Source organism: Hibiscus syriacus, unplaced genomic scaffold (assembly GCF_006381635.1).
Source record: "Hibiscus syriacus cultivar Baekdansim isolate YM2019G1 unplaced genomic scaffold, ASM638163v2 tig00111330_pilon, whole genome shotgun sequence".
Classification (NCBI taxonomy): Eukaryota; Viridiplantae; Streptophyta; class Magnoliopsida; order Malvales; family Malvaceae; genus Hibiscus; species Hibiscus syriacus.
The window spans coordinates 12,555,282-12,617,382 of NW_024063059.1; the positions used below are offsets into that span (position 1 = coordinate 12,555,282).

The 62,101-nt window shown below is 32.3% G+C and overlaps 3 protein-coding genes, 1 long non-coding RNA gene and 1 pseudogene across 6 annotated transcripts; 3 read left to right on the forward strand and 2 right to left on the reverse strand.

The window, feature by feature from the left end:
* The first annotated feature begins 1,493 nt into the window (after nt 1-1,493).
* Nucleotides 1,494-4,185, forward strand: LOC120158557. Of its 3 annotated transcripts, XM_039169379.1 has the most exons (5): nt 1,494-1,682; nt 2,507-2,827; nt 2,906-2,961; nt 3,035-3,260; nt 3,505-4,185. In XM_039169379.1, exons 2-5 carry the CDS (start codon nt 2,521-2,523, stop codon nt 4,011-4,013), a joined length of 1,098 nt encoding a protein of 365 aa, XP_039025310.1. In that variant the 5' UTR covers nt 1,494-1,682; nt 2,507-2,520; the 3' UTR covers nt 4,014-4,185. The 3 variants fall into 3 exon arrangements, with proteins under 3 accessions (XP_039025310.1, XP_039025309.1, XP_039025308.1); XM_039169378.1 differs by having other exon boundaries at nt 2,502-2,961; XM_039169377.1 differs by having other exon boundaries at nt 2,507-2,961.
* A 1,248-nt stretch (nt 4,186-5,433) lies between these two features.
* Nucleotides 5,434-6,225, forward strand: LOC120158592 (60S ribosomal protein L19-1-like). Its single transcript, XM_039169418.1, has 2 exons — nt 5,434-5,579; nt 5,723-6,225. The coding sequence occupies exons 1-2, from the start codon at nt 5,468-5,470 to the stop codon at nt 6,187-6,189; spliced, it is 579 nt and encodes a 192-aa protein (XP_039025349.1). The 5' UTR covers nt 5,434-5,467; the 3' UTR covers nt 6,190-6,225.
* A 48-nt stretch (nt 6,226-6,273) lies between these two features.
* Nucleotides 6,274-28,092, reverse strand: LOC120158820 (annotated as a pseudogene).
* Nucleotides 28,093-43,508: 15,416 nt separating this feature from the next.
* Nucleotides 43,509-46,291, reverse strand: LOC120158709 (probable inactive receptor kinase At1g48480). The gene is made up of 2 exons (XM_039169497.1): nt 44,762-46,291; nt 43,509-44,451 (listed from the first exon to the last, which is right to left on the reverse strand). The coding sequence occupies exons 1-2, from the start codon at nt 46,140-46,142 to the stop codon at nt 43,856-43,858; spliced, it is 1,977 nt and encodes a 658-aa protein (XP_039025428.1). The 5' UTR covers nt 46,143-46,291; the 3' UTR covers nt 43,509-43,855.
* Nucleotides 46,292-58,141: 11,850 nt separating this feature from the next.
* Nucleotides 58,142-58,717, forward strand: LOC120158632. Its single transcript, XR_005519257.1, has 3 exons — nt 58,142-58,161; nt 58,245-58,340; nt 58,476-58,717. It is a non-coding gene; the product is annotated as an uncharacterized LOC120158632 (long non-coding RNA).
* The last annotated feature ends 3,384 nt before the right edge of the window (nt 58,718-62,101 follow it).

Below are 62,101 nucleotides of genomic sequence, written 5' to 3' on the forward strand. Positions count from 1 at the left end.
TCGGGTCACGGGTATTCGGTTCATATATTTCTTTATTTTATTTTATTTTTAAAAAAATCACATAAAAAACACACCAAAATTTAAAAGTTCATGATATAAAATCCACACACAAAAAATTAGTGATTTGAAGTTAGTTTCAAGGATAAATAATATTATGATATATATATTAAATTTTATTTCCAAAAGAACATTAACAATATCAATATCGATCGTGATTTTTTTTGAATATCATATTGACATAATAAAACCTTCTTTGAAAGATTTAAAAATTAAAAGCACATAATATAAATCAAAGAAAAATTTAGAGATATAGATTTAATTTTATGATAAAAATATTAAAAAATTTAAAATATAATTTAAACTATATATATACACACACTAAAATTACTCGGTCGGGTACTCAGTTATAAATTTTTTTTGACCCAGACCCAACCCAACTACCCGAAGAAAATTACGGGTCGTGTATCCGGTTCGATCGGATAATTTTGTTTAAAAGAAGTACCTGAAATTTTAGGTTCTGATTGAGTCGGATAATTTTTAACGTCCTAATTACAAGGTAATATTTGTTCGTAAAACTTTCTACTCCTTTAACAATGAATACTCAAATAGTTAAATACTCCTTATATACAATGTACTCAAATTCGAGATTTATAAGAATAATATTCATTTCTTTTAACTGCCGAAATAATTTAATTTGTGTGAACCGATTTTTTTTTTTGTCGCCACATCTAGTTTGGGAGGAGTCCATTGGTGCCTTGTGTAATTACTTTGATGTTCAATGTAAATTGAGTACTTTTCGCCATTATTATATAAACAAATTAAATTTTATATCTAACATACTTTGATCTAGCTGAATTACTTTTGAAAGGTGATGTGCTTTCAACGTCTCCATTATTCTTGAACTTACAGATATTTTGGAAGTGGACTCCAACCAAAAATGATAAAATGTAAGGTATATTAAAAAATTAATGAATATTCAGCTACCTTCTGAGAATTATTAAGATGAATAATAAATATTCATGCATATCTATTTATAGTGAGAGATAAAAAAATTTAAAATTAATAACAAGTAAAAATTGCATTGAAATATAAGAATCCTTGTACAAGAATACGACTAAAACTTCTAAAGCTCCTATGTCGTATGACTATAGTCCGTGTGCATGGCACCACATATGGATTGAGGGACGGGTAGGGTAGTTCTCTCCAAAAATTTTAAATTATTATATATTTTAATTTTTTATGTATTCAAACTCACCTCTTTAAAATTTTAAAAGTTTATGTTCGTCCCCCTTAGATTGGAATACTGCACCAGTCCTTGCATTACACACAGTTTAAACTGATAGTTTGGAGGGTAAATTGAAAATAAAAAAAGTTAGGAGACTAACATAGAGGAAATGTATACTTTGAGTGGAAATGTGAATTAAGCCAAAAGTTAAATAGATGAGATAAATCAAGGTGGGTTGGGTTGATTAGAGGAAAGGAAAGTAGGCCGAACTTTATAGCCGAATGAGAATGGCAGCAAAACGTTGAACAAAAAACCCTGCTTCTCAAGTGTGATCAAAATCCTCTCCGTGGCGGAGGAGACGGTGGAAACACTCTGCACTCCGCAAATTCGCCGCCGCCGCCGCCGCCGCTTCTATCGCTCTCCTATTTGCAATTACTTCCTTACTTGCTTTTCCCAGGTATTGCTTTCATTCTTCTTTTTTCAACACAATACAACACTCCTCCAAACATTTACTCTCATTTTTAGATTACAATTAATAGAAAAAAAGCTTTACTCGAGTGTAATTTATCTATACTTTCACGACGCGGTATTGTTTGATGTATCTGAAACAATTGGTGGGTTATCTTCTGTTTTTGTTGTTATTATGATTTATTTTCCTCTGGAAGGCAGCTATATTTGTTCAATTATCTTTTTGAAATTTTTGGAGGGAGTTGCCCCTCCAATGTGCCTGATTAGATATCAAAAGGATACATTGAACTGCATTTCTTGGATTATTAGGGTTTGAATATGTAGGTTTAGCTTGGTGACGATTCATTTTTTGTTTTCATGACAAAAGTCTTCTCTGTTTATCTATGATCCCTTTCATCAGTGTCTGTTGTGCTTTTTTTTTATGTATTTTCTCCGACATTTTTTGAGAAAATCTTTGGGAAGAAATTTGTGCAATGATTTCAGCAGGTGAATGAATAGGCAGGTGAATGAATAGCTGTGACTAAAGAAGAATTTACAGGAATGGATTTAAAGATCTGAAAAAATGAGTAAATAGTGACCTTATAGCAAAGGTGGTGGCATTGGATTTCAGAATATCCATTGCTTTATCTTCGCAACTGAAGCTACAGAATGTCAAATTTCAAGTTATTTTGACTTATGTCATGAGTTCACTACCCCATTAGAATTGCTTGTTTTGATATTTGTTTTAATGGAGATTTTATAGGTATATCACTAGATACATTATTAAACCAAATAATGTATGCTGATGATTGATTTATGTCTTCTTAAGTGCAGTGGCTAGTTTTCTCATGGAGAGATCTGATGATGAAAAGGATGGAATCTATGGAAATTTTATGCCCAAAGAACTGGGCCATAATCTTGCATTGAATGGTATGAAGTTTGTAGATGAAGTCCTTAATGGACAGAGTGAGCGGTGTTTGGAAAATTTTCGCATGGATAAGCCAGTGTTTTACAAATTATGTGATATTCTACAAGGCAAAGGCTTACTTCGGCATACAAATCGTATCAAGATTGAGGAGCAATTGGCCATTTTTTTGTTCATAATTGGCCATAATCTACGGACTCGGGCTGTGCAGGAGTTATTCAGATACTCTGGTGAAACCATCAGTCGCCATTTTAATAATGTTCTGAATGCAATTATGGCAATTTCATTAGAATTCTTTCAGCCCCCAGGATCTGATGTTCCACCAGAAATCTCGCAGGATCCTCGATTTTATCCATATTTTAAGGTGCTCCTAATCAGTAATTTTACTAATATCTATTTTGGGTTACTTTTATCTCATTTTCAACAACATTTTCTAGGATTGTGTGGGAGCCGTTGATGGCATATATGTTCCAGTGATGGTTGGTGTAGATGAGCAAGGACCTTTCCGAAATAAGAATGGATTACTTTCTCAGAATGTTCTGGCAGCTTGTTCATTTGATCTTAAATTCCATTATGTTCTAGCTGGCTGGGAGGGTTCAGCATCAGATTTGAGAGTTCTAAATTCAGCACTTACCAGACGTAACAAGCTGCAAGTCCCTGAAGGTATTTACATATTCATAAGATACTAACTAGTTTTTCTCTCTTGGATGCTGAATAAATTGACATTGTCAGTTGGTGTTTGGATAATTAACCCAAGCATTATTTTAAGGAATGGGATCTTAATCCATATTTGGACGCCAGATGTAGCCTTAAATCTCTAGGAACATCTAGAATAATACATTTAAGCTGTCTATTACTTCCTAAAGTTCCAGTTTTAGCAGTTGGATGAAAATTTTCCATTATGCAGGAAGATACTACCTTGTGGATAATAAGTATTCAAATATGTCAGGCTTCATTGCCCCGTATCTTGGTGTCCCCTATAATTCGGATGAATTTCCCAGTGGTTATCATCTTCAAGATGCCAAGGAGCTATTTAATCAACGACACTTCTTGCTGCGAAATACTACTGATCGTACTTTTGGGGCCTTAAAGGAAAGGTTCCCTATTCTGATGTCAGCCCCTCCTTACCCATTGCAAACACAGGTGAAATTGGTAGTAGCAGCATGTGCATTGCATAACTACATCCGTAGGGAGAAACCTGATGATATGCTTTTTAAAATGTACGAACCGAAGACTGCCTTACAGATAAAGGAATCATTGGCTCCACTAGAGGTGGAACAAGCAATGATACAAGTCGATACCTATGATCTGGAAGTTGCATTTGGAGCAGAACATCCAGAACATAGTTTACAGTTAAGGGATTCAATTGCAACCGAAATGTGGGAAGACTATATTCGTGATTTAGCAGCCATGTAGATCGATATGTTCATTGTGGCCTTAGAGTTAGGTTAGACCTGATACATTTTCGTCAACAATGACTATATAGAATGACTTTCTCCCTTTTGGATGTACATTGGCTCTTGGTTTATACAAAAGAAAGAATTCATAATATCTTCTTCCATGATGTCTCCGGTCGTTAATGCCTACATTGGTATTACTCGAAACTGTGGATGTACCATGACTGCAACTCAGTTCATGAGGGCTGAAGTCTACTAATGATAACCAGATCACCCAATTTGCATAGGTATGGAATGGTACCCTGTCTATCTTTGATTAATTGTTAACGAAAGGTGCAGTTGCGTGGTAAACCCGACAAAACCGTACTTTGCCCTTCTTGCATTGCCTTTTGTTCAGAATGAAAACGGCTATCGCCTTGTCGAAATATTGGAAACTTCTACCTAACCACTACCAATTCACATTATGATGATACGTCATGGTTATGGTACTTATTTTGGTTTCAAATATATATGTGCATTATGTTAATAGGACAAGTTCAATTTCTAAGCTTTCGAGTCGATGGCTTAAGTCGTCGATTGCTATAGTTTGCATAATTAATTATTTGTAGGCAATAATGACCTTTTTTTTGTTATTTTGATTCTTAATTTTTTGATTTGATCATTGAATTTTAATTTTTTTTATCAAATTGGTCAAAATCAATGAAATGTATTTGACCATCAAACTCTCAATTTATTAAGAAAAAGTGACGAAATAGTTATGTAATATCATTTATTTTCTTGTCAATGTTTATGTAAATTATTATGTTATCATGTACAAAAGTACTTTAAAATTATTAAAGTCATAAAAACAACAGTAACTTTTTAAAATTAGAAAACTGAAAATATATGGCAAATTATATAAATTATAAAAAGATCAGGATAATAACGTAAAAGGTTTTAAAATATCATATAACTATAATAATTGTAAAAGGTTCATAAAATATTATAAAGAGTTGTGAAAGTTATAAAATTATAACCGAAAAATTGTAAAAATTAAAATGTGTAAAGAATTGTAAAAAAAATATAAATTTCTAAAAATATAACAAATTATAAAAATATTATAATTATTCAAAAATTTGTAAAGATAATTTTATATAGTTTCTGGAATTTTATACAATTATTATAGTTTTTACATTTAAAAAAAAATTATAATTGTAGATTGTAGTATTAATATTGTGATCAATTTATGCTTCATAGTCAACAAACTTTGTCCCCAAGAAAAGGAACGTAGTGAAATGTTGAAAAGGTGATTGTAGTCAAACAATAAACATGGAATACACTTGCAGCCCAAGAAAGTAAATCACAAGCAGATTCATTGGACAAAGTATATTTATAATAGTGGCAATAGCAATGGTATCATTTAAGGTGCCTTAGTCACATATATACAGAGAGGAGAGAAATAGAAGTTACAAGTGTGTGTGCATAGCAGTAGCAATGGTATCATTGAAGGTGCAGAAGCGGCTGGCTGCAAGCCTCCTCAACTGTGGAAAGGCAAAATTATGGCTCGACCCCTCCGAGGCCCTTCTTATCTCCGTGGCCAATTCCCGTACGTCTCCTTATTCATCATTTTATTTTTTACTTATCAATGATATTCGTTGAATGAATGAAAATAGACTGTTAAGATTATAAATATAAACTAAGAAGCATGTTTCATTAATGTGCATGGACCTAATAGTAATATTGATGCAGGTATGGACATAAGAAGGCTTGTGAAGGATAGTGTTATTATCAAAAAGCCTAACGTAAGTCGCTCAGGATGGAGACACAGGAAAGGCAATCCCAGGAGAGAAGGATACGGCAAGAGAAAGGGAACAAGGGAAGCAAGGCTACCATCCAAGCTTTTGTGGATGAGAAGATGTCGTGTCCTCAGGCGACTCCTTCGGAAGTATAGGGAAATGAAGAAGATCGATAAGCACATGCACCATGAAATGTATCTGAAAGCCAAGGGAAGCGTTTTCAAGCACAAACGTGCACTTCTTGAGACCCTTCATAAGGCTAAGGGTGATAACGATCCCAAGTTTCATTTTGATCAGATTATAGCTGTTAAAACCATGGGTAAGTCAGGTACCAAGGAGAATAGGATTCCATGGAGGAACCAAAATTTGAATCCATCAATGGAAGTTATGAATGCGTTTAATAATGTTAATTTAGTTTGAAAGTTTGTGTACAAATAAAGTCGATGTAATTATGCTCATTACATTCATCAATAAACGCCTAACCCCAAGATATCTGGTCAATTCTTGCTAATTCAACCTATTTTTTTTATTGTTTAAGCCTTATGGCCTATCCCATTCTTAACAACAGTTTGTGTCCATTTATTTGTTTCCAAAAGGAAATGAATAATATGACGTTTTTAATGCACAAAAGGATCATAATATGTTATAAATTGGAAAGCACAAGCAACCCTTTTCCTGCTTTTGCAGGATCAGTGATCACACATCTGGTTCACCCCCAAACCATCAGGCTTTTCCAGCAGAACCAAATAGATGCATCTTCTCAGCAACCACAGCTTTCATGGCTTCTACAGCAGAAGCCATTACATGCACTAGATCTCCCTTGGGACTGTTCAGGGATTCCATGTAAGCTTTTTGTACCTCCGTGTTCACGTTGAACTTCCTCACACCGTGATCTATGCAACCCTGTCCGAGGTAACTTAATCAACAAGGTCAATCGGCCTCGAATTCATTCATCTAGTACAGAACATAAGCAAATTCTTCAACTGTCGATATTATATGTGAAAAACCCCACAGAGAAAGTAGATAGTAGATGATAACTTCACTAGTTCCTTGGACAAACCAGAGGCCCCATGCAGCACAAGGAAAACTCCTTTCTTTGAACTTAGGGCATATAGATCCTGAACAACGAGGAAAGGTTTACCAAAGCTACCAAGGACTTATGTAGGATGGGTTCATTAAAATGTTATTATGCTATAATACTGGAAAACCGAATCTAGCAATTAAACGAACAAAAACCGACATGTAATTTAGCTTCTCGATAACCATGATTTTTTCTAATCTGCCATCAGCCCATGATGATCTATAAGCATCTAAGTGCAATACTAGTTACTGACATGAGAATGCATTTCAATCAAAGCTCTGTAAAACATATAAGTAGACATTAAAGGGACCAGGTGAAAATTTACCTCTCTGATTATGTGAGTACTCCAGATTTACCACAAGCCTTTTGCTATTGTCATTGCACCATCATATTTTTAATTTTGGAGCAAACTTGGCCAAGAAATAACAGTTGGGGAACCTTCTAAACAAACAAATACTATGTAAGCACATAAGGAATATCAACAATTACCATTCCACAAAAAGAATTTTATCACGTTTTTAATTCATGTTTTCACTGTGGTAAAAACAAGCTAACTCACCAGCTCAAAAGATTGCAAGAGTTCTTTGTTTGAGGTACCATGGTTTATATTTAGGGTCTGTTTATTTCACTGAAAATGTTTTACGTAAAATGAATTATATTTTTTGAAAAACATTTTCTGTAAAACGTTTTACGATGTTTGGAAAATGTTGTTTAAACCCTTTTTCCATTAGTTGATGAATTTTATTGAAATAATTATTTATTAAAGTAATAGTGTTGTATTATATTTTAAAAATATTAATTAATATATTTTAAATATCTTTATTAAAATATTATTAGATTATTAGATTAATATTAAATATATAAATAATATTATTCATTATTAATAATATTATTTCTATGAAATTAATAAATAATATAAATTTTATTAATAATTTATTATATATTATTAAAATAAAAATATAATATCTTATATTATTATAATATAATTGATTATTTTATTATAATATTAAAAATATAATATTATATTATTAGAAATATTAATAAATATATTTTAAATATTTTAATAATTAATATTTTGATTAAAATGATATTAAAATATTTTATTAATATTAAATTCATAAAATAAAATTATTTTGAGCATTTTTTCTTTGAAGTGAAAAGTTCGGAAAATGATTTACGGAAAATCAAATCGTAAGTCATTTTCCAGAAAACATAAAGGAAATTCTGTTGACCAGGATAATGTTTTACGTTGACCAACCAATTTTCCTCCAATCAAACACTGGAAAATGAGGAAAAACGTTTTACGTGAAACAAATGGACCCTTAGTTGAAAATGTGACCACGAGAAAGGAAAAGAAAAAAAGAATAAAAAATAAAAAATTTTGGTTTTAGTTCATATAATAGAGAAAAAAATCATTGAAATTACATAGAGAAAAGGTTTAATCGAAGATTTCACAAACTAAGAATACGATGAAATTTCCCTTCACAGGATTAATTATAAAAATGAAAAAGAATCGTAATATTTTAAATAAACAAAGCATAAAAGATCTTGCGGAAATATGCTTCAAAACTATAATTATAGTTGAAACTACACCGGTTAAAAGATTACCAGTAAATTTAAATTTAGATGAACTACATAAGTGATAAATGTGTACCTCATCCCTAGAAAAGAACTGTCTTGACTCTAAATTTGCCTACCTCCTTCAAAGAGTTCCATGTGAAGCACCATTTAGATCTCACTAAATGTTTTTTATGAATTGAATTAGTTTAAGCATGCATCATGTTCTCTTTAACACTGTAATTTAATTGACCACGACATCCATCCTTAACCCGAACTTAGCTTAGAACAGTGTCATAACCATTTTTTTTAGGTGGAACAATTAAATATTATTTTTAAAACGATTATGACTTTTATTTTGAAAAATTGAGTATTTTGGATTAATTTGGATTAAATTAAATAGAGTCGCCATCGACCTTTGGGTTAGGTAGGTCGAATACCTAAAAACGTCTTTTTAAAAGAAATTTAAGAAAAATCATTTTTTAAGACAAAAATGGTCTACATTTACCAGAAATCAAATTTAACGGGTTCGGGAGTCGGTTACGTGTGGGGAAGGGTAAGCACCCCCACAGCGTCCAAAAATGGTACTGTGTCGCTTGCACATTGTCGTAAATGATGGAAATGATAAATCGAATATAAAATTAACCTATGATCCATTTATTGAGATTTATTTAATTTGCCTCGAATTATTTAAAGAAAATCCTTTAACTCAATCAGAAATCTTGAAATTTGCAATCCTCCGTCGGGAAAGCTATTTCAACCATTTCTCATTCGTAAAAGAATATTCTACCATTGATTATGTTAAAAATACAAATCGAATATAACTAAAAACAATGTTTACATACGAATAAATTGATTAACTAAAAACGTGAATTGAATACAAATTAAAAATTTTGAAATTTACATTCACATAAAATAAAGTAAATTGTCACTTAAAATAACACACATTGCATCGTTTGAACAAATTAATTAGCAAAATATACTTAACTTATTTCAAGTTTCTATGTCGTTAAAATGCCGTACCGGATCACACCACTTCGACCAAGTGGTACTTTCCACGCTCATTCTACGCATATGTATTATTGAAAATAAAATCGAAAATCAAATATTTCATACATAGATACAAATATAATGAGAATAAATGTAATTGGAAATATAAATATTTACATTAAATGGAATTAAACACATTATTTACATAATACAAATAACCATGTAATATGTAAAATACATTCATATATAAATGACTAAAATAAAAATAAATAAACATTACAAACCAAAATAAAATACAAAAATAAGTAATTAAGGGACTAAAACAAATTAAAACATAAATTCGTAAGGGCAAACAATAAATTTACCTAAAGTATTTATACTTAAAACATTGACCATAATGTAAACAAAGTAAATTAAAAATACTAATTAAAATAAAGAAAGGTAACATTCAGTGACTGAAATGAAACATTTGTAAATATTAAAACCAGAATCGAACATAAACAAAAATAGTATGATATATAGCATGAGGGACTGAACAATAATTAAACCAAATACCCAACAGTGACTAATATGTAAAATACATAAATATCCTGTCCAAATTCGAACATTCACAAAAATACACAACACACGAAATTAGTGACTAAAATGAAACTATTACAAACATTGGGACCAAAGTCAAATATCCACAAAAATGACATAACATACATTAATAGGACTAAAATAAAATATTTATAAATGTGATGGCCAGATTCGAATATCAAAGAAACATACATGAAATATTAAATCAGTGGCTAAGATGTAACATTTATAAATACTGAAACCAGAACCAAATATAAACAAAAATGTTATAATACCTAGGATAGTGACTAAAATGTAAAAGTGAAAAGATAAAGGCTCAAATTGAAATAATGTAAACTTCATTCCATGGCTAAATCGTGCGGTTACCAAGGATCAGGGACCAAAAGCGTAGTTACCTCATGCGTGAAATTACAGAACTCGTCCCCTCAAAACGACGCCGTTTCCCACAAGCTATAAATAGCCCAAATATCTCCTTAAACCGGCCATCTGTTTCATTTTAACCTAGAGAAGAGAGAGAATAAGAGAGACAGAGAGAGATGAGATCCAGAAACCTCTCTGGAAACGGCGAGATTCCGTCGTGCCGGCCGCCTCTGACCGGCGGCCGCCGCCGTACGCCGACGCCGGAGGGAGAGAAAATGACACTATTCAAAGCGTCTCCAGGCCCTGAGCAAGGATCTGGCCTCCGTTTGGCCTAAAAACGGCTCAAACGTGGTAAATCCGAGGAGAAACCTTTCGGTTTCTCCATCTCCGGCGACTCAGCTCCCCCAAACTTCCAACCTAGGTATGAATCCCTCCTTTCCTTTTCTTCTTTGGTTTATTTTTCGTTTTTTGGGCTCTCACCGAATGGCTCTCTAGGTTTTTTCTTCAACCCCGAATACCCCGGTGTTTCTCTCTCTCCGTGATTTCTTCGAAAACCCGAATCTGATTATCATTTTCTTTGGTTATCACTGAATCCCCTTATCTTCTCCTCTTTGGTCTTTTTATCTTTCCTTTTTGCTTGTTGGATCTTGTTGAGATGATGATGTCTAGAAAAAAATAGGGGATCAGTCTCAGATTTAGGAATGGGTTTCTGATTTTTTGGGGTGATAGAATCCCAGATTTTTGGGATTATAGGGATTGATGGGGTTGCTGTGGTTTACCGTAGATGACTGTGGGGGGACCTTCGGTCACTGTGGATGCAGGCAGCCATCGTCAGAGGCTGTCGGCGAGGGGACGCTCGGCTTGAAGTTGAAGAGTCAAGCGGCGGCTGGAGCTGGAAGGCTAAACGGCTGAGCTGATGATATTTTAGGGTTTCAAACCCTAAGCTCTGCGTGATCTGGACCGTTGGATGGGTCCAGATCCAATGGCCAGAAATGAGGCGGCTGGAACATTGAGATGAAACCCTAGCTGGGTTGTTGGACCGGGTCTGGGTTTTGATTGTAGTTGGGCTTAAGTGGATGGCCTGCACAAAATGTTGTAATATGTAATTAATAAACATAAACATAATAAATAATAATAATAATAATAATAATAATAAATATATAAATAATGATAAAAAAAGACCCGGACAAAAACAGGTGTCTACAGCTGCCCCTCTTTGCACATTCTTGTGTTAACAAGAATAGGGCAAAGACGACAAGACATCACGTTTTTGTCTGGTTCTCTCCCTTTTAAACTTAGAAATTGGATAATGTTGGTTGTTGGGGACGACACTGCTCATACGTGATGAAGAGTTCGAGTCGTCTAAAGGTGACAAGGTTCCTACATGATGAGGAAATCTAGTCGAGGGATGACACTGCTCATACATGATGAAGAGTTCTTGGCCATCTTTAGGAAGGGTGATAACTCGGTTCCTACGTGATGGGGACGACTGGTTATCTATGGTTGACACGGCTCCTACGTGATGAGGAGATCTGATCTGGGGAATGACACGGCTCATACGTGATGAAGAGTTCTGGCCATCTAAAGGTGATAACACGGTTCCTACGTGATGAGGACGACTGGTTATCTATGGTTGACACGGCTCCTACGTGATGAGGAGATCTGGTCTGGTGATGACACGGTTCCTACATGATGAGGACGGCTGGCCATCTTTAGGAGTCATGGTTTCAAGAGAAACCAAATTAAAGATTTGTTTCAAAAGAAACAAACCCAGAGATTTGTTTCAAGAAAAATAAACTCAAAGATGATATTTTTAAAAGCAACTGTCTCAAAAGAGACAAAATTCGTTTTAAGGGAAACGACTCAAAGACGACGTTTAAAGGGAAACTGTCTCAAATGAGACAAAATTCGTTTAAAGGGAATTGATCTCAAAGATTAGTGTTTCGAGAGAAACAAACTCAAAGATGTTTTTTGTTTTAAGAAAAACATACTCATAGACTTTGTTTGTTTTGTTTCAAGAAAAACAGATTCAAATGATGGTAAAATTTGTTTCCAAAGAAACAAACTCAAAGATTTTTCTCAAAGAAACTGTCTCGAGAGAAACAAAATTTTGTTTCCAAAGAAAGAGATTCAATGATTTTTTTTTTGAAAAGACATTGTCATAAGAGACAAAACTTTGTTTTTCAGAAAATGGTATCTTAGTGAGACAAAATTTTGTTTCCAAAGAAATAGCCTCAAAGATTTTTCTTCAAAAGAAATTGTTTTAAGGGATAAAACATTGTTTTCAGAGAAACCAACTCAAAGATGATCTTGTTTTAAGAGAAAATGTTTCAAGAGAAAATGTTTCAAGTGAAACGACTCAAAAATGGTTTTATTTCAAGTGAAACAAACTCAAAGATTTTGTATTTCTAGAGAAACTGCCTCAAGGGAGTCAAAATTTGTTTTAATAAAAACAATCTCAAAGGTGGGTAGTTTTAAAAGAAATTGTCTAAACGATCTCAAATGTGGGTATTTTCAAAAGAAGTTGTCTCGAGAGACAAAATTTTGTTTCAAAGGAAACAAACTCAAAGATTTTTTTCAAAAGAAATTGTCTTTAAGAGATAAAATTTTGTTTCAAAAGAAACAGACTCAAAGATGGATCCCATCTTAAGTGAGACCAAATTTGTTTCAAATGAAACAATCTCAAAAGTTAGTTTTTCATTAGAAACTGTCTCAAGAGAGACAACATTTGTTTTTAAAGAAATAGACTCAAAGATGATTTTGTTAAGAGAAACAAACTCAAAGATTTTCAAAATGAACATATTCAAAGATTTAATTCAAGAGAAACTGTCTCAAGAGATACAAAATTCATTTTAAGAGAGACAGATTCAAAGATTTTTTTCAAAAGAAATTATCTTAAGAGAGACAAAATTTTGTTTCCAAAGAAACAAACTCAAAGATTTTTGTTTTAAAAGAAATTATCTTAAGAGAGACAAAATTTTGTTTCCAAAGAAACAAACTCAAAGATTTTTTTCAAAAGAAACAATCTCAAAGATTTTTTTTCACAAAATTGTCTCAAGAGAGACAAAACTTTGTTTCAGACTCAAAGATTTTTCACGAAATTGTCTCAAGAGAGACAAAACTTTGTTTCAAAATAAATAGACTCAAAGATTTTTCAAAAGAAACAACTCAAAGATATTTATTCAAAAGGAACAGACTCCAAGATTTTTATTCAAAAGGAACAAACTCAAAGATTTTTTCAAGAGAAACTGTCTCAAGAGAGACAAAACTTTGTTTCAAAATAAATAGACTCAAAGATTTTTCAAAAGAAACAACTCAAAGATATTTATTCAAAAGGAACAAACTCCAAGATTTTTATTCTAAAGGAACAAACTCAAAGATTTTTTTTCAAGAGAAACTGTCTCAAGAGAGACAAAAAAATCGTTTTAAAAGATTCAAATATTGTCAATTTTGTTTATATGGAAATGATCTCAAGGGTGGTTTTCAAAAGTGTTTATTTTGTTTCAAATGAAACAATTTCAGGATTTGTTAAGAGGGGAAATGTCTCTTGCGAGACAAATCAGCTTTGAAAATCTCAAGTGATATTAATTTTGCTTTAAATACAACAACCTTGAAATTTGTATTATGAGAGAAAATGATGTCTCAAGCGAGACAAAATTTGCTTTAAGATATAGTCTCAAATGAGACAAAATTTGTTTTTAGTGAAATTGTCTCAAGCGAGACAAAGTTTATTTTTGAGGAAACGATCTCAAGTGAGATCAACTTTGTTTAATGTGAAACAAATTCGAAATTTGGATCTCAAAGGGAAAAGGTCTCAAGCGAGACGAAATTTGTTTTGAAAGAAACAAGAATCTAAGGTGAGATTAATTTTGTTTTTAGTGAATCAAATTCAAAATTTGTATCTCAAAGGAAAAATGTCTCAAGCGAAACACAATTTGTTTTAAAATTCTCAAAATTTGTGGAAAAATGTCTCAAGCGAGACGAAATTTGTTTTGAAATAGATACGATCTCAAATGAGATCAACTTTGTTTAATGTGAAACAAATTCAAAATTTGGATCTCAAAGTAAAAATGTCTCAAGAGACTGAATTTTACTTCAATAAAAAACCTCAAAGATGATAGATAGTCTTCTTGTTCCTGTAGGTTGAGGAAACGTCTTCAGAGGATCTGATTGTTGACTTCAGGAAGCCAAATATGTGGATTGCATTGTTCTTTCAAGTTGAAAACATCTGGTTATTTCCGAGCTCTTATTTCCTGAAAAGATCAGAATGATGCATTTTTGACTAACTATCTTGGATGTTATGATAGATGTCAATATGAAATTTATTTGATTTTTTTTTTCAAGTGAGGAGAAAATGTCTTTAATACACATGATGATAAATGTTTGATACAAATTTTATGTATCATGTATGTATGTGTATGTATGTATGTATGTATGTATGTATGTGTATACTCTTCTCGATCTGGAAGGAGAATGATCGCGAGAGCAGTCTTCACTCTATCATTGATTCAACTTGTCCATATTTCCACCAATGTGTACTCTTACAAACCTTGACCTGAGACCATTTGTTTGTTCCATCAAATTTTGCCCCAAAATTTAGCTTCTCTTGCCCCAGCTTCGATCTTGAGCTTCAGATAGATATTTTTTGAATTCCAAGATACGCCTCCAGAGAGATTATCTTGTTTGAAAATGTTTTTCTTCTTCTTTTGTTTTCAAAAGTCTGAAAATATCAATAGTTTTGAAAATGTTTAATCAAAAGATTTGAAAATATTGCCGCTTTTAAGGTTTCACAATTGACAAATCATAGAACAAGAGTTCATTGGATATCAAAGAATTAATTACACTTTTAATCCTTCAATAAATTATAGCTATTTGACAAGTGTCAAGATCAATGCTATCTTTGAGAAATGGTTAAGTAAGGAAGGATAAAAAAAGTCTCAAGTGGTTATTTTTGGTCAAAAGTATAGTGTTCTCATTTATTTGATGTTCTCTGATCTGATGGAGTAGCTTCTGTACTCAGTTATTGGAAGTGTGCTCTGACTCCCAACTCTCATGTTCTCATTCATGTTGTGTGATGCCTCATCAAGGGATTTGAGCAATCGTCTCCTATGTAATAATCTTCATATTCGAGCCGCCCCTTTCAGGTCTTCAACTCGAATCCTCATTTGGTTTCAAGACGTTACTCAGAATTTTACGTCTTTAACCCCCCTTTGTTATTTTTCTCTATCATGCATTAAAGATTTTAGAAAATCTTTATAAGTAAAATATTAATCCTGATAGGCGGGATGAAATATGAGGATAGTCTCTTCCGCTTAGAAATCCATGTATGATTAGAAGGGACTTGTAAGGCACGTAATGTAGGTCATGGTTCAGGGTTATGAAAGAAAGGGATAAAAGGCCCAAACATGTGTTTTAAGGGTATTTGAACCAAGGATCAATTAACTCTGATGCCTTCGATCTTGTTTTGCTCAATTTGAATATACTCGCATGTCCTTCTCTTGATGTTTTATGATCTTCGAGTCAAGTGATTCTAGAGTGATTGTTTTTTATTAATCTCACGGTTTGAAGCTCAATGCGTCATTTAAGTCAGGAGACTCTTTGTCTGTGTTCTTTGTCCTCTTTTGTTCTTTGCTTTTTCTTTGATTTTTGCTTTGATTTTTTTTCTTTGCTCTTTGTTTTTTTCTTTGGTTTGATCTTTGCACTCTGCGTCTGGTTCACCTTTCGGTATCTCATTTGGATCAATTTTCTTCACTCAGATTTCCTTCACATTGCCCCCTAGTGTGGAGGGTGATCCTTGGTTAGGGTTGAATCAAAAGAAAATATCATTCAGGCTCAAATGGGGACACAAGGGATATATTTTCTCCTTTTGTGAAGGGATAAAGAAAGAAAGCCGTTCATCATCTCATAGACAGAAGTCCTTGCAGAAGAGGTATCCCCAGGGGGATAAATTTTCAGGATTAATTTTTATTTAAATGAAAACAGTAATTAATGCATGATAGAATTATTTTGAATGAATTCCATTTTTTCTCTTCGCTTCTTGCTCTCAACATGTCTCCATTGCTCATGCTCGTCTTCAGAAAATTGATGCGAGATGCCCCATACTGTGTCTTCTTTGTAGGAAGGTTTATGTTCAAGTGAGCATCTCGTACTCAATGTCTGTAGGTTTTATTGGTAGAAAATGTTGGTTTTACGTCTAAGAAGACTATTGTGACTTTATTGACTCAAAGAAAGGTATGGGTATGACTTTTGTGTCTCAAAAAATAAATGCAGTGTTTCAAGGTGGAAAGGATGTTTCAAGGCCTTAAAGAGAGGGAATGTTTCAAGGTCGAAAAGAATATTTCAAGGTCTCAAAGAGATAGAATGTCAAAATTTGGTTCCTTGGTAGTGACCAAGAATTATTTCGGGTAAAAATCGAGATTTTATTTTAGGGTTTTAGACAGGATAAAATAGGTCTAATCTTGCCATATGTCAAAAATCTATAATTCTTGAAGAATTAAAAGAATATGTAATTCATTCGATATTCAAAGAACTAAAGATTAAAATTTGTTCAATTATTTAACCTTAGAAGGTAGCATCATTTCAGTCATCAAAGATTAAAAATATTTAAGCAAATATTGAATAAAGAACAAAAACGAGTTCAAACAAAACAATCTCTATGGATGCAAGTGGTTGATGCAATGACTTCTCTGGCTTAATATTAGGATACCCCTGAATAAAACATAATATGGATTTTGCGTTTTAGTGTCTTGCAGTTGTCAGTGGTATGCCCCGAGCTCCCAACATGATAGCTGCATATGGCGTTAATATCATGGCCTTCAGGATATGGGGTCTCTCTTGGTTTGGATTGAACTGGAGTCACAAGGTTCCTCTCAACTAGCATTGGGAGCAATTCCTCATATGTCATTGGGATTGGATTGATGCGACAGAATGCCTTATGAGGTTTGGTCCCCAGATTAGCTAGATAAGATCATTCAATGTTAATATCATCTCTTTCCTCATTGTCGGAATGACTAGTGCCTCCCATCTGGCCATTATTGACTGCTCTTTCGATCATTTCTCCACACATGACAATGTCAGAAAAACTCTTAGTGGCAACCCCTATCATGTAGTCGATATATGGAGACTTCAATGTATCGATGAATAGAGTGATGAACTCTCTTTCAGTCATTGGTGGATGCACTTGAGATGCGACATCCCTCCATCGTTGAGCATATTGTCGGAAACTCTCATAATTCTTCATCTTCATATTCTGAAGCATTGTTCGATCGGGGCCATATCAATCATGTGCTTGTATTGGCCCAGAAAAGCACTAGCCAAATCCCTCCAGGAGCGGACTTGAGTATGACTCAGTTAATTATACCCCCTAGAAGCGGGTCCAATCAAACTATCTTGGAAACAGTGGATCAACATCGGATCATTGTTAGTGTATCCAGTCATCCTTCGAATAAACATCGTGACGTGGGCATTGGGGCAACTGGTTCCCCTGTACTTTTCAAACTCGGGCATCTTGAATTTGGGCGGGAGCACCAAGTCGGGAACTAGTACTAGTTCTGTTGCATCCATCCCGTTGTGAGAGGTTTGTCCTCTCATTCCCTGAAATGTCTCTCTGCACCACTGTTTCAAATTCTCTGGGATCTCGTTCTTGGCTCTTCTCGTCGCTTGGTAACTAGGAATCCTGTTGGACGAGATAAGTGGTTGTGAATTAGCCTGTGCCTTCACACATTCAACTGTTTCACGGGTCAAGGAAATTTTCTCTCTGCCTTTTCCTTGGTTAAGCTCAGCCATTTTTGCTACCATTTGGCCAACTATGTCCTTTTGGTTTTGCAAGATACGATCCACGGTGTTCTTTTGCATCTGCTCCATTCTAACCTCCCACTCTGCTTGCAACTTTTGCAAACTCTCGTTCAGCTCTTTCTTCAATTCCTCAAATTTTGCATCCATTTTCAATATTGTGTGAATGCAGTTGCACAGTTAGAAGCGCTTCCTCAAAGTTTCCCACAAGGTATGATTAATGCACGTAACAATGCTTAAATGAATGTTGAATAAAATGCAATGATACAAATGCGGATGCAAAAATATTGATCCCAACGATAAATACCGTAGAACAATTCCCACCAGAGATAAAAATTTCACATTACAAGACAGTCCACTTTACAGACATGTCTTCGCTTAGATGGTGAGCCTGGAATGGATCACTGCTTCATATCGGATCTTCGTCCTCAAAAACGATGCCCCTCAAGCGCTCTGTAATCTGACTCCGTTAATGCCTCGGTGGTAGTGAGGTCGGTGTGTCGCTCTTTGATAACTAGCGATGAAATGATTGTAGATAAGACTCCACTGCTAGATTACTCCTTGAATCAGTGGATCATCATCTCAGTATCGAATGATGCACGATCTTCGAGCTCACTGCTTCGTCTCGGATCTTTGTACTTGGAACCGATGCCCCTCAATGCTCTGTAAACTAACTCCATTAATACCTCGGCTATGCTGAAGTTTGTGCTTCACTCCCTGATGGTTAACGATGGAATAATTGTGGATGAGAATCTACTGCTGGATTACTCTTTAGATCAGTGGATTATCATATCAGTCTCGAATGATGCACGATCTTCGAGAAAATCTCATTCTTGTACTCTGGACTTCTTTTTAGCCCTCGATGCATGTCTGTGTATGCGATCACTTAATTGAAAACTTTTATCTCTTCTTGTGAAAATTTTCTCTCGAATATCCCCTTACGGATCAACACTTTTGCATTATGATGATGCAATGCAATGCAATGCAAATGACGAAATGACACAAACAAAAGATAAGAAATAAGTTAGTATACACAAACAAAAGAGAAAAATAAGTTAGTACATGTAAAATAATTGATACAAATAAAAACGAAATTCAGAGATGAATATAACACCTACCCGTCATGATATCTATCCGAACATGCTTTCAATAAATAACATTCCTACCTAGACATGCTATCTATCCAAAATGATTTTTTTTTTCAAGAAATTAATCCTAACCGCATGGTATCTAGTTCGCATGCTTTTATTTAACCTAATTTAAAGCAAAAAGGAAAGGTTCAGAAATGCTCCTCCTTTGTGTATACTTAGTTTGGGTACCTACTGACGGACAGAAATTCGATATAACTATACCTAGGGTGATCGTTCTACGGTTCACTATATGCATGGTTTCGGCTCTAACGTGAAAATGGGACTCGAATTGTCCTTGATGTCGGTGCCCCCTTGGGCTGCCAAACCCTCGATCCTCACCCATTACAGGTTTCTAACGGAACGAGTTCAATTCGAGGGGATTCAATGTCTTATACCCATACGAGGAATAAATCCCTACGAAGGTATAAGATATGTATCCCATGGGTTATTTGCTAAAACTCATACGAAGAATAAATTCTTACGAGAGTAAAGCACTCACCCCGACTAATTTGGATCGAAGCTCGTGTCTGGAGCTTATGTTATGCACATGTATGTGATGTGTGTGAGGAGGAATATACCTACCTTCGACCCAAAAGGACAACAAAACAAGGAAAAAATGATAAAATCCTGACAAAGCTGAAAGCCAAAAATAAAATGTTAGTACGACAAAAAACGAAGCAATTAAAAATTTCAATAAACGGATCATAAATTAACTAAAACTAGAAATCATAATTTCCACCAAGATGACAATATGTAAACGACATACAGCCTGACTCTCTAAAAAAAGTATTCCCCAGCGGAGTCGCCAAGCTGTCATAACCATTTTTTTTAGGTGGAACAATTAAATATTATTTTTAAAACGATTATGACTTTTATTTTGAAAAATTGAGTATTTTGGATTAATTTGGATTAAATTAAATAGAGTCGCCATCGACCTTTGGGTTAGGTAGGTCGAATACCTAAAAAACGTCTTTTTAAAAGAAATTTAAGAAAAATCATTTTTTAAGACAAAAATGGTCTACATTTACCAGAAATCAAATTTAACAGGTTCGGGAGTCGGTTACGTGTGGGGAAGGGTAAGCACCCCCACAGCGTCCAAAAATGGTACTGTGTCGCTTGCACATTGTCGTAAATGATGGAAATGATAAATCGAATATAAAATTAACCTATGATCCATTTATTGAGATTTATTTAATTTGCCTCGAATTATTTAAAGAAAATCCTTTAACTCAATCAGAAATCTTGAAATTTGCAATCCTCCGTCGGGAAAGCTATTTCAACCATTTCTCATTCGTAAAAGAATATTCTACCATTGATTATGTTAAAAATACAAATCGAATATAACTAAAAACAATGTTTACATACGAATAAATTGATTAACTAAAAACGTGAATTGAATACAAATTAAAAATTTTGAAATTTACATTCACATAAAATAAAGTAAATTGTCACTTAAAATAACACACATTGCATCGTTTGAACAAATTAATTAGCAAAATATACTTAACTTATTTCAAGTTTCTATGTCGTTAAAATGCCGTACCGGATCACACCACTTCGACCAAGTGGTACTTTCCACGCTCATTCTACGCATATGTATTCTTGAAAATAAAATCGAAAATCAAATATTTCATACATAGATACAAATATAATGAGAATAAATGTAATTGGAAATATAAATATTTACATTAAATGGAATTAAACACATTATTTACATAATACAAATAACCATGTAATATGTAAAATACATTCATATATAAATGACTAAAATAAAATAAATAAACATTACAAACCAAAATAAAATACAAAAATAAGTAATTAAGGGACTAAAACAAATTAAAACATAAATTCGTAAGGGCAAACAATAAATTTACCTAAAGTATTTATACTTAAAACATTGACCATAATGTAAACAAAGTAAATTAAAAATACTAATTAAAATAAAGAAAGGTAACATTCAGTGACTGAAATGAAACATTTGTAAATATTAAAACCAGAATCGAACATAAACAAAAATATGATATATAGCATGAGGGACTGAACAATAATTAAACCAAATACCCTACAGTGACTAATATGTAAATACATAAATATCCTGTCCAAATTCGAACATTCACAAAAATACACAACACACGAAATTAGTGACTAAAATGAAACTATTACAAACATTGGGACCAAAGTCAAATATCCACAAAAATGACATAACATACATTAATAGGACTAAAATAAAATATTTATAAATGTGATGGCCAGATTCGAATATCAAAGAAACATACATGAAATATTAAATCAGTGGCTAAGATGTAACATTTATAAATACTGAAACCAGAACCAAATATAAACAAAAATGTTATAATACCTAGGATAGTGACTAAAATGTAAAAGTGAAAAGATAAAGGCTCAAATTGAAATAATGTAAACTTCATTCCATGGCTAAATCGTGCGGTTACAAAGGATCAGGGACCAAAAGCGTAGTTACCCCATGCGTGAAATTACAGAACTCGTCCCCTCAAAACGACGCCGTTTCCCACAAGCTATAAATAGCCCAAATATCTCCTTAAACCGGCCATCTGTTTCATTTTAACCTAGAGAAGAGAGAGAGTAAGAGAGACAGAGAGAGATGAGATCCAGAAACCTCTCTGGAAACGGCGAGATTCCGCCGTGCCGGCCGCCTCTGACCGGCGGCCGCCGCCGTACGCCGACGCCGGAGGGAGAGAAAACGACACTATTCAAAGCGTCTCCAGGCCCTGAGCAAGGATCTGGCCTCCGTTTGGCCTAAAAGCGGCTCAAACGTGGTAAATCCGAGGAGAAACCTTTCGGTTTCTCCATCTCCGGCGACTCAGCTCCCCCAAACTTCCAACCTAGGTATGAATCCCTCCTTTCCTTTTCTTCTTTGGTTTATTTTTCGTTTTTTGGGCTCTCACCGAATGGCTCTCTAGGTTTTTTCTTCAACCCCGAATACCCCGGTGTTTCTCTCTCTCCGTGATTTCTTCGAAAACCCGAATCTGATTATCCTTTTCTTTGGTTATCACTGAATCCCCTTATCTTCTCCTCTTTGGTCTTTTTATCTTTCCTTTTTGCTTGTTGGATCTTGTTGAGATGATGATGTCTAGAAAAAAATAGGGGATCAGTCTCAGATTTAGGAATGGGTTTCTGATTTTTTTGGGTGATAGAATCCCAGATTTTCGGGATTATAGGGATTGATGGGGTTGCTGTGGTTTACTGTAGATGACTGTGGGGGGACCTTCGGTCACTGTGGATGCAGGCAGCCGGCGTCAGAGGCTGTCGGCGAGGGGACGCTCGGCTTGAAGTTGAAGAGTCAAGCGGCGGCTGGAGCTGGAAGGCTAAACGGCTGAGCTGATGATATTTTAGGGTTTCAAACCCTAAGCTCTGCGTGATCTGGACCGTTGGATGGGTCCAGATCCAATGGCCAGAAATGAGGCGGCTGGAACATTGAGATGAAACCCTAGCTGGGTTGTTGGACCGGGTCTGGGTTTTGATTGTAGTTGGGCTTAAGTGGATGGCCTGCACAAAATGTTGTAATATGTAATTAATAAACATAAACATAATAAATAATAATAATAATAATAATAATAATAATAAATATATAAATAATGATAAAAAAAGACCCGGACAAAAACGGGTGTCTACAAAGAGGATAAACACTCCCAAGTAAATGCAGCCTGCTACTAGCAAGACAGAATTCAACAGAGTGGCTAATTATAAACCAGCAAGAATCGAGATATTAATAAGCTACAGAATAACATGATAAATACGTATACTTGACCTTAAGCGAATCAAGTTTGAGATTTGGACCACTTGCTGGATATTTTCCATGCACGTTCCCCATGCATACTGCCAAGGCATCTATCCCATTCTCCTCTATGAATACTCGAGCCTGAATTTCATGAGCAATAGAGAAATGATAGTAGCAAAGCATTTTTCAATTTGATTAAGTTCCGTGACCTGATTCACATCAGTCAGCTTTGCTTCATAATCTTCAACAGTCAAATCATCTTCAGTTCCAGACAATCTTCCAAGTTCTGCCTCCACAAGCATATCCTTTAAGTGGGCCGAGTTTGATATGTGCTTTGTGAATGAGATATTATCCTTAAAGGGAAGATGCGAAGCATCCACCATTACTGAATCAAATCCCTAGCAGTAATAAAAAGCAATTTTATATCATAAACAAACTAATCTATGTAAACACATAAGGAATACCAACAATTACCATTCCACAAACAGAATTCTATAACGTTTTTAATTCATGTTTTCACTTTGGTTAAAACATGCTAACTCACCAGCTCAAGAGATTCCAACAGTTATTTCTTTGAAGTACCATGGTCAAAGTGAACAGTGATGGGAACCTGCAATACATGCACCGGCATCAACTCAAATTCCTTATTTTTCCCCCTCTGTTTTGTAAAACTAGCACTTGAATAATTACGTTATGCTATTTGCAATAAATTTCATCTTCAGGGAGATGGTTTTGTTCTCAGGCCTATGTGGAGCTAAATACAACATCCAGAAGATTATTGTATGCGATTTCAACAAGGAACAAATAACAGCCTCATCCTGAGCATTTTCTCTCTCAAAAGAGATGAAACACAAACTGAAAATTAAAATAAAAGAATCAGTTTGTGCTTGAATTGTATGTATGTATGTATGTCAGGAATCTGTAATGGGTTTACCAACTCAAAATTTTAGCATAACCAGCAGTACACAAAGGAGACATCCCAGTAAACACAAACCAGATGTTCTTGCTACTATTACCAGGACAAAGTTTAATCGACAATTTGAAAACTACAAGGCAGACACACTGAAGATACCGCTTTTGGATGCATGTTATATAATTCAATTTGCATCTTATTCCATTCTTTTTTCCATTCTGACTTGGTAAATGAAGGGCTACTTACGCTGGCCTGTTCTGCAGCAGATATGCAGCAAGCAACCAATGTAACCCCTCCTTGCTTAAACGCAGCAGGATGAACCTGGAAAAGAAATGGATCTTTTATAAATTATTTTTGGAATTGGAACTAAAGAAAGAAGAAAAAGGTTCCAACAAATTGTAGATGGTTGGCCTATGAGACATGGTCATGTAAGGGGTACACTAAAATTTTCTTTGTAAAGAGGATTGAAATGACAAAATCATTTTAAGGAATTACTGTGCTAAATTTGGAAGCCAGTTGAAACTTTTCCATTAGATTAAAATCTTTTGCATTCGTTCTCCTTTCTATCCTATCAAAGCCCAACATTAATCAAAATGCACAATACAAAAATTAAATAAAGGTTATATCCTGCAACCTTGAGTTGACAAGGGCATTCAAGTTTCTTATTTTCTGTATCCTTGTTATGAATGTACAATCCAGACTAAAAAGGTAAACCAGATCATGCTCTGCTAGGGCTTTTTGCACGTGTCTGCCACATTCCAGTAAGGTCTTCCCCTAACCAATGATTATCTACATAACTTGATTTTGCATCTCTTAAATTAATTACGCAAATGGCATAGGTAATTGCAAAAACTGGGTCCCAATTTTACCCTTTGGACAGTTGTATGTCATTTAAGATTGGCCTCAGCAGTTAATTGTTGGACATGTAAGCCATAAGATCAGGCTCAGGGTGGTTCCTTATTGGGCATATATGTATAATAGGTAGCATCAGGTGACGAGTTTTTTTTCAGGAAAAAAATAGATGAATCCAAATTCGAAACTCACAGATGTCAATGTATGGTGCAAGGGAAAAATGATACGTCTTCTTTATGTGAATATTTTTTTTATATAATTTCAAAAAACCAGCTTCTGACCTGTAAAATAGCTGGACTACGTTCTTGCTCTGCAGCTGCTACTACAGTCTCAACTCCTTCCATGTTATAGACATTGAAGGCTCCAACAGCAAAGCCACCCCTTTCAGCATTCTTTAAGCAGAGAAACATTGTCAATACCCGGGGAAGGATTAATAATAAGAAAAATAGTAAAAGAGAGCATCTACTAATTACAATTACAATAAGGATCTCCTTTGTCGATGAGAGTCTGAGTGGGTGAGCCCAAGATCTCACTACTTCTGCTAGTGCTTTGCTGTCGCCAACATTACCTATTGAGAAAGGTAATTTACTAGAGTTAGGCTCAACTTTTTGATTTTAGTACAATCTGTTCAAAGACATCAAAAAAGAAAGAAATAACTTCTACCAGGGAAAACAATGTAGGGAACTCCGGGATGACTACTCTCAGGCCCTAGCTCCCACAAAGGAACTCCGTCTAGGGCCTGTCCGACTACTTTGACACGTTTTGCTTCAAGAGATTTTGTAGCAAGGTCTGATGAGGTGATTCCACCCTAAAACAGAAAGGCATAGGCCATTATTTTGTTTCAAAACATTTGAATAAGCAAAATTGGTTGCTCTCAATTGGTAAGAACCAGTGAAAAACATAACATGAAGAAGATACAAAATGCAAAATGATTTCATTGCAGTGATATGTGGCTGAAGGGTGACCTTCATTAGAAATTTTAAATCTTCTAAAGATGATAAAAGGTTAAATATCACTCCAAGTAAAATCTATACCAACAAAGTAAACTAAAATATCCAGAAAGACGATAAATAAATGTCAATATCTGCTTTGAACAAGTTAAGATGGAACAATATCAAATTAACCATTTGTTTGCTACATTTGATTTATATTTGTGCAACATGCATTCTTTAAGTTTGGAATATTTGAAATAATCTCTCTCAAATGCAACTCAAAACTCACAGGGTTCCCAGTTTCTTTATGGCAAAAGATTCTAGACAAAAATTTAAACAAAAAGAGATGCGACGATCACTAACCACAGAGTTATCAATTATGTCAAACATTATTCAATAAAAATAGCAGGTAATCATAGTGAGGCTGCAAATAAAAACATTTTATCATCTTCAGCTGCCAAAGAATGAAGTTGGTGGAAATTACTGCAAAGGAATTCTATGAAAGCAAAAAGAATTTGATGAACAACTTTCCTATAAGATGGAAGTACATGACTTCCGAGGGATATCAGATCCTGAATGCCTATAAAATATAACCAAGCAATGCTTGGTCAATATTTAACTAAAGTACCTTGGCCAGAATATAACGAGGTCTTGTAGTTATCCGCCTGACTACTTCAACCAGTGCAGAGCTCACTTTGAAGTTGATCTCTAAACTCTCAGAAGCAGCTATCAAGAAAGGAAGGTTAAACAATAGCCATTTCAATAAAGAGAAAAAGAGAAACAAAAATATTGCACTAATACCCGTCTTCCAAAAATAGCAAGAATTATTTTATATTCATGCATGAGGATTTTCCAAGAAACTTAAGAAACAAACCTTTTCCCGTGATGAGTTCTCTGCTGCTCATTATCAGAGTATCTTTACGAGCTTCAAGAAACACAGAAGCCATCTCTGCAGTTTTATTAATTTCCTCCTCCCTCTCTTCTGATGACTTCATTTCAACTTTGTGAACAGAAACCTGTTCACAACAAAGAAAAAAACTTAGTACCTAGTGTAGATTGTAGCCAAATAAATTAGAGTTTTATTGTAATTTAATTATTAGAGTTTTATTTTTATTTACTTTGTACTCGACATCTTATCAAGACCTAAACTATGTAGCCATTTTCAATGAGAAAAAATTACAGAGAATACAATCTCTTCTCTGCTTCAAACCGTCTTCTCTATTTTCTACACCTAGTACAAACCACTAGTACATTGGGCACATTGCAAAATTTTGCGGTAGGTTTCACATATTTTGGTGTCAAAAAGACCAATTAAGCTTAAAGTACAAAACAAAGATACATATTATGAATTTTGGTCACCTCAATGCTTTTCAACATATGTCCATACTGTAACTGAAGCTCTTCAACCTGAATGAAAGACATGCAAAGAAGAGAATATCAACTTATAAAATTGAAGGCTAATATATATATATATGGCTTTATAGTGAGTTCATCTTATCAATCATTTAATCAATTGAATCCTCAAGGCACGAGGAAGGAAATTTCAAGACCGCCAACTAAGACAAAATTGTAATGAGGCATAGATAATTCGGATTTAATATTCACATGGCATTCTTTTAGCATGTATTTAAAAATTCTTTTCTTTAGTTTAGGCAAGTCTCGAAGAAGACCATTAAGTGTCTTGGAACCTACTTAGAGAAATTCTATGTTGATGCATTTAGTCTACGTAATCCATACCACATGCAATTCTATCCCACTTGGAAAAAGGAGCGGGTGGTGTCATATTTCCGTCCAAGAAAGGGCTCAACTGATCATAAACATTGAAATAACAGGATAGACATACAATAGATTTAATTTAATAGGCTTTGGATTGAAACCGAAATAGAAATAACAATGACCTTTTAAAATTAATTTAAAACTAAGAATAAAAATAAACTTCTAAAATTCACCAAATTTGGACCTGTTTTGTTGTTTTCGGAACATATGAGTCCACCACTTCTCTCTTTACTTAATCCTATATCCTTTGGTAGGATTGGAGCTTTTGGGATAATTCCAATGCCAGCAGAAACAAAGCTGGCTGCAGAACGGCATAGGAAAGATTTTCCCTTCAGTTCCGCCAGTCATTTGAGTTAACGATCAATACACCTAACCTCTCAAAATATTTATCAGCATGTTCAAACAGATAATATTACACTGAAAACCGTAATATTTGCAGTATCTTACCTGGATCATTCCAGCTGCAAATACAGCCATGTCTCGTTCACTAACTGCATCTAATTAAAGCTCCAGCCATCAGTATCATTACACAAATAGATTTCATATAAAAGGTCTGATATGCATTTAAGTTTTGAAGGTCATTCTAGTTACAAACACAGTTCCATCCTTGTATAAATCAGATACAAGAGCTTAACATTGCACATTTCAAAAGGATAAGCAATTGATAAACAGTGATGAGAACCAGATGAACTTTGTTGAAATTATACAAAGTTGGAGATAGTCAGAACAATGTTGTCTTACCAGTAATTACACTATTAGTCATCACTTAAATAATGAAAATCCAACTTCTAATATACAGAAAGTGATAAACAATTAAACCATGGCCTTGCATCAATTTACAAGTCCTGTAAATTATGTACATCACAGCATGTAACACCCTCAACCCGTACCCAACCCGGATACGAGTCTGAGGTGTCACATTAACTTTTCAACCTTTGACTCTTGACCAAAAATCAAGGAAATTTAAAACTTTCGTTAACATAAAAGCGGTTTACTTACATGACATGACTAAAACAACCAAAATTGATTAGAGCATTCATAACTGACACTTTACTTACATGCCAACATACTATACACGACAAAATACATACTTTATCAGTTACTTCTGATCTGATCTTCTGGCAGTGCTCCTGTTATTGCCACTCCTATTTCGGTTATGCTCGATTCTTGGTACCTACGTGTAAATCACTTACACGCTAAGTCATAGACTTAGTGAGGCATAACATAAATATATGTATACGCATGTATAACAATGAATTTATGAACATGCATCCTTACCATTGATCATGACATCTTAACTTGCATATATTTATTATACTATAACATATATGATGATAGTATGCACATATAAGACATATATTTTTATTCTGATTTCGATTTAATTTATCTTTGGATTGCCCATGTACATTATTGAGAACAAAGGTATGTGAGTACATAGAGGTTGTGCACTATGCTGTCACCACAGCTCGTATAATTCCCTCAAGGGGCACTGAATATTTGTCCCGAAGGACCACTATGTCCCGAAGGACAACTGATTGTTCCGAAGAACCACTATGTCCCGAATGGCCACTGTATATGTCTCGAATGACCACTCCTTAAGAACCATATACATAATACAATGGACCAAATAAGTGTACCAAAGTACCACATATATGTTCCACAGAATTACATATATGTCCCGAAGGACCACGTAGAACCCTCGACTCTTGGCATGTCAATTATACCTACAACTCTCATATTAACTCATATGGGCTTAAATATGAATACATTTCTCATTTTCATATCTTCTCATCACTTTTCATATAAACATGTATTTCACTTCATATACACACATGTGATCACTTTCATTATTTCACATACCTGGATTGATCCTTTGACAATTTCATTCTTTCATATAATATCATATTAAAGCATACATGAACTGTACATGAAATCACTGTATTCAATATATATATGTGGATGCATGTACATGAATATGAAATCAGGAATTCAACTATAAGAGATAAACTTATCGCAAGTCTTATCTCCATACAATTCTATCCAGTATGAGCACTCACCTTAGCCTTCTTGCATTAACATGCATCTCAACCCGTTATGAGACGCATCACTTTACACTACATAATTTTTGCCAGATTCGGGTTGAATCAATACTGGAGCTTCTGTTAAAATCCTCTTTAGCTTTTCAAAACTCTCATGGCACTCTGGAGTCCAAGCAAATTTTACATATTTTCTCACTAACTTGGTTAGGGTTAATGCTATTATCGAAAAGTTTTTAACGAACCTTCGGTAATAGCCAGCTAACTCTAGAAAACTCTGGACTTCTGATACATTCTTTGGAACTTCCCATTCTAAAATGGCTTTGATCTTTTGAGGATCCACTCGAATTCCTTCCGCAGAAATCACATGTCCTAGGAACGTCACTTTCTTCAACCAAAATTCACATTTAGAGAGTTTGGCATAAAGCTTATTTTCTCTCAAAGTCTGTAGAATGATCTTCAAATGCGAACTATGCTCTTCTTCCGACTTCGAATACACTAAAATATCGTCAATGAATACCACAATGAATTGATCCAAATAGGGTTGGAATATTCGGTTCATCAAATCCATGAAAGCAGTTGGTGCATTCGTAACTCCAAACGGCATTACGATAAACTCATAGTGACCATATCTCGTTTTGATTGTCGTCTTTGGAATATCTTTATCTTGAATCTTCAATTGATGATAACCAGAACGTAAATCAATTTTTGAAAACACTGAAGTTCCCTTTAACTGATCAAATAAATCGTCAATTCGGGGGAATACTTGTTCTTGATGGTCACTTTATTGAGTTGCCTATAATCAATGCAAAGGCGCATAGATCCATCATTCTTTTTGACGAACAAAACTGGAGCTCCCTATGGTGAAACACTCGATCTGATAAACCCTTTGTCCAATAATTCTTATAATTGAATCTTTAATTCTTGTAATTCTTTTGGGGACATTTTGTATGGTGACATGGCAATAGTTGCAGTTCCCGACATGACTTCAATCTGAAATTCGACTTCTCTGTCTGGAGGCAAACCCGGTAACTATGCAGGAAAAACGTTAGAAAACTCTCTGACTATAGGAATTTCTTCAATTACCCTCTCTTTTGCTCTCACATCCAACACACTTGCAATAAACCCTTGACATCCCTGTAGTAATAACTTCTTCGCCGACATCACTGATATTACATTAACCAACGGGTTCCATCATTCACTAAATATAATAACTTCTATAGCTTCTGAACTTCTCAATGTTACTCTTTTCAGTCTACAGTCAACATTAGCATAGTAACGATATAACCAATCCATTCCCAGTATCACCTCGAATTCGTCAAAAGGTAATTCCATCAGATTAGTAGGGAATTCAATTCCCTGAATTCGTATGGGACACCCCTCAACACACCATATTGACTCGAGCACTACGTCCTAACAGATTAGTCACTCTTACCTCACTGCTAGTAGATTATAACGAAATATTCAATTCTTTCACTAACTTGCTGTAAATATAAGAATATGTAGACCCCGAATCAATCAATACAAACACATTATTATCATACAATTGGAAGATACCTGCTATTATTTCTGGGTCATCTCTATCCTCGCTAGTCCTGAGATTATATACACGAGCTGTAGAACATATTTCTTGCTGAGCTGACGACTCTGATTAACTTCTTCATTTGCCTCTACCTCTTCCTCTCTGGGTAACCGAGGCAGATCTCTCTGGCTGAGCAGATTCACCAGCTAACATGGGACAATCCCGAACAAAATGTTTGGTGTCCCCACATTTAAAACAGGCTCCAGAAATCATCATGCATATCCCTGAGTGATTCTTTCCAGAATGTGGATATTGTCTGACTTGGCTCGGGTTAGATCTCCCAGCTCCAGATCCCATTGATTGTGTTTGTCGACCCCTCATCTGATTTGATCCCCTTGCAGAAGATACAACTGACTCTGATCTCGCTTGGGGTCGAGAACTCATATCTCTGCCCCTTTTTTACGGTGCAGTACTCGATGATACGCCCGATCTTTTCGAAGTCTGAACTTGGAAATCCCCTAATCTCTCATTTTGAGCTCTTTCTAGAGCTTTAGCACGGTTTATCACTTCTTGAAACGAAGATAAATTCAACACAATAAGTATATCTTTCAGGCGAGGACACAATCCCTCAACAAACCAATCGCAAACATCCTTCTCTGTAGGAATTAATTTCGCAGTGAAGCGGCTCAACTTGTTGAATTCACATTCGTAGTCATACACTATACGATTCCATTGCTTCATGTTTAGGAACTCTTACTTCATTTATCGAATGAACTGATCTCCGATGTATTTATGCTTGAATTCTTCTAAAAAAAGACCAAGTTACTTGATCACCGGGCATTCTCAAGGTAACGATGGTCCACCAAATCCTTGCTTGCCCTCGGAGCAATGAGACTATTCCATCCAGCTTCTCTGGATTGGAACAATGAAGTCCCTCAAGCATGATTTTTATGTCATTAAGCCAAAGGTCTGCAGCAACATGACCTTCTTCGGCTTCACCTCTAAACTCTGGTGCTCCTAAACCCTTCAACTCCTTTGAAACATTCATTCTCGGAGTTGAAGTAACAGAAGGTTGAAAATGCACCAATACCGCGTCCAGTGTACTGAAGAACACATCTTGATCACTTACAGGCATTCCAGAGGGTTCTTGATCTTCACTCTGCCTAGCCAGGGTAGGTGAATTACTGCTTTCAGCGGGCTTATCGTCTCCCACTTCACTTCTAGAGCTACCATGTCGGGACATCTATAAAAACATACTCATATCATTCTATCAGCAAAACAACATACTTACTATTGTATCAGATCATAAGTTTTCACTATTTTGTTGGCATGTATACTTTATAGGACACTCTAGACTTCGATTTATACCAAGAATCGACTAAACCGTAGCTCTGATACCATTAAATGTAACACACTCAACCCGTACCCGACCTGGATACGAGTCTGAGGTGTCACATTGACTTTTCAACCTTGGACTCTTGACCAAAAATCAAGGAAATTTAAAACTTTCGTTAACATAAAAGTGGTTTACTTACATGACATGACTAAAACAACCAAAATTGATCAGAGCATTCATAATTGACACTTTACTTACATGCCAACATACTATACACAAAAAAATACATACTTTATCAGTTACTTCTGATCTGATCTTCTGGCAGTGCTGCTGTTATTGCCACTCTTATTTCGATTCTGCTCGATTATTGGTACCTACGTGCAAATCACTTACACACTAAGTCATAGACTTAGTGAGACATAACATAAATATATGTATACGCATGTATAACAATGAATTTATGAACATGCATCCTTACCATTGATCATGACATCTTAACTTGCATATATTTATTATACTATAACATATATGATGATAATATGCACATATAAGACATATATTTTTATTCTGATTTCGCTTTAATTTATCTTTGGATTGCCCATGTACATTATTGAGAACAAAGGTATGTGAGTATATAGAGGTTGTGCACTATGCTATCACCACAGCTCGTATAATTCCCTCAAAGGGCACTGAATATTTGTCCCGAAGGACCACTGATTGTTCCGAATAACCACTATGTCCCGAAGGACCACTGTATATGTCCCGAATGACCACTCCTCAAGAACCATATACATAATACAATGGACCAAATAAGTGTACCAAAGTACCACGTAGAACCCTCGACTCTTGGCATGCCAATTATACCTACAGCTCTCATATTAACTCACATGGGCTTAAATATTAATACATTTCTCATTTTCATATCTTCTCATCACTTTTCATGTAAACATGTATTTCACTTCATATACACACATGTGATCACTTTCATTATTTCACATACCTGGATTGATCCTCTGACAATTTCATTCTTTCATATAATATCATATTAAAGCATACATGAATTATACATGAAATCATTGTATCCAATATATATATGTGGATGCATGTACATGAATATGAAATCAGGAATTCAACTATAAGAGATAGACTTATCGCAAGTCTTATCTCCATACAATTCTATCCAGTATGAGCACTCACCTTAGCCTTGCTTTGACTCAATTCTAATCTCTCGATTGTTCTGGAACGAGATTACGTTCTAAATCTACATAGTAATACATTGATACATATCAGTATACTAATTGATATATTCTAAACTATCACTCCTTAGGTTAAAATAAAGTTGTTTTTATCTTTTAATGAAAGTATACATCGATGCACTACACCATGTATCAATGCATACCTTGACGGGTGCATCGATGCACTATCTATGCATCGGTGCATAAATCCCACTCGGAGTTTTTATTTTAAGTAGGTGCATCGATGCACTCCTCATGCATCGATGCACTCATTATGCATCGATGCACTCCTTATGCATCGATGCACTAATTGTATTCGATGTTCAATTATTTGATAGTGCATCGATACACATTGAATGTGCATGGATGCACACAACCCATAATTTGTATTTTAAGCCCGAAAATCATCAATTCTTCACTCAATTCTTCTATTTAAACCCCTATCATGTCATTAAACTCAACCATCATTACTTAAAGTAAGGTAACCTAACCGATATTAAAGTTTCCAAGGGGTAGGATATTCGTCAAGGTAGAGATTTGATAGGTATGACTCATTAATATACCAGTAAAGAGGACAGGGGATGGAGCGGAGTGAGCGAACATCAACTGTCCTTACAAAGAAAGTCTCATAGAGGGGGTTACGATTATGTGGGTTGGGGGTACGGGGACGCAGCCCCACGGTATAGTACAAGGTTAATTATGTAATTATGTACCAAGTTTTTTATTATAAATAGAGATGTAACCTAAACCTATGAGATATTGAATAAAATTTCTAGCGCCGCCTAGGCACCGAGGACGTAAGCACATTGTCGAACCTCGTTAAAATTCTTGTGTTCTTTCGTTTACTTTGCCTGATTCTTCAACAAATATAAAAGACAATCTATTATACCAATACATTCCCCTTCTCATCTTCCAAACCACATATCATTTCAAAACATAAAGTCCCCTGCCCCTACATCTACTCATATCATTGCAATGACCAGACTAGTCTTATCTCTCTCTTTTTTCTTCTATTCCTTTTTGTAATCTCAATTTTTCTCATAGCCCAATGTCCAAGGTGGGGCTGCCACCACCATCACTTCATTGACAGAAGCATTGTCCCCTTGTTTCCTACATTTTTATTTTAGAATACCTGAAGCTAATCCGGTGTCCAATCACGTCTAAATAAATTACACTTTTGTTTATTTACTGTGTTACAGAAGTATCCCAGCTTGTTAGATTCATGCCTATGACCAAGACAGACACAACATGTATACACCAGGGATTGAGGCATTTTCATGTTTCATAGCAAAACAGTAAGACGATTAAAACAATAAAACTTACCATTCAGTTAATACCTCAACATCATAAACTGTTTGTGTTCCAGTTGGATCATCATCAAGAAGAACCAGTGTTTTTGATTTTTTCAATCAACCAATTTTGAAATATCCATTTATTAAAATTTAAAATATTTTAAATAATCATTATAAAAAAATTAAAAAAATTAAAAAACTATAAAAGACAAATTTAATAAAAAAATATATCTTTAAAAATCAACTATATATTATAATTTTTAAAAGATAATTTTTTTAAAAAATTAATTTTTTAAAAAAAATCGATAAAAGACAGGGTGTTTCCATACTCAAATTGAGTTAAATACAAATAAAATTTTAATTTTAAACTAAATTTGGGTGGATAAAAAATTGGATCTGACTAATCCCATGTAGCATAAAAGCTTGAGGTAGGGCTGTAAAAAGCTGACCCGACCTGCAAAACTGACTGAAACCGACTCGAGTCAAAACTGTTTTTGACATACACTGTGGCGATCTGAAACCGACTCGAGTCGAAACTGGTGTTGACCTGAACCCGATTTTGACATGAAATTTGTGGATCCGAACCCGACCTGTATCCGACCTGAACCCGAATTGAATCGAAAATATGATACCCGAACCTGAACTGCATCCAAATGATATGAACCCGTACCCGAGATTGACCTGGTAAATAACTGGTATTACCCGACATGTTTTCAACCTGACCTATTTTCAACCTGACCTGTTTTTAACCTGACTTGTTTTTAACCTGACCTGTAAATGATCCGACTTGTTAATGACCTGATCTGATATTTACCTGACTTATATATTACCATGGAAATCTTATAAATTATCAATTTTTAACTTATGATGTAATTAAAATATTAATATGATTACTTTTTAAATGTTATAATAAAATATTTATTATGATACTTATATTAATAAATAAACCTATTATATAAAATTATTTAATAAAATTAATAAAATTATTTAAATGTAAATTAGATAAAACATTATTAATAATGAAAAGGAAAATTAATAATGTTTAATTTATATAAATTATATAGTTTAATTTATATAAAGAAAAAATAATATTAATAATAAAAACATTTATTATGTAATATTATTAATGGTTTACATTAATAATATGAATAATTTTGGCAATAAAATAATAATTAATTTGATAATAAATGAATATTAGTATTAAACATGATTAATTCTCTAAAATATAAATATAAACTATACCGTTTAATTTTTGTACAAAAAATTATCTAACAATTATAACATAAATGAAAAATAATATAAAATATAAATTTAATTGATAATGATAATTTAAATAACATTTAATATAAAATTTGAATAACATTTGAGTCAATTCAAGTTCAATACAATAAAATGAAAAAAAAATTAAAAAAATTTAAGCTCTCAGATCTTATAACAAAAATGTTATAAGTCTAAAAGCCTAACTTTGCTACCAGAAATTTCTTCATCGAGCTTTTATATCGAAATAGTTGTCAACATTGTTAAATTGCGGGCAACTTTTAAAGCTACCAAAATAATTTAACATGAGTAGCTATTTCGAAAAAAATGACAGTTTCAACAATCTATTTAAGTCGGACCAACAAAATAAAATACAAGGCAACAACAGGCAGCAAGCAGCAAGCAGCAAACAGCTACAAGCAACAGGCAGCAGGCAGTAGCAGGAAACAGCAGGCAGCAACAACAACAGAAGGCAGATTTTCTGCATTAAACAAACATTTAATCAACAATAAAGCCAAAGGGAATACGATGGCCAATAGTGCCAAACATTTCCGACTTTACCAAACCTTTACATAATAAAACATTCATCATTGTTTATGAAAATAAAATTAATATCAAGCAAAATCAGAATGTGTTACTTTGGACAGAAGCATCCTACAAAAAAACAAAAGCATCAATTAAAATTTGTTTAAGATAAACATAATAAATACAATAAGTAATTAATAAGTAAAAGTTACCTGTAACAGAAGAAACTAGACTGAATCGTAAATTCCAATGGCTTCACTTAACGTTAACAACCTAAAAAATTAAAATTAAAATAATTAATAAACAATTTGAAATATTGAGATTAAAATAAAATATAAAGCAATTATATCATACCTTTACGTAGCAGAGTCATTAACCACAGTAAGGTAGTCTTCATCCTTATCCTCCGGCTCAAAACCATACAACCAATTACGAGTTGTAATAAAAATCTCAACATTTTGTGGTAATAGTGAAGCTCTTAATTTGGTCAAAATTCTACCCCCCATACTAAAGGACAATTCAGATGCAACTGAAGTAATTGGAATAGCCAATATATCTCTCGCCATGCGAGAAAGTACAGGATATGAAACACGTTGATTTTTCCAATACTCCAAAATATCAAAGTCTGAATCTCCAGTTCGAAGGACAAGGGGCAAACTGATGTACGAGTCAACATCAGATCGTCCACTCCTTGAAGCAGCTAAATTGGCATCAAAATTCTGAAAAACAAAAGACAAGAAATTAGTAAATAAAAATAGGAAATAAATAAGTTAAAATTAAACTAGAAATTATATTAACTAACCTGAAATAAATTTGATTTTCTAAATGTTCGAGGCCAATTGGAACTTGAGCCACTTCTGTCCAAGGATGTGTTACTTTGGACAGAAGAAGAAGAAGAAACACAAGGTGCATTTTTTTTGAATAAAATACATATAACTCAAGAAACTCATCATAAATGAGACTTACCCTCCGTTGAACCTCATCCTCAACATAAAGAACATTGTACAACTCCTTAAGCAGTTGTAATTTATATCGAGGATCAAGTAAAACAGTAAAAGACATAATCATAGAGTGATCAGACCAATATTTCTCATAAAGTTCAAGCATGGGTCCTGCCATTGCAGAAATACCTTCACAATGATCATTATGAGCATCACACAACAATTTCTCAATTGCAACAACGTTAGCCAAATACAAGTTAGAAGTGGGATACTTAGAACCAGAGAACAGAGAAGTAATTTTATAAAAAGGCTCAAGAAAATCACAAATTGTTTGAATTGTTTCCCATTCATAATCAGTAATGATATCCAACTCATTTTCCCTATTAACAAACAAGTTAATTCCTAATCTAGCCTTAAGTGCCCTATGAATCATCAAGTAAGTCGAATTCCAACGAGTAGGAACATCCAATACTAACTTACCAGAGAAAGAAGAATCACAATCTTTAACAGCTAATTCAAAGGCACAAAGTCGAGAGTCGGAAGAATCAATAAACTTAACAATATGACGTAATTTATTAACAGAAGAATCAATTACCTTCAAACCTTTTTGAACTATCAAGTTCAAAATGTGGGCAACACACCTTATATGGAAGTACTTACTATTGCAAGGAAGAGGAGAAATGACATTCAAATCATCTTTCAGTCTCTTAACCATTTTATCATTTGCAGAAGCATTATCAAGTGTAATGGTAAATGCTTTTTTTTTTCAAGACCCCATTCACATATCATCTTTTTCACAAACTTAAAGATAGACTCAGCATCATGAGGAGGAGGAAAACGACGAAAATTAAGTATTTTAGACTGAAGTTTCCAGTTATTATCAACATAATGAGCAGTAAAGGAAAAATAAGAATGTGAAGTACAGGCAGACCAAGCATCACATGTAAAACAAACACGACTTAAGACAGAATTCATTGAATCAAGCAGTAACTTTTTATGATTTTCATGCTGCAACATGCAATACTTAGTCACAGTATACCTAGATATTTCCTTAACAGAAGAATTAAGGTAATGATGTAAATCCCTAACTTTGTCATGCTCAACTATACTATATGCATAACCATGACACAGAATAGCCTCAGCAAACAATTCACAATATTTGTTTTGATCAAAAGAAGCTACACTATTTGGATTTTCAGTAAGAAAATCCTTATATGCTTGCCATTTCTCAGTATACCTTTTAGGGTTAGATGTACCAATATAAGAATCAACTTTATACCTTTTCAATTTGCAATACTTACACTCGGCATAAACAGAACCATCATCAGCTTTGGTGAATGTGTAGTAGTCCCAAACAGCAGAGGTTCTTCTCCCAAATTCGAATGAACTAGTGGCCCTCCTCTTAGAGGATTTATTTAAATCAACTGCTTCGGAAAGCACATCATTTATATCTCTTTGCAAAAAAAAATAGGGTTATCAACTAACCATATAAAAGCAATTCGAATGAACAACCAACAGTAGCAACAAATTAAATTATAAATAAAGGGAGCTAACAACCTTATAAAAGCAATCCGAATGAACAACCAACAACACAAACAAATCAAAAGTAGCTACAAATTAAACAATTTATTTAAACTGTAAATAAAGGTAGCTAACAACCTTATAAAAGCTATCCGAATGAACAACCAACAACACAAACAAATCAACAGTAGCTACAAATTAAACAATTTATTTACCTCTTTCAGAATGCCATTCATTCTGATTTGATGGGTTTTCTCCTAAAAAAGAAATGAATAATAAATTAATAAACAATATTAAAATCAAAAACAAAATATTACATTACTAAACAGTAAACATACATGGACCATTCAACTCGTAAGAAAAGTTATCCATGAAACCCTTGAAAAAAAGGATTCGAATATCAACCAAAAACAGAGATAACAAGTGAAGATGCTCAGTTAGGGTTTTTTAGGTTCGGATTTGAATTCAGGTTTAAATTTGGGTTGGGTTCGGGTTTGAGTTAGGGTTTAGGTTGGGTTTAGTTAGGGGTTGGGTTTGAGTTTGGGTTTTAGGTTTGGGTTAGGGTTTGATTAGGGGTTGGGTTTAGGTTTGGGTTTAGGTTTAGGTTTAAGTTAGGTTTAGGGTTTAGGTTCAAGTTAGGGTTAGTGACAGAAGATGAATAGGTTTGGGTTTGATCGAAGAAAACAAGATGATTTAAGGGTTTAGGTGTTTGTAAGGATCAACGAGAGGTTTGATCTAAAAAAACTTGAAGTGGTATGTGTTTTGGTGTTTGTGAAGATCAACAGACGGTTTTTGTGAAGAACAAATATGAACTGGGATGAATACGGATGAATAAAGGAGAAAAGTTCGGGTGTTTGATCGAAAAAACAAGAATATGAATGGGTTTTAGTGTTTATGAAGATCAAATGAGGGTTTTCGGATGAACAAGGATGAATTTTTGAGTTTTTGATCCAAAAAAACAGAATTTTTTTTGGATTTGATGTTTTTGGAGATCAAAACAAGGATTTTTCGAAGAAAAATGAAGAACGCGGATAAACTTCTAGAGAGAAGGCAGAGAATTTGAGAGAAACGGAGAGCTAGAGAGAGAGAGAGCAAAATGAGATAAATGAATAGAAAGTTGGAAATGAGGAAAAAACAAAAATTCTGATCTTATATAACGATCTGTTTAGGTCGAGTAATTTGGATCCGCGTATTTTAAATTTTTTTCATTGTAGCATTGTCCCCTATTTTTGCTTTTATTCAATTTAGTCCAACATTAATGATTCAAATTAATCATTATATTTTAAATTATTTCAATTTCATCCCTATATAATTTTTTAAATTAACTATTTATAATTAATATTATAATAATTATATATTATAATTAATATTCATATAATTAATATAATTAATATAAAATTATATTAATATAATATAATTTATAATTTATAATTTATAATTAATATTAATATAAAATATAGTATATAACATTAATATTAATATAAACTATATGTTATAAATTATATAGTATAGTTTATAAACTATAGTTAATATAATTAATATTAATATAATATAGTTTATAAACTATATACTATATTAATATAAATTATAGTTAAGATAATTAACATTAATATAAACTATATAGTACATTAATATAAACTATAGTGTATAAATTATATACCATAGGTTATAAAGTATAAACTATATAGTACACTAATATAAACTATTGAATATAAACTATAGGTTACATATATAGTTTATATAACATATAAATAGATTGTATATATACATATACTATAGGTTATATATATACACTATACATAGTTTATACATACATGATACATGTACTATAAGTTACATATATAGTTTACATGTATAAATATATTATAGGTTACATTATATATATTAACTATTGTTTATGTTTAGTGTTTAGGGTTTAGGGTTAGGATTTAAAGTTTAGGGTTTAGTGTTTAGGGTTTTTATAAACTATATACTTTATTAATTTATATAGTTTATGTATATTGTTTCTATAAACTATATAAGTAATTTACTTTATATGATTTATATATATATATACTATACATAGTTTATACATACATGTACTATAAGTTACATATATAGTTTACATGTATACATATACTAAAGTTACATATATTAACTATTGTTTATAGACTATAGGTTAATGTTACATATGTAATTTATATAATCTATTTTTTATATAAACTATATATGAATTATCAAATGTATTTGTACATATATATAGTTTATAAAGTTTAGGATTTAGGGTTTATATTTTAGGGTATAGGGTTTAGGATTTTTATAAACTATATAATTTATTACTTTATATAGTTTATGCATAGTGTTTCTTTAATATATATATATATTCTATATATTACTTATATTTGTTATACATACATATATATACTATATTAATATAAATTATAACATATAAACTATATATTTTATATAGTTTATACATATATAGTTTATATATATATATATACTATATTAATATAAATAATATTTTATAAACTATATACTTTTTATAGTTTATACATATATAGTTTATATACATAGTTTACATATATAGTTTATATACATAGTTTACATATATAGTTTATATACATAGTTTATATGTATAGTTCACATAAAAATAATTTATATATATAGCTTATAATAATTATATAGTTTATAATATAAATATAGTTTATAATTTTATATACAGTTGACATAAATATAATTTATATATATAGTTTATAATATAAATATAGTTTATATATAATTTTATATTATATATATATTATATTTTTTCAATTTTTTGAATGAATGCAAGTTAGTATATTTTTCATATTTCTTCACATTTTGCATTTATTTCGATTTAATCCTTTTGTGTTTTTTAATTTATTTCAATTTTAAGTCTTTAACTTTTATATGTATTCAATTTAGTCCTTAAATTTATATTTGTATATTCCATTGTTAGTTGTTATTTATTTATATTTTTGTAACTGGCCCATAATTTTTTAAATGTGTTTAATTTAGTCCTTTTTTATATTAATTTAAACCTCACATTTTAAATTTATTTCTATTTAGTCCCTTACCTATGTGTGTTGTTTAATTTATATTTTAAGATTTTATTTGTAATTTTACATTTCTTCAATTTTGTCATTAAATTTATATTTTTTACAAAATTGATCTATGAATATTTATTTTTCTCTTAATTTACTCGAAATCATATACAATTACAACATCCAATTCAACAATCACGAAAGATGACAAAATAAAAACGACCCGACCTGAACTCAATCCGTATCCGATAAACATCCGACCTAAATTTTATCTGTCAATGATGTGACCCGATCTGAACGAGATCCGACTGAAGTCCACCCGAACCTGAATTAACTTGGTCTTTATCTGCTTCGGAACTGAACTGTTTTTACCTAAACTGACATTGATCCGAACTGAAAATGACCCGACCTGAACCCGATCTGGATCTGATGTCAAATCAATCTGAAAATAACCCGAACTGATTTGACCTGACCTGAACCCGATCTGAATATGATATCAAATCAACCTGAATTGACATGTACCCGATTTTACCCGACCTACCAAGATCCAACTGAAACCTGTTCGATTACCTGATTTTATAGCCCTAGCTTAGGCATAACTAAAAAACGTTAAAGGAGCACAGAAAATGTCGGGTCATATGCTTCCATCCTCATCATGCACGCTGTCTACATACATTTGATATATATATAATATATCAAATACTTTGTTAAATTTCATACCTAAAAATCATCACCCTCTCATGATCCTTATCTTCTAATTATTTGTCTGCAATTTTAAAAGATTCTTTAGTAAATAATCACGTGCGATAGTCTTAACACGGTTAAAAAAAAGTGTTATTGGTTAAATAACAAAAACGGTAAAAAAATGACCGAAAACATTATTAAACGTTACCGATTTTGTTATTATTAGACGTTTTACCAAATTTGGTAAAAACGACCGAAAATATTATTAGACGCTTTACCAGATTTGGTAAAAATGACCGAAAATATTATTAGACGCTACCAGTTTTATTATTATTGGGCATTTTTACCGAAAATGTTAAAAAAATTAATGTTTTAGGTAAAAAAATAATAATATTTTAGATAATTTTTTACCGATTTTATTATTTAAACAATAATAAAACCGATAACACCTTATTTTAATCTTACATTAAGGTATTAACTTCTCAGATTCCTTTGCTAAAACCTTTTTCTTTAAATAAAAAAGTAGTAATGGCAGCCAAATCAATGATCATGTTACTGAAAAAATTCCCATTTGATAACAAACATCAGATCACAGCAAACCTTTTAAAGCAACTAAAACAGCCTGGTCTTAAACATAAAAAAAGCTGCAAAGGCAAAAGCAAATGTAATAATTACAACTACCAATATCCACCCAAAACCAACCTCATTAGAACACATTTCCACCTCAAAGTATAAATGAAAAGACAAGAAATACAAACCAACAGCCAATGGGAGAATTAGAGAGGAAGAAAATGACAATGACAATGGGCCAAGGCCACTAAACTTGCATGCTAATTATGGACATTGAAAAGAAAATATTAAAAAGGGTTTTTGATAATAATCCATTTACCACCTATCATTCGAAATGGTGTATGGGGGCTGCTTTAGCTGATCAGCTAACTCGTCCGGTGCCGCCATCTTCTTCATCGATCTTAATCAGGCAGGATGTGCATTTAGATCATCTCGCAAACTAGAGCTGCGTAGCTCCTCGATTCGGTTTCTCACTTGAGACATGGTGGGACGCTTGTCCGGGTATTGTGCAGCACAATCTACCGCAAGTTGCAAGAGTTGGACCATCTCTTCCTCCACATTCTGATACCTTACGAGCTCGAGATCAAACACCTCGGAAGTCCATTCCTCACGAACAACGGACTGCACCCACCTCGGGAGGTCAATTCCTTCTTCATTCAAGATCGAATGGGTGGGAGCTTTCCCAGTCAATAGCTCCAAAAGCAACACACCGAAGCTATAAACATCAGCCTTTTGAGACACTTTGCGGGGGTCAATCACCTCAGGTGCCCTATACCCAAGAACTCTATTTGGACTAGACGAAGGCCCTACAATATTTACCAGGCCAAAATCCGAGACTCGAGCTTCATAGGATTTAGTGAGGAGGATATTCGATGATTTTATGTTTCCGTGAGAGACATTAGGCCCTTGAGAGTGCAGGTATTCGATCCCACTGGCAGCTCCAAGAGCAATTCCAGATCTAATGTCCCAGTTCAATGGAGTCCTTCCAGCCCCTTTGTTCCCTGCATTCCAAAATTTACAGTAAAAGAACAATTAAAGGTGCATACAACACTATCATTTCAGACTATGGAGGAATCCCCATTAATGGCAGAGGTAAATGAATTACATTAAATCAACCTATAATCCCCTCAGATGATAACAATAAATAGTGCTAAAATGAAAAAAAATTCAATTTCTGATCATCTTCACAAAGGAACCAAAAATAGAAGCCTACTAATAGCAAACATAATAGCATCAAAAAGAAGAGTTAGAAGCAAAAGATAAATTCAAAAAACTGAGTAATCATCTCCACTAAAGGATCGAAATGCTCACCATGCAAAAGCGCAGATAAGCTTCCCATGGGCAGGTAATCGTAGACAAGAAGCTTCTCATCCCTGCTAAAATAGTAAGCTCTGAGGGGGACCAAATGTTGATGATCCATAGCTCCAACCCCTTCAATCTTCTCCTTAAATTCCATCTCCGAGATCGTGACATCCTTGAGCCTCTTAACAGCCACTGCATTTCCACCTTCCAACATCGCTTTATACGCTGTTCCGAACGTTCCTTTACCTAAAACCTCTGCGGAAGCTCTCAACAAATCCTCCAAATCGAACACTCTCGTCGCGTTCCCGAAGAAAACCAACTTCTTAGCTCCGCTACCACTATTTTCGGCCGCTTTCGCTCCACCGCCACCACCTGCCATTGCGGCGGCAGCCGCCGCCGCTCCTGAATATCCATTCCCATTCCCATTCCCATATCCACCATTCTCCATTTCAGATTTCTCCCCAGAAATCTCCATTTCTTGATTTTTAATCGAAGCGATATCAACTGACTTCGTTTTCTTGTTACTCTTCTTTCTACATAAAATCATTAAAATCATAACAATGAGTAGAAATCCCAGCACAGATCCGATTACAATACCTGCAATTGCACCACCAGACAACTTGCTCTTCTTCTTCTCCTCTTTTTTCTCTGGTTCGTTCCCGTTCATTGGATTAGCCGGCTCACTTGCATTCCCAGGAGCAGAAGTAGCTGTAGCAGGGCAAGGCTTGTCAAGCGGCTGCCCACAAAGCAAATTACCCAGAAATGCATCGGACCCATATTTCTGTAAACCCTTAGGAATTGAGCCGTTCAACAAATTATTCGACACATTAAACTGATCGAGATTCTTCAAAGAACTCAAATCAGGAACCGACCCAGAAAAGCTGTTGCCATCAAGAAACAAAGTTCTTAACCTGGTCAAATTGTTGAACCCAACTGGAATTTCCCCAGAAAAATTATTCTCACCAATATTTAGCCTCACTAAGGCATGAAGACCAAACATAAACTCCGGTACCTCACCGGAGAAACGGTTTCCTTGCAAGTAAAGGTTCCGGAGATTTCGACAAAGAGCAAGATCCGAAGGGACTCCTCCGGTTAACGAGTTGAGACGGAAACTAATGGTGCGCAGTTCAGTCAAGTTGCCGATAATTCCGGTGGGGATTTCGCCGGAGAGAGCAACACCAGGTAGCCTAAGCACCGTAATACGGTTCTGCTCGCACGTAACCCCAGCCCAGGAGCAGGGACTGTTGTTGGAGATGTTCCATAGGAGGGTTCGGCCTCCGACTGAGGAACGGAGAGCCAAAAGCGCCGCTCTGTCGGAGACAAGGTCTGGTTCGGCGAGCTGCAAAAGAAGGAAAGAAAGAATGACGGTGAAAAGAAACCGGGTTGCCATTTTTGTTGGTAAAGACAAGGAGGGCAATGTGGGCTGGATTTTGACCTGAAAATGCTATTCTTCTCTTTCTCTGTTAGATAGGATTTGTAGGCATTGAAAGAAGAAAAGAAAAAGTGTGTTAATGAAAGAGCAAAGAGTGCGTGAGGGAAGTGATGATGCGACTGTTTCGTCAACCCGGTTTCCCATGCCTTTTAAGGGGTGAATGTAAGATTTCTACATTTTTCATGTTTGGTTGATCGAGAATCTCATTTTCGGTAATATTTTATTATTAATAGTAGATTTTTTAGTGTATATTATTGAGAATATCATTACCTCCTTTTCGTTAGGTATTATTGGATTACCGGCATTTTGGACTAAAATGCCCTTAATTTTTTTTCTTTCAAAAATATCATTCTTCTGTCGTTGAATAATAAAAATTCTACGAAGGTTAAATTACAAATTTATCCTTAAACTATTTTAGATTTACAAAAGAATTCTATAATTAAAATTTTATGTGAAGTTAAGAGGTTAAAATAAAATTTTACCCTTTCATTAAATCTTTTTATATTTTTAATTTTGTAAAAAACATATATATAAATTTTATAAAATTAATTTTTTTAAAGAAAATATATAAATATTTTTCAACTTGTTAAAAAAAATAAATATATAATGACAATTTGGTCAAATATACATTCTAATAATCTTTTATTCTTTTAACCAAACACGATAATCTTACATTCCTGCTAAACCAACCAAACACAAAATACAATATTCCCAGTAATCCTATTATCTGGTAATCTTACATTCTCACTGATAATCTTACATTCCGTGAACTAAACGCACCTTAAAAATTCTTTTTCTTTGATATTTTAAAATTATTATCAACTTCACCATATATAGAAGTCTCATTCTAACTAATGATGAAAGGTGTTCGAACGGGCTATCGTGCTACAGTCTTAATATATGATTAAAGAAAAACATTAACAGTTTTATTATTTTTTTAATATTTTTGGTAAAAAATTACATAAAATATTAATATTTTTAACATTTCTGGTAAAGTTTCCAATAATAACAAAACCGGTAGAATAATAACAAAACCAGTAGAAAAAATAATGTTTTAGGTAACGCTTTACCAGATATGTTAACAAAATCGGTAAAGCGCTCAATAATAATAAAACCAATAAAAATAATAATGTTTTAGGTAATTTTTTATCGAAAATGTTAAAAAATAATAACAAAATCGGTAGCGTCTTTCATTAGCCATATAATAAGACTGCTGCACGTGAGACTTTTCCGTGTTTGAACCCGTCATTTCTAAAAAAACTAATAATTTCTTTAATCATTAATGTAAATTTATATGTAAGTATTTTTGGAAAAAAATTTCTAATTTAAGGGTTGACATTTTATTTAATGATGGATTGTTGTATAGTTTTATTGATAAAATGATTCTTTTATTTTAAATTTTCCTATTATGATTTAAACTTTTGAAACTGTTTAAAAGATATGTATCTAAAATGAATAATTTTAATATTTGTTTATTTTTAAGATAATCTTTTAATGGAATTATAATAAACTTCTTTTAATTATAATGGATAAATTTAATTAAAATGTTATTTATTTAATACGTTTAAAATAACAATTTTGTATATCAAAAAATAAATTAATGATAATATTTATGTATATTGTTAAGATAATATGTTAATTAAGATTATACTAATATTTTCTTTCAATAAACTAATCAACATAAGTCTTAATGATTATTTTAAGATTTTATACTGGTTAATCTAATGGATTATGCATTTATTAAATTATTAAATCTAAAGTTAATTGTAATAATCATAATATATTTATAATGTGTATATTTTTTAAATTATATAATTTATTGCAACAAAATTTATAAGATTTATTAAACCTTTTATAAAATGCATTAAGCGAATTCAATTGTTGAAATAAATATTGTCTTTCTTAGAGAGACGAGTTTAAATAATAATAGAGCGTATTGTTAATAACTTAAAAATTTTCCGAATATAGATTAATTTTTAATCATTCATACCATTTAAAAAATCATTATAAAGACTATCTTATATTGTCAATTTGCCCATAATTCTTTTTTATACAAATTTAGAGTGAATATTAGATAATATATGTTTAAAGATTTTCATTTATTAAACAATAAACGTTCATATTCTTGCAACAATATCTTTTTTAATAGTATGCGATGATTATAATGTACTATATATTTATAATATTTCTTAACTATTGATAATGCACAAACAACTATACAACTGCTCAAACTCGTAATCTTACAAAAGAAAATATTTTTTTAACCACTGAAATATGTATTGTTTTAGTTATATAAAGAAATCCAATGGACAATTAAAAATGATTAAGAATTTTTTAAATACTTTCAAATTAACATTATGATTTATTTATTTTTTTATTTTATACAAATTTATTTACAATAATGATATAACATTTTATTTTTTAATTTCGGTGCTAATATTTAAAAGTATCGTGGATTATATTTTAACTTTTATTTTGAAATATTATATTCCTTCTCTTCTTTTATTCTCTGATTTTTTAAATTGTTTCATTCAAAAATATCCTATTAAAAAATTAATAAAAAACAATACTTATATTTTTCTACTTTTATATATTTCACTCGTTTATACCTATCAAAACAAATATGTTAAGTTTATTAATCACTTTTTAAGGATAATTTTATTATTTTTATTAATTTAAATACATCTAAAACTATATACATAGTCAATATAAAACATAAATTGTGAGATGGAGGAAATAATTATATCAGAATGTATGAATAATTGAATCGTACCAATAGCATTATATACGGGCAAATATTCGAATCGTCATTTGCGGTTAAAAATTTCAGTGGTTAAAAAAATAAGGATTAAATTTTGTTCTTTTTAAAATTATATTTAATTATTAATTATTTATTGAAATAATATTTTTCTAATATTACATAACCAAAAACATGGTACGTTAATTGCGTTTTCCAAAAGAAAAAATTTAGAATACACACATTGAAAGGTATCATTAATTTTATTAAGTAAATTTTTTTAAGTGGTCATTAAATTATATTAAAATAATTATTTTAAACATTTAACTTTTAAAAGTTACATAATATCTCATCTGATCCTTCAATTGTATTATAAATGAATATTGTATTATAAATGAATAACATAGCATGTTAAATTAGTAAAAAACATATTTTATTCGAACCCTCAATTATAAATTAATTTTCATTTTGATATTTTTAATATTTCAAAATAAAAATAATTCTAAAAAATCAATATTTTAAATATATATATATATATATATATATATAAATTCAAGATTCATTTTTAAAAAAGTATTTTTAAAATAATAAAAATACTTTTTTAAAAAGTATAATTTTATAAATTAACATTTTAATTCATAAAATTATAATTTTTTTAAAAAAATTATGAATTTGTGTTAACTCCTAATTTTTATAATTATTATTTTTATTTAATTTTGATTATATTTAAAATTTAAAATATATAATTTTTGAGTTCCAACAATTTTAATTATAAAAAATAAACCCTTTTTATTAAAAAATTCTTTAACTTTTTTTTGTTAATTTTAAATACAATTTTAAAATTAAAATTTTAAAAATTAAAATTTGAAAATTTATATATTTAAAAAATTATTTTTCTATCTCTTTTGGAATTTTTACTTAAAATATTGAAAAATATCAAAAACAAAATTTTAGTCACAATTGACGGAGCAAATGAGATATTTTTATTAATTTTGTATATCATATTAATCTTTAACGATAGTTAAGTGTCAATATTTCTTTTTAACGGAATTCAAATTTAATATTTATTTTATAGTTTTTTAAAAGTTGAATGACCAAAAAGATCAATTTATCATAATTTAATGACTATTTATAAATTTATATCGGTGCGTATCGGTGTATGATGTACAAAGTAGATTCATCCTTTCTAAAAGTACAACCAATAAGATGCTTTTTTTCTTACATGATGTTACAAAAGTATAAAAATAATACGAGAAATATTATATATATATATATATATATATATATATATATGCGTCAAAAGTATATCTCAGTATGAGCAGAATCAGACAAATAAACAATGAACAAATCTTACATTGATTGGATTTTGATCTTTTTTAAATATATATTCATTGAATGATTAAAAATAAAGTTTATATATACACTTTATAATTTTCGTCCAATTTTTACTCGTACTAATATGTGTATTCAACAATATTACATGTGCTTTTTAAAGAAACATTTTTTTTACTTTTTTTATTCATAACCTATCAACTTTTTTAATAATATAAATTTTAAAAATACAAAATTATTAAATTTCAGTAAATATAAACTTAAATTGTCAATAAAAAATATATAAAAGTTATCTAAATTATATAAAAATTTAAAAAAATCAAAAAATATGAAGACCGTACCGATATCATCTATGGTTCAATCAAACCTCGACTTTTCATACTCCAATCAAAACTCATTATTTCACCTACATGTGTAATTGACACAGAGAACCATTACTCCAAAAAAACACATGGCTGATAAGATGTACAATACTACTGCATATAAATTATAGGACTTCCTCTTTTTATGATGTAGATTTAACTTTCCTATTTCTTCCGGAAGTGATACATGTACATACATAAAATTAAAATAACTATCGTTCAATTGTGAATCGAAAATGTTACGAAAAATATAACTTTTTTTGTTCAACTAAAAATATTAAGAAAGAATTACCCTTTTAGGTTGCGCCCAACTAAAAATACTATAAAAAAAATATTACACTTTCTATTCGATTGCATCTATTTTCCATCATTCATTAACTTTAAATTAGTTCAACCGAAAATATTATAAAAATTAGAAAAAATATGCATCCAAGCTAAAATATTATATATATTTCTATAATATTTTTTAATTAAAATCATTTTTTATGATTTTTTAATCTTAAATTAGATTATCGTATTTGTGAACTATAAAATAGCGATTTTAGGTAACATCGAATAATCGACTTCTTTAGATGCTCAGGGAAAAGGAATTTCATCTTTGAAGAAGAATTTGAATAAAGAAGCAATTAATATCATAAATAATAAAGAGTAGATATTTACCTAACCTTCTTGAACACAACATTTCTTTATACAAACAATATTGCTCATTATGTGTTCTATTATTATTATTTTAAAATTTGTTGCCATAATTTCCATTTTCAATTAGTGTAGTTTCACCTAATTATGCATGATAAAATTATTATTTTAATCTTTTCTAATTCATATTTCTTTCAATTAAGTTATCAACATGATTATTTATTTATTATTATTATTATTATCGCACTAACATATTTTGCATTTCATCTATTTTAAAAAGTATGGTAAATATATTATTTTTTAAATCAGTTTACTTTATCGATTTAAGTTTACGTTAAGGATCATAGATCAAAACTAAAATCATATCTGAAAATGTTCATAAATTAATACATCGCATGATATTTCTAAGGTAACAATTTTAAATGTTGTTGGGGTATTTTAAATTTTGTCATGCGTAATTAGTTTTTTAATTTAAATTTGATCTGATTTTAAATATCGAACATTAAAAGATAAGAGATAATTTTTAATCATGAATTAAATAATATAAAATTTTAACTTATTTTTCTCTTATTGGTATGTCGTTTATCATTTTTTTTTATTTTCACCAACTTTATTGTTATTTGTCAAACGTCGATATTTTTTATTGTCTTTTTATTTTCTTATATCATATATTTATTTATTTATTTATTATTTTTTTAATAAATCTATGTGTATGCCACATTTTCATATATAGAACAAGATCCTATATATATATATTATGGATAATTGACCGAATTAGTAGATCAATGTCTCAATCTACCCTAAATGATAGAAAAGTCTTTCCTAATTCCAACTAAAGCTTTATTTTCGATTCAAATCGCCTTTCGTCTTTTCTTTCAAGTCATCTGCATTTCAACGAAGGACCACCCTACCAAATAATAATTATAATATTAGTTTGATGATCATCTAAAAAATTAAAGGTCTTTTATTTATAAATTAGAAAGATATCTTAAGATTATTTAATATTAGGTAAATTACGTGTTTAGTACTTAAACTATCAGTTTTGATTCGTTTTAGTACCTAATTTTTTAATTTTTTCAAAACCATACATAAAGTTTAGTTTTTATTTCATTTTAGTACCCCTATTAAAAATTTAATGTTATTTTTTTAAAAAAAATTGAAAGTTTAGGTGCTAAAACGGGTGAAAATTGATAGTTTAAGTACTAAACACATTAAGTTTTTAACGGTATGATACTAATGAAACAAAAACTAAATACTAGTATGATTTTAAAAAAATTGAAAGTTTAATGTTGATCTACGATGGCACCAACTTTAATGTTGGTTGTCAAAAGTCGATATTCTTTAGTGTACTTTTATTTTCTTATATCATATATATTTTTAATTTTTAATAAATCTATTTGTATAACACTTTTTCATATGTATAACATGATCCTATTATATATATATATATACTTTTGTTGCTTCTTAAATAATAAAATGAAATTTATTTTAAAAACATCATAAATTTTTATATAAAATTTATTTATTTAAAATTCAAAACATATAATTTTATGTGAATTTATTTTGACATAAACTCAGCATATTACTATTTTAAATAATCTAAGATAACTATAGTCGCTTAACCTGCTGATTTTTAGAAAGAATAATAATTTATTTTAGTATTGAAACAACTTAATAAATTTAATTTTGAAAAAAATTATTAAAACTAAGATAAACATACGTGAGGAATAAGATAAGAAAACATGAAAAAGAGGAGTTTGAATAAGCGAAGAAAAGGTGTTAATTAAAGGAAGAGAGAGAGAGAGAGAAATTGGTTGGCATGCATGGGTTTAGATGTTTTTCCCCAACTAACTCAGATATTAGTTTAATTTTATAGGAGAAATGAGCTGTTAGGGATGGTTGGTTGGGAATTTATTCTTCAAGCTTTTTGAACTGTCGGTCGTCGGCTATCCTTGCCTCGTGAATATCATAAAATAAAAAAAAATAAGATAATCAAGTTAAGATGCCCAGACAGAAAAGTAGATATATAGCTGCTCCTATACCATCACATAAATTACTTAAAACCTATATTAAAATCACAATAATCGAATAAAGAATATTTTATTATTCTGTTATTGAGTATTTTCTTTAGTTATTGTTATGTTATCTGTTCTATTAACTGATTGATTCAGATAAATATTATTAGACTCGTCAAAAGATTATTTTTATAACTCAATTTATTTAATTTTAAACTTTGAAAGATCTACTAATTCGGCCCTCTAAATCAATTGATTATAAGTATATCAATTAGTATTTGATTAATAATTGAATATTAAAACATAATCACTTCTTTAACAACTAATTATGATTTTAAGTCTTTCTTTGAATTATAATGGCTTTATTTAATTTTCACCTACATAATATGCATGGTTATTATGATGGTGGTGATGGCGATGGTTGCAAAAACTATGGATCACTTCATTGAAATTATGCGCAATTTGGTGAGAACTTGGTTGGAGAAGGAATTCGTGAGTGATTGAGAGTTGAGATATTTATATAGGTGCCTTGAACAAGGATTGGATATTCTCTATACATATATCTGAATTTTATTTTATTTTATCAATTATCCTTTATTTAATTTTCAAATTTAATTATACATATATTTCATATATATTTAAGACAGTTGGATGAGTAAAAATAGACGGTTGAAATTAACAATAATAACTGAAAAGATATTCGTTACAAAAATGAGTAATCTCAAACTTCTATTTCTACTCATCCAACATTCATAATTCGTGTAAAACTAAAAAAAATTATATTTTGTAACTGGATTTTAACTCTCTGTATATTATAATTATTTATACTTATTATGATTTAATTTTGAAAAAAAATTATAGGAAGATAATGTCACAGAGTTTAAAACATAATATCATAGAGTTTAAAATTATAGGAAGATATTCGTTACAAAAATTAGTTAATCTCAAACTTCTATTTCTACTCATCCAACGTTTGTAAAATATTTGTATGAAAACCATCCATCAAAGTTATAAGATAAAAACATAATATTCAAGTTTACAAATATAGGAAGATTCCAAAACACATCCAAAATAATATCATAGAGTTTAAAACAAAATAGAGTTATGACTGAATACAAGGGTCTAAGAATAGTACATGACTCTAAATATGACTCATGACGTACTCTGAAACCTTGACTGATCTAGAATCGCTATGTGACCTGTGTCTTATCTAGGGTACCTTAGGTAGTATGTTAGAGTTATTTGTGTGACACTTAGCTTGTGAGCTCAACGTTCGGAATATGTTTCTATCCGCAAGTTATCGGGAGGACAAATCGTGGTATTTCATCAATTGTGACTTCTATCTTGGATTGTTCTAATCAAAGTACGTCTTAGATACTTATTAGTTGGCATGTACTTTATAGGGACCTTCGAGTATCAATACCCAACAAGCATTATTAGTACAGTTCTACCAGTACCGGTACACAAACCCATAAATATTATGTTTGGGCACAAAAATGACACCTCATTTTCCCTAAACATCCCACTCAGGTTCCCAAACACTATTTAAGTCTTATGTATGATAAGAGGGTTCATTATAGGCCAATAATCATGCTAAAAAACATCATACAATGAAATCTACCATGAACATGCTCACATGCTTCATAACTAATGCAAACCAACAAAATACACCTAGTGATCAATAAGTGGTAGAAATGAGTTATAAATGTGTTACCTTGAATTTCTATGCTACTGGAACACTTCTCTACTCAACCAAGGGTTACATTTTCATTTCCTTTGCTTTTAGAGTTTTCCCCAACTTATCTCACTAAACAAATTTCAAAGAAGGAGTTACTAACTTGCCTAGGAGCTTGGGAAGAGATTAAGTGTAATACCCCCAAATAATAGGATATTGATTAAATTGAAAGGAATTAAAAAATATGGAGGATGAAATTGATTAATTGATAAAGATGAGAATAAGTAGGAATAGTAGTTTAGACTAAATTGTAGTGATGAAAGATTAAAAGGGCATTTTGGGTATTTGGAGATAAATGAATTTAAAATTCATTTATTATAGTAGATATATATATATTAGAGAATAAAAGAGGATGAAAAGAAAAGTCAAAATACTCTCTTCTTTTTTCTTCCTCTTTTACGTGAGAGAGACCTTCAACCCTAGCTAAAGGTAAGTTTCCAAATTAATGATTTATTCCTTCAATTGTTGTTAGTTATTAAATCCTTGCCTATGAGGGAAACTTAATAAAGGTTTATAGGGGATTAAAACTAAGTTAAGAATGAGATATTAAAGATTAAAGAAAATGAGTTTTATAATGATATGTTAATATATGAAGGTTTAGTAATGTTTGTTGGTAAAATTGACTTGTCAAGATGGTAAATGAAAGATTAGAAGCATTTGTTGAGTGAAATAACAAGTTAGAAATTATGGTGATTCTTAAAATTGAGTGCTCTTGAGGAATATTAGATGTTTTAAGTGGTTAAATGAAGGAAAGTTAGTAAGGTTAATTAGAGAAGTGTTATATAGTATTGTTAGGGGTAAATGAGATGAAAATTGCCCAAAGTTGGGTAAATTTCGAGTGGAAAACTGGAAAATCTAGGTAGGGGTATCGGTACCCTATGAAACAATACCGATACCCTAGGCAAGAATTAGGCTAAAATTGTATAAGAGGTATCGATACTGATTCAACCAGTATCGATACCCAAGCAATGTGGTATCGATACCAGTAAACTTCGAATATAATTTAGGTATCGATACCTAGAGGGGTATCGGTACCATAACATAGGGGTATCGATACCATGGTGAGGGTATCGATACCAAGATATATCGAAACTAATTTATGTATTGATACATTAAGGGGGTATTGATATCCTAATAGGGTAGTATTAATACCATAAGCAGGGGGTATCGATACCTAAGGGTTATAAATGTTAAGTTAGGGCTGATAATGTTATAGGAAGTTAATAAGAAATATGTTGATTGATGTTAAGTTATAATTGTTAGGAAGCATACTAACAATTGATATTATGTATGTCTTTAATGAATGTGGAATAGATTTCAAACAAGCTCCTGAGTCGAGTAAGTCGAAAGGCAAAGGCCAAGTTCCTGAATAATTATCTTCTCATTTTGGATAGCTAAGCAAGGCGAGCCAGATGAGTACATTTATATTATGTAATTTAGATGAATATGATTAAAAGTTAATCAAAATGTCATATTTATATGTAAATGTATATTTTATCAAAATTATTATGTATTATAGAATATATGAAATTGATGTTGTGAATGAGGTTTTAGAGTATGAATTGCTCTAAAACGAATGTAAAAGAATAGTGCATATGGGTGCATTATTGGCATGAAAGGATGCAAAGATGAAATGTATATGAGTATATTGTCAACATAAAAGAATAATGCATACGAGTGCATTATTGGCATGAAAGGATGCCATAGTTGAAATGTATATGGGTGCATTATAAACAGAAAAGGTGTACTAGAGTTGAAATGCATACGAGTGCATTATCAACAGAAAAGTATGCTAGAGTTGAAATGAATATGGGTACATTATCAACAGAAAAGTATACTATGGTTGAAATGTATATGGGTACATTATCAACATAAAAGTATACTATAGTTGAAATGCATATGGGTGCATTATCAACAGAAAAGATGTTAGAATTTAAAATGCATAATGATGTATTATAAACATAAATGGAGGTTACAAATTAAAAGGAAGAATCATGGCAAATGGTTTTGATAAATGGGAAATGAAATATGTTTAAAACACCAAAGGATTATTTATTATATCATGATTCACTAAGGTATACTTATCATGTGTACTTCCACGTGTAGGTAACAGCAGATAATCATCAAGTAAGGAGTGAAGCTGTAACCGCATACATCATATACTAAGGTTGACTCACCAGTAACATTAGGACCTTAATGTCCCTTTTTGGAACCTGTTTGACATGTAATCAAATATATCAAAAATATTTTTTGTATTATGTTTTAATGAGTCTGTATTTATGATGTTAAGTATGTGAAATTAAGTTTGCAACAAAATTATAAAGGATTTTCAAAACCAGAATACCCTATTTTAAGTAATGTGACATTCGTATTCGTATACATAACCGTATATAGAATATGAGTGTTACATTAAGGACAATTCCTAAGGCTTAAATTCACTAAAAATGGACTAGAACATTTAAGTTTCTTAAACCCCAATAAACCCCACTAAGAGTCACTATGGCCAAAACTTGATTTTGTGGACTTAAATAGAAGCTCTAAAGATGGTGATTTCATTTCTTACCTTTGCAACACTGGACAAGAATTAAAGGTCAACAAAGTTTACACCTTTTTCAATCTATGAAGAGGAGGTGAGTCTTATGGGAAGAAAGAGAAGATGAAAAAGAAGAGTAGGAAGAGAAATAGGTATTTCATGACCTCATTAACATTTAAAAGGATTCACCCTTTCCCATTTAAACTGGGTAAATTACTTTCTTTGTCCTTCAAGCTTTGGTCACAAATAAAAAATGCCATTTTTAAATTTAATTAGGCTCAATCCAAGCTCAATTCCACTCAAACTTGGACTAAGGTTCCCTATAAGCTAATGGGTTTATCCAAGGCCCTATCGGGTTAGCTTGAAACTCATAACCTGAGATTTGGGGAGTTACATCTCTCCCTTCCAAAATAGAAATTTTGTCCCCAAAATTTTGTCCCCAAAATTTTGTCATCCACAAAACCTTCACTAGAGGACTCCTCTTGTTCCTCACCTCCTTAACATTCATTGCCAAGATCTTGATCAGTTCTTCTTCATAAGTCATGTCTTGGCTCACCTCGATATGTTTCAAAGGTATGAGATGGGAAGGATTATAATGGTATCTCTTAATCGTCAGTTCTTAAGGAGGTAATATAGATCAATTGCCATTTTGCTCCTTTTTGTTGATCCGGTCCTAAGATTTCACGCTAAGAATTTTGTTTTGCAAGCAGAGATTAGCTGCTGGTGATGATTCTTCTACTGCATTTGTTCTTTCATCCGAAGCAGCATTGTCAGGAGCTGAATCAACTAAAGACATGCAGGCGCAGGTTCTGTATCATCTTGCCTTCACCATGTTTAGCATTTGGTATTTTGATTTGATTGCACTCGGCTGTTTCTTTTGGTTGGATGTTGTTGGCTAGAAAACTTGATTGAAGTGGGAAGCTGATGTTGGGATATTGCAGGCAGGGCGGTCAAGCTATGTGTCAGCGGCTATCCTTGCGACAGTTCCGGATCCGGGGGCGATGGCAGCAGCTGCTTTGGCTGTGAAGGCTAAATATGAAAAAGCTTCTTGAACTCTCATCTTTCGTCTTCAACATTCATTCTACCTTTGTTGAGTTTTGTTTACTAATTGGCTTTCCGCTTTTGCTTTTTTCCTCTTTTTTTTGGATGCATCAAGCCGAGAGAGCCAGCTTCATACACACACATACACACACATACACACAATACTTCATTGAATTTTAAAACCATTCCCAAATGTATGGTGGTAAATATACTGTTACAAAACAAACATATTAAAGAAGATGAAACATAAGAGAATTATTTTTTTAGAAAAAAAATGGTGAAAAGAGGAAGAAAACTGCAAGAGTAGAAAAGTAACCGCGACAAAAAAAAAAAAAGGTTGTACATAGAGGAGAGATGGGTCAACTCAAAGTTTGACTAACAACTCCTCATTCTCAGTCTCGCAAACTTGACAAACAAATTTGATATCAATTTGTCAGTCAAAGTATTAGTTACTAAATCAGCCTTACCTAGACGATAACACAATAATAATCTAAGTTTAGTTCTTTTCGTGCGAGTAGATAAATTTTTTTTTTGTCAGTGTAGATGTAATATTTCTTGTCATATAGGTAATGTCTTCAAATCTTTCATGCAAAGATTACTAATTCTAACTCTAAATAGATGTGATAATTACGTTCATTCGGTTTAAACTGTCTAGATGCATATACAATCACATTATCCTCATGCATGAGTACACACCCAAGTTCATTCAATGATGTACCACTGAATCCCACAGAATCCTCATCCTACTTCGGTTGAGTTAGAACTGACGTCTTAACAAAAGACCAAATTCTAAATAGAACTGTTTTCTAACTTATTCATAAATACTGTAATCATCGAAAATACCTTAACAAAACAATGATAATATCCCACAAACCCAAGAAAATATGAACCTCAATAACATTTCCTGTAGGGACGAAGCTACCCAAAATTTTTGGTATAATAGTATTTTAAGTCCCTTTAGTTTAAATATAGGGTCTTTGCCTCTTTCAATTTTTAGATTTAAATACTTACTTGATTCTTATTCTTTTGATATAAAATAATTTTGGTCCCCTCAATATTGGATCCTAACTCCATCCTGATTCCTTGATTGTTTCTAATCTATCATAGTTTAAATCTTATGTGGGTCAACTTTGATACCATCTAATGCAACTATGTGACCTGCAAAGGTCACCTTAAATAACCAAAACTCACACTTATTCAATTTGACGAAAAGTCATATCTCCTAATAAGTTTGAAGCACAACTCGGAGACGATGATCATGCTCATCCTCTGATTGTGATTATACAATAGATCATCAACAAAGATCACATGAATTAATTTAAATAATGTTGAAAGACTCTATTCATTAGGTTCATGAATGCTTTTGACACATTATGAGATCAAACAACATCACCATGAAATTTTAATGACCATACAAAATCCGAAAGATTATTTTTGAAATAACTACTTCCTTAACCTTCAGCAGATAGTATCTCGATCTTAAATCAACCTTAGAAAACAAACAAGTATCCTTTAACTGAACACACATGTTGAGTACTATCGGAAGGAGATAATTGTTCATTATTGTCATCTTATTAAGATGACGATAGTCGATGCATAATTTCATCGACTCATTTTTTTATGAACAACTTAATAATATTTTTATAATTAATAATTTGATGTTTATGTATTTATTTCACTAGAGAACTATATAAATAATCTATTAAAAATTTGATAAAAATATAAAATATATGTAATTATAATATTTCATATATTGACATGGTGGTCATCAATAAAATTGTTTTATACCAAGTAATTAATATTAATGTAATATATTACTAAAGTTTAAAACAAATATTACTTTGTATTTATCTTAATTTAATAAAAATTATTAAAGTGTTAATAATTAAACAAATAATCATGTTACCTTGATGGTTAAACGATATTGACACTTCTATTCAAAATATCAATCCATAACCATTCTTTAGTTATAAAAAAAATATTTTAATAGTACTTTTAATATCTGTATATATCTTCCTACATTATTATTGGACAAGTTACTTTTAAAAATAAGAAAATGGAAATCACCATTTACTAAATATTCCAAACATCCAAATGTTTTTGCAATTTTAAAAAAGTTCACACTTTAATATATATATATATATATTGTCACGGGCTGCGAACGTGTGGGCAAGGCCGGCTCACAAAAGACTACCCGTGGGGTTGCAACCAACACAAAGTAGGCTGCTCCCACTGTGGTGCCGAGACCAACACCCACTAGGGTGTGACAGACGTCGTCCAGGTGGCCCACAAGGGCCACACTGAGACCAAGGCACACACAGCGTCAAACAGGGTTAAGACACACCCACCCCAAACTACCTACAAGCACAACTATCAAACAAAAAGGGTCGTAACCACCGCACACCAAGGTGCACCTAGAGCATAGGCCAACGCACGACAAGGTTAGCCGAGGGCTTTAGCCAACAAGTAACGAGACACACTCGGGGTCGGGGCCAAAGCATATCGGATGTGTGCCTAGAACCGAGATTAATGCACAAAAGGGGTTATTTGGGGGTAAGGACAACACATAGGGTGTAGACAAGGCTGAGGCCTGTGGACACCAAGGGTGCATTGAGGGCTGAGGCCAACACTGACTTAGGGTTTGTCTACCTAGCCAGGCCGACCATTACTTGGAAAATTAAGCCAAATATCATAGTCCTTGTTTGAATAGGACTCAAATATTAGATTTTCAACTAAAGTAAAGAGTTTTACTTTTAGTTAGACTAAGAGTAGTCATGAGATGTAAGGGGACTTCATTATAAAAGGAGGCCTCCCCACCTCCATTGGATATAGAGAGTTTGTGTGAATAAACTCAGGCATTCATGCCAAAAAACGCTTACTTACGTTTTTATGCTTTTCTATCGTGTTTATCGCTATAGCAACATTAATCGATGAATTTAGGCTAACTTAGACGCTGAGCAACCGAGCAAGGTATCTAAGGGCTGTACTGACCAACTAGTCGATAGTCTAGCCCTGTGAAAAGTGGTATCGGAGCCATCTTCGTGACTAGATGAGATGGCTTCACAACGTGCCGAGGCAGTAGCATTTGAGGGCGTTGAGACTCGCAATATAGAGAATAAGCAAGGAACGTCAAAAGGCATGCTCGTATCGCTCTAAAGTAAGATCACCAGACTTGAGGACTCTACGAGAGAGACTAAGGAGGTTTTGGATCTGTTACAATCCATCGATATTGAGAAGCTAGGATCACTAGATCTCGAGAAGCTTGAAGCCTTGGAGAATATCCAAGAGGATGTACAGATTGCACTCAATAGATTAGATGTGAAGAGTTCTCAACAAGATGATGCTTTGGAAGTCCAAATCCTGGCCTTAACACAAGAGGTCGAAGAACTTAAAAACCAGGGTTTCGGAACCGAAGTTGAAAACCTAAAGAAGGAGATCGAGCAACTTGAAATCGAGGTGGCCTTGTGCAAGGCTGTCGTGGTTGGCAACATGCTAAACAGTGCCACTAAAGGCCGGGGTGATGTTT

Coding starts and splice junctions, on each gene's coding strand:
- LOC120158557 (XM_039169378.1), top strand. CDS start 2,521: ATGGAGAGATCTGATGATGAAAAGGATGGAATCTATGGAAATTTTATG. Junction 2,962..3,034: donor GATTTTATCCATATTTTAAG/GTGCTCCTAATC, acceptor AACATTTTCTAG/GATTGTGTGGGAGCCGTTGA. Junction 3,261..3,504: donor CAAGCTGCAAGTCCCTGAAG/GTATTTACATAT, acceptor TCCATTATGCAG/GAAGATACTACCTTGTGGAT.
- LOC120158592 (XM_039169418.1), top strand. CDS start 5,468: ATGGTATCATTGAAGGTGCAGAAGCGGCTGGCTGCAAGCCTCCTCAAC. Junction 5,580..5,722: donor TATCTCCGTGGCCAATTCCC/GTACGTCTCCTT, acceptor ATATTGATGCAG/GTATGGACATAAGAAGGCTT.
- LOC120158709 (XM_039169497.1), bottom strand. CDS start 46,142: ATGGCAACCCGGTTTCTTTTCACCGTCATTCTTTCTTTCCTTCTTTTG. Junction 44,452..44,761: donor CTTATCTGCGCTTTTGCATG/GTGAGCATTTCG, acceptor TTTGGAATGCAG/GGAACAAAGGGGCTGGAAGG.